A 72,089-nucleotide genomic window follows, 5' to 3' on the forward strand; every position below is an offset into this window, starting at 1 on the left:
GGGGGCTTATAAGAAAGATGGTGGCAAACTTGTTAGCAGGGCCTGTTGCGACAGGACAAGGGGGAATGGTTTTAAACTAGAAGAGGGTAGATTTAGACTAGCTATAATGAAGACATTTTTTACAATGAGGGTGGTGAAACACCGGAACAGGTCGCCCAGAGAGGTGGTAGATGCCCCATCCCTGCAAACATTCAAGGTCAGGTTGGACGGGGCTCTGAGCAATCTGATCTAGTTGAAGATGTCCCTGCCCATGGCAGGGGAGTTGGACTAGACGACCTTTAAAGATGCCTTCCAACCCAACCTGTTCTTTGATTCTATGATTCTATTGTCACATAGAAAAAAATTACAACATGTGACTTGAATTCCAGTAGTTCAACTATGTTATAGAATTCATAGAATCATAGAATCATAGAATCATACAGGTTGGAAAAGACCTCTAAGATCATCGTGTCCAACCGTCAACCCAACACCACCATGCCCACTACACCATGTCCCCAAGGGCCTCATCTACACGTCTTTTAAATACCTCCAGGGATGGTGACTCCACCACTTCCCTGGGCAGCCTGTTCCAAGGCCTGACCACTCTTTCAGTAAAGAAATTTTTCCTAATGTTCAATCTAAACCTCCCTTGGCGCAACTTGAGGCCATTTCCTCTTGTCCTATCACTAGTTACTTGGCAGAAGAGACCAACACCCACCTCGCTACAACCTCAGTTATACTGCTTAGAGCATTGTTATGCCTGCTGTATGTCACTGAAGCATTTGAATTCCAGCACTTTTTTCCATGAAAATGAAATTGAACTTTCAATCTGGTGATTCTCAAAGTGTGTTACCCCTGTGATTCCAGTAGTCAGTCCTTGATGACGCAGAGGTACTTCTGGGTAGAAAGGTGGGAGAGTACTGTGTACTGAGGGGCTGTGGACACAGAACTTAGGTAATGTTTGGTGCTAGTAGGAAGGGATGAGGAGCCAGACTTGGGTGAAAAATTACAATTTTTCAGCAGGATTGGAAAGAAATATGCATACACACACATGAGAATGCAGGTGTTGAGATTGTTGAGAATTCATTGATTAGATGCCAGAAGTCCTTGGGAGAAGGGGAATTTAAGAGATACATAGTCCTTCATTTGACAGCATTTTCTACTTCCTCCTGTCTGCATCGGAACTGGGGAGGAAAGACTGACAAATGTGGGAGGATATCTGAAGGAGAGAAAACAGGGAGAAAGAACAGCTGTGTAGGAAAACTATAGTTAGTTCTCAACTTATGGCTGCAGTGAATGACCATCAAGAGTGAAAAATTTGGTCCTGTGAGTGTCATCAACATAAGTATTTTTCATATTTAGCACTATTGTAGTACATCAGTATCTGTCAATACCTGTTCATCAATACGTATCTTGGAGATAGATTTCTCTTTCAAACTGGGACCCAAGACAATACTTTGTTCAAGGCATTAAGGTTGACAGTATTTTAAAAGCCTCAACATTTTAGCAATTATCAGGTATAATAGGAAATAAATATTTTAATTAAGAGAATTAAAGAAGCTAAACACTTTCTTTGCTCTTTTGCTTTTTGTCATGAAGAGGAAACTATTGTATTGTTGCAAGAAAGCAGGAGCAATTCAGTAAAATCCTTGAATGAAAGGAATGAGTTTGGCAATTTCTTTTTATCACAGAAGCAGAAAACAAGTACTCCATGTAAAGAACAATGATCAGGAATTTATAGGGTTTTTAATGGAAACTTTTTTTTCCCTAGGAAATCTATTACTTGATTATAAAATCTTTATTTTCCTGCGATTAAGATACACTCTCAGTCCTACTTATATAGACATTTTTTCCTTGTAGTTGGTATCAAGACCTGTCCTGATGTGTAAAATCAACAAGTAATTTTAATAGGAATAATTAAAATTATTTATAATTTATTTAAAATTTAATTATTCATGTTTATATAGTCGTTAAGAATAGTTTTATTTCTCAGGATAACAAGCTTCACTTGCTCATGAGTACTCTCTGCTTGAAAGCAGAGATCTTGCCTCTCAGCAATTTTTGATCATCAGTCCTGTAGAAAGTAAAATCCTACATTTTGTACGTAGAGAAATCATAAACATTTTTAAAAATGTTTAAAGCTATACTAGTGCACTGGTAGAGATTAACATAAACATACTAATTTTACCTCTTTAAATTTTAGAAGGTAGGTATGTTTTGATACCTCCTGTATGCAAAATGAGTTAAGTCCAATGGAGAGTGGCAAGGTACAAAATTCTATGTTTTGTACCTGCCAGAAATGCCATATAAACAATAGAAAGAAAATGACCCTACTCTCCTGAAACCTAGCTGAATTTTAAATTTAGCACTGTGTTTATATAGTCATTTCAATGTTTTTAGATTTTTTGATTCGAAACACAGCTTTTCTTTATTATAGATCAAACTTATGATTGGTGAGCGGATGGATATTTTAAATAATGACTTCTTTAATCAAAAACTAGAGAGTTTAAATAGAAGAATTGAACAAGTACAATGCAAAAAAACCCACGAAGAAATAGCTAAAACATTCCTGGTAAGTTTCTTTGCATATGCGTGTGAATATTTTGCATGTGTATCACATATGACTATTATGCTACCTTAGAGAAAGACCTCAAAAGTATGCAATCTTTTCATCTTGTGTGACATAAAGATAAGTTAATAATAGTTCTATTTTTAGCCTTTGTTCATTGCACTTGTTTCACTGTCTACTCTTCATATAATAATAAAATATAACTTCCTTATTTCAGGTGAACTCTAAGTGTTTCTTAACCCATACTTTTTCTGTTGCAGAAGAAAGTATCAAAACTTGAGAGACGTATTAATGCTATGTTAGCATTTCAGGAGGAAGTGTTCTCAAAAATGGCTCTTCATCAGGTATGATGCATCGTGTTTCATGCTGACTGTATATTTCATGAAAAAAATCTCACTTACTTTTACAGAAATATGCTTGTTTAAAACAAGTCTTTGGAGTCTAAGTCTTTTTGTTTTTTTCACATCTAAACGTATAAAACAATTGCATGTGACAAACAGGCAATCTTGTCCTTTTGTTAAAGGCTTTCACGATTTACAAAATTAGTTTCATATCTTTTTGACCTGTTCCCAAAAGAGCATAAAACAGGAAGGTCAAGTAAGATGCTTACAAGCCTCAAAATTTAAATAAGTGTTTGGGCTTTTTAAAAACAAGTTAAGCTCAAGGAAAAAAAAGTGCTTTGGTATTACTGTGGATTTAATGTGATTTTCTTTTGTTGTTGTGTTTAAGTATACCTTGACTACTTTAGCACTTTTTGCAAATATGACCAGGTTTATACTGTAGGTTTTATGACAATGCACTATTTGTTTCCTCCTTTGTCAGACAATGCTTCCAAGTGCAGACTGTCAAAATACAGTACTAAACCAGCCTGGACCCTCTGCTTTCTGTCCTGGTATCATAAATATACCAACAAGTTCCTCAAATACACTGTTGCTATCACCTTACCCTGGTTTCACTTCAGCCCATGTTTCAGAATATATAAGGTACGTATCTGGAGTTGAATAGTAAAATGTAGTTAATGTCCTTATATTGCTTTAAAACATTTATGAGAAAATTTACTCTTTCTCTCAACTTTCTTATTGACAGTTAAATTCTAATAGTTGGATTTAAATTCAATTGTCGTTAGGTGTCCAGTGTTGTTGCTGGTATCTCCAGCATATCCATTGCAGCTGAAGCTAGATGATCAATTCTTAATGTGCTTCAAGGTCTGTGAGGGTGCTGGTTTCTTACTGAATTACAGGGAAAAAAAGTCTCTGTAAAGGTATTTTAGTGGTCATGGAAGGACCAGGACCAGGTTTATATCCTTGGGTTTCATTGCGAAGTCAAATTTACATTGCTCAAAGCATGCATGAGATTTCTTAACTTGCTCTGGAAGGTAGTAATCAGCATTATTTTTCAGTATGTTCACTTCAAGTTGGTTTTTTTGTTATTCTACAGAAAAATGTATTTGTTTTTTACTTTCTGAATATCCTAATTAATTTTTGCTTATGGCAAAAATGAAATCAGCAAAGAAAATTTGTTGGTTTATAATTGAATATTAATAAGATTCAAAACATTAATTTGACACAGCTCGAGTAGTTTGGTTATAAGTTTCTTAATTGTTACGAGTAATCAACAACAGGGTATCCAGAGGAAAGAAGGGAAGAGCTGGCATTTGTGTGCTTGTAACTATCACAAAATGTGACTGGGATTCCCTTGTTTCTTTTGGGGAAATATTCTCCAGTGAGTCTACTGTGTTAAATCGCTGTTCTTTTGATCAAAACAGATGCAGTAGATTTAATGCATCCTGAGTACTTAATATTTCCTCTACTTACACAATATCCTGATGGCCAGAATCAGGAAAGCCTAGACAAGTGTACCACAATATGGGCAGTGCAAATGTCAAACAAATGTCCCCTTCGTTGATGTTATCTTTTTCTCCAAGTACAATTATGCTTCATGTGTTTCTAGTCCCTCTAATCTTAGACAGATGTTTTACACCTCAGATCAATTGGATTAGCTTAGCCGTTAATACATATATAAAGTCTGCAGGAATTAATTTACCTTCCACACTATAAAATCGACCCATTAGCATATATGTTTCAGTATGCCTAATGGCATCTATTGATATTTTTGAGTATTAAGTGACCCTGGATCTGAGATAACAAAATGTACCTCAGTACATCTCAAAATGTACTTCAGTAGTGCCATTTGTTATGTAGTCTAAGATCATTAAATTGCCGGGTTTTGGGTAATGTGAGTAATTGACGGTTACAGTTTAGAGAACACAGAAATGTAGTACAATTAATGTATGCCCCTATTTTCATAAAGCAAACAGAATAACTTTGTTGGTTTACAAAGATGAAAGCAAATAGAGTTTATTTCTATAAAAGATGTCTAGAATATGAATGTTCCTGATGCATAGCATATTCTACTGTTAAATAGTAAAATGTAGCAATGCACAAGTTAGTAAGTTGAATGGATTTAAATTTTTTTCTCAATGCCATAATTTATTAAGTGTTTTATTAAAGTTTGTTTACTGTGCCATTATTTTGTTGTTTGAATTACATCTTAATCAATGAGTTCAACTTTTAATGGTTGATATATTTGTGTAGCTATTCTTAATGCTTTTTTTGGAAATAATTCGTTCTTGTATATCTCCAAACAAGTTTTATCTATTTTTTGTTTTATCAGTTCTGATGAAGTCATACTGGTCTCTGTGGAAAACCAAAATTCAGCAACTGCAGATAATTCAGGTATTGAAATTTAATGTTGAATCCACGCATGCTAATGAATTTACTACAGAATATACAAAGTACATCTAGAATATTGCCAGCTACTCACATCTTTTCTTTTTTAAAATGTCATTAAAATCCAATTGTGATTCTGAAATGCTTACAGACATACCAGATTTTTGTGTGTGTTTTTTTTAATCGACATTAGCATGCTTTCACTTTATCAAGATGCCTATCCGTAGACTTGCATTATTTTTAAAATGTTTAAATTAAAACAATTAAAAATCTAGTATGAGGTGCATTAATGAGAAATTTTATACCTCCAACCCACTGTTTTATCATTACAACTTTTTTGTCAGGGAATAGCATAGAAAGAGGAGAGGATTAATTTTTTTTAAATCAAATTATTGTAACTTAATAGATATTTTAAAACAGTAGAAACACCACATTTTTTTACCAAGCTTGACTCTGTCATATAAATAATGTAGTGACAAAGTGAGGATTCTCAGCAGCTCTTTCCTCATTCTGCTTAAAGGAAATAAGTATCACCCTTTAATCAAGAGTAATCCACAGCAAGTTCTTTGTCCTCTCTACCCACGTATTTTCTTCATTGCAATTGGACTAATTTACAAGGAAAGAAACTTCTAGAGAAACGCTAGCCCACAAAATCTTGAGTAGCATCTCAGAATGCACACTTTCTCACACTGCTTCCTTACAGAGATGTCTTTGATATTTAGAACCCCTCTAAGTCAATTCTGGGCAGGTTGAGTTGACTTGCTAGATAGTTGCTTCTTAGACAGAGGCAATACTGAACATTCTCGATGAGTCTGTCATTTCCATAAGACTACTGTCCCATGTGTTCTGGGAGGGGGGATCGGTAATATTCTGCTGCTCTGACAATGATTAAAAAGTATTCTTGTCACAGTGTAAATTAAGACTTTTAGATAAAACACGTTTACATATTTTAAACTTCTGTGAAAATTGTGTTATAGCTATTCCAAATAATCAAATGTCTACACAAGCAGAAATGTCAGCAACAGTTCAGGTAAAAAAAATAAACTAAGGCTATTTTTCATGTTTTCTTCAAATAAAACCAATTGTTGATGGTACATAGACTGCTTCAATATCCTGGCTTTTGAGTTACTATTATAGGTGCTTAGATTTGGGGCAAACATATGAGCACAGAATGTAGGTTTGTGAACTATCATACCTCTTGCTTTTATTATTGTTCTATCATCTTCTTAAAGGTGAACTTACAGGGAAAAGAATTATATGAAAAGTGATGATGAAATGTCATGTTGCTTTTCTCTTTGGAAATGGAGCCCTTTGTCTCCTGGATGATTGTATTGCATGGAAAGCTACAGAAACAATTAGATTGCAGGGCACAGAAAGTTGAGCAAATGAGAGGGGAAGAGATGATGGTCAATCTTGAACTATGTTAGTTTTGTAAGCACTTATTCAGCTTTATTTATCCTTCATTTTGGATAGAAGGTGAATATTTAAAAAAAAAATAGGTCTGTCTCTCCCAGCATCGACAGCTTAGTCAAGCTTACTTTTTGATCCCTTAAACAAAACGAAGCTAATGCTTTCCCATTTGCAAGGACATGTTTGTGTTAGTATGTGTTCAGAATGTTTTTTGAGCAGTTTTGATTCTGAGTAGTCCATCTCTGAAATTTTTTGATTGCTTGGGGAAAATAATCACAGGTAATTGCAAAAATCCAAGTCCTGACGAGCATGTCTTTTACCATGGTAATCTATACATCCTCAGAGAAATCTAGAGATCATGATGGGACTGAAGTGTTTTTCATAACCTCTTTCTTCCCAGTGTATTAAGTCAGTGCAATTATATTGGTGACAGCAGCTCAATCAATGGGAAAGAGTTAACTGTGGGGTTTTTTTGTTGAGGGGGGAGTAGACAAAATTTTGTTGGTCTAAGTTCATGTAAAAACTGCTACAAAAACATGGTGTTCTATGGTTATTAATTGAATAACTATTTTCCATAAGAATATCAAAGAAAAAAATTATTATTGGTGTATCTGGTAGTAGGTCTGATTGTACTAGAAAGTGTCCTCAAACAATTAGATAACGTTCTAAATAGTTCGTTGTGAACCATCAAGTATTGCTTTTACTTGCTTGAATTTCTGGATGTATACTATGCCTGGCTCTATAACTTTGCATTTTTACAAGAATTTTCTTTTTTTGTAAGAAATCTAAGCTAACAGATAGTGTTCCATTCTGCTAATTGTTAAGTAGTCTTGGAGATACTTGATAAAAGAGAAGCCTTCCAGTGAAATTCTATATTGTTTTATCAGAGTGAAATGAAGGAACAGAAACTCAAAGTGATCGATCTAACAGAAGAAAACCACAATTGTAGCAAAGGTAAAAGAGAAAAAAAATTTAATTTACTTTTCAGCATCACCCTAAACTTAATGCCTGAGGTGAAACTATGTAACTTAATTTAGGTAACTTTAAGGAGAAGATAATTCTGTGGAATCATAAAACTGTATCCATTGCTGTATTGGGTTTACCTGTGAAGGTTTTGGTAGCAGGGGGCTGCAGGGGTGGCCCCTCTGAGAAGAGACCAGGAGTTGGATCAGATGGATCAGTTGGATCATGTTGGACAGAGCCATTTCTAGCCAGCTCCAAAATGGACCTTCCACTGGCCAAAGCTGAGTCAATCAGTAATGCTGGTGGCGCCTCTGTGATAAAATATTTAAGAAAGGGTAAAAAACACTGCACAGCAGCTGTGAGAGGGAGGAGTGAGAAAAATGTGAGAGAAACAACCCTGCAGACACCAGGGTCAATGAAGAAGGAAGGGGAGGAGGTGCTCCAGGTGCCAGAGCAGAGATTCCCCTGCAGCCTGTGAAGACAACCATGGTGAAGCAGGCTGTCCCCCTGCAGCCCACGGAGGACCACGTCAGAGCAGATAGATATCCACACTGCAGCCCAAGGAAGACCCCACCCTGGAGCTAGTGGATATGCCCTGAAGGAAGCTGTACTCCATGGAGAGCCCACGCTTGGGCCCACACAGGAGCAGGTTTTCTGGCAGGACCTGTGGCCCATGGGGGACCCAAGCTGGAGCAATCTGCTCCTCATGGACTGTATGTGGAGAAGACCTATGCTGGAGCAGTTTATGAAGGAATGTGTCCTGTGGGAGAGACCCCACGCTGGAGCAAGTGAACAGCATGAGGAGGAAGGAGCAGCAGAGATAAAGTGTTATGGACTGACCCCCTGTGCCGCTCAGGGTGGGAGAGGAGGTAGAAGAGTCAGGAGTGAGGTTGAGCCTGGGAAAAAGGGAGGGTAGGGGGAAGGTGTTCTTAGGGTAAAAAAGGGAGGGTAGGGGGAAGGTGTTCTTAGTTTTGTTTTTATTTCTCACTATCCTACTCTATTTTGAATTGGCGATAGCTAAACTAATCTTCCACAAGTCAAGTTATGCCCATGATGATAACTGGTGAGCAATCTCGCTGTCCCTGTCTTGACCCACAAGCTTTTTCATCTTTTCTCCCCATCTTGCTGATGAGGGGAAGTGAGAGAGCATCTTGGTAGGCACCTGAAAACCAGCCAAGGTTAACCCACCACAATTTCTCAAAAGAAAAACACTCTTGTAATAGCAGCTGCCTATGCATTTCTCCATGATAATGCAAATTGATTTTGGTAATCAAAAGCAGTATTTAAAGAATTTGTCTTCTCGTAAGGGATGTGTGTTTAATGACTAAAAATTCTGTCTATTGCTGTCACAACCCCTACTCCTACAAGGAAAAGTTATCAACTTACACTTTGTCACTAAAACAAGCTGTTACACGGAACAGTCTTGTTAACTGCTTGGTAATAAAGGTAGTCACACGATATGCTTGTAAAGGATAGTATTGAATACAAACAAAAGGGACTTCTATTCTTCATCCAGCAAACTGGAGACTTGTTCTCAGGATGATAGGAACTGCCCAGATGTGTCTTACTCGTACTAAAAAGAGGCATCGCTTTCTTAGTTCCTCAGACGTTCATGCTGAGGTAAGAGATGGGATTCTAGAGGTTTGGGAGAATCAGATTATAGAACTTTGCAAAAGAAGTATTAAGATTGGTATGAAAGAAACATGAATGGAAATTTTTGTGTGCAGAAGTACCAGAAGAGCAAGAGAAAGAAAGAAACAGAAAGGGTCAAAAGATAGCATGGGTTGTTAGCAGAGCTTAGCATTTCATGGACCACAACCTCTGTGTAAAAGATGACATTAACTTCCCATTTTTAAAAGGGTATAAAAGACCAGTTCAGCGTTACCAGCAAAAGGAGACCAGGAGATACACTGAGGACATGATCATCGGTGTTCCCTCATCCTCAGTTGTTGCGCACAAGTAACCCTGACTGGACTGTTTGGATTCATATCTCAGTGGTTGTGTTTACATGAGTGCGAGTGGGCAGAGGCAGCTTTTGTAGGAAGATGAATAAAATAGCACCTTTGCCTTCTGTATGGTCTGGCATTGAGTTTTCTTACACTGATGGCTACAAAAGGATAAAGTCAAATTATACTTTATGAAGAAGAAGATGCTGTTAAAATGTTACAAAAGCATACGTTAGGAGGACCTTTGGGGATTAATGTAAAACCACAGTCTTTGTCAGGTATGTCAAACAAGTATTAAATTTCATTTTTGCTTAGTGAGTTTCACATAAATATCACTGTCTCCCTATTTTGATTTGCCTTTGTTTGGTTTGTTTTACCTTTGGAGCTGGCGTAATTTAGAAGTTCTGTCTACAAGCTTTCCTCCTTGAAGACGACTATGCATTTTAATTTTTGTCAGGGAAATTTAGAGAAACAGATCAGTACTGATGAAATCAGATTATAAGAACTCCCTCGATATTTCATGTGTTCTTTACTACATTTACAGGGTGGTTTTGCTGATCAATCTGAATTGGAAAACACTTGAAGGACGAGTGCAAACCAGGGTGGGGGGATCCTAAGCCATTTTAGGAACAGCGGACGTGTGGGTTGTGATGTCTACACCCCTAATAGTTACACAAATTAAGAATGGCTTTAGGATTAAGAGGAAATACTTGCAATCTCTATAACTACCCTTCTTTGCAAGAATGTTTGAAGAACTACTGTTGTACCCTAGTAGTGTGACATTTAAAAATTCTTTAAAGACTCCTTGGCTCCTGTAATCTAAGCTATACCTAAGGGAAGGGAAAAGAGAAAATTGGCATCTTCCTCTACACCATTTGCAGGTACTTAGGTAGATTCTCATTCTTGCTGTGAACGTGTATCAGATAGTACTTCTGGTGAAGCTAGGCCTTTTGTTTTGTGTTTTATGCTAATAAAATTGAGTCCTGATTCTTTGTAATAACTACTGGTCACATTTCTTATTAGAATAATTTTTAAATCCAGTGATGTGAAAAATGTGATTTGAACAAATGTGCTACTAGGTCCATTTGATAATTACTATATTACTTGAAATTAATTATCATTTTTGTGAACTGCCCCATTGGTATTGTGCCATTCAGTTGGTTTCACAGTTTTGATAACAGGTATATAGCTTTGAAAAAAATTTGAAAGCTCTTTTGTCAGTGGAAGAAATTTGCTACTAATTCTGTGCGGGATGAATTAGTAACCTTCTAGTGTCTATATGACTGAAAGATGAAAATCAGTGGTTACAAGGATTCAAGATGGACTCATTCAGTTGAAGTTTCACTTAATGATAATCTAGCTGGACTGAACCGAAGCAATCTTCCAGTTTCAAGAAACTTTCACTTGGTGGATTGTTTTGTAAAGATAAGAGTCTTAGCCTGAAATTAACACATTTCACAATAGGAAAAAATCCCACAGCATGTGAAGAAAAATCATTCATATATGAAGTAAGGATTTTAACAAAGCTGTCTTTTGATAGATAGAAAAGTAATATTTAAAGCTTGCATCTTGTTTGCAGGCAGAACAGAAAAAGATGAGAAATATTCATTGAACAAACAGAATTCAAACCTCAATTAAGGGCTCCTAAAGCTGAGAGAAGAAACATCAGATGAGGTACTCTTTTATTCAACTTTTGTATTATAACAATTTTCATATTGTGGATTTGCATATTGCAGGATGGTTTAGAACTTGATGGAAACTTAGACTTTTTAAAGACCTTTTCAAATGGGAAAGGAACAGTGTTTAGATAGTTGGCTTTGAAGGAGTTGGCTTCTCTTTCGCCACGAGGAGGCTCTATTGTAACGGTATTGGAACAGTAAAACATTTTTCTATAGAAGTAAGCAAGTAATGCCAGGAAATACCATCGTTAGAAATAAACACAAAAAACCCTAACTCCAAAACTTTTTCCAGTCGTCCTTCCCCCTTTATCTTCTTTTTCCTCTACTTTGTCTTTTTTCCTCCTTTCCCTCCCTCCCCCTGCAAATTTGTCATGCCTAATGTGTGAAAACATTATTTGCTAACAGGATTTACACTTTTATCCTATGAACTTCTAGGATCCAAAACAGTTTTAATTCTTCAATACAGATACTTTAAGCATAACTAAGGTTTTTCTGCTGAAAGTGTTTTACTAAAAAGTAAATAATATCTAAACTAATATAAAAAAGCCCTCTCAAGAAAAAAGAGAGTATGGCACCTCTTTTACTTCTTGCTGATAATATATTAAGAAGGTTGAGTCTGTGAAGCAATGCACACGTGCCACATTCCTACCCTTTCCTTTGTAGCAATGTGTGCATATTTGGTTTAAATTAAGTTTTCTGAACTTTAGCATTTATAACAGCAACACAATTGCCTTTTTTAGAAATACACTTTTTTGGTTTTTTTGAAGAGAAATAGAACACGAGCTTTTTTCTCCAAGAAGCAGCAGTAAAATAGACCAAAATCTGCACCACGTGATACAGTTCAGATATCATCAGGATTGTTTCATATCTGCTGAAATTTATTATAGTAGCTGAATTTCATGAAGACACCTGCAATTTTACTCATCTGTGCAATGTACACCTGTTTTAAAACTAAGTAACTAAGTACATGCACAGGTTTATGGCTTTTTGGCTAAATTTATTAAGGGGAAAAAAATAAGAAAAAAAAAAGAAAAAAGGACACACCCTCCCCCACATCTAGAAATTCAGTTAGTGCAATAATGATCCAAAGTAAACAAATATCCCTCTAGATGTAATGGTAACCTCTTCAGCACTCCTTTTGATAGCACACAAGTTGTTCTAAGTTGTTATTACTAGCGTGAAAGGAATATTTTCTACTTTGGGGAAAAGCTTACTGGACAGATAGAAACCAAACGTCAGCAACATGCTGAATATTAATACATGAACATCAGGTAATCTGTGACACTTTTGTTAGTTTGGAAACAATACAGACCATAACAATTCAGAAGTTTATATATTTACATGAAGCTAAGTTAGTATGAAAAACAAGTGGTGTAACTGGCTTATTTGTTATTGTTGTTGTTTAAATGACAGCTGGTTTTGTCTTGGTACCTAGACTTTCAAGCAATTTCCACATCTTCCTCTACTGCCAAGGATCCCTCTTTGTCCAGAGCTTGCTGAAGAATTCAAAGACCCTCCTCGGAATCCTGAAATTGAAAGTGGCTTGTGTGCAAAATTTGAAGGGGATTGCACTGTCATGGACCCTTACAGAAATTGATCCAAATTGTGCTTCCCTCACAGTTACCACTTGTATCTGTTCCATGAAAACCTTTGTAACAATTCTGCATCACATTGGAAGAAAATAGGCAAAATAAGGGCTTTGCCACTTTCAATGGCTTGCTGTTTACCACAGGTTATCATCCCAAAAAAGTACTACTTTGTCGTTCAATGAGAAGATGTATGTGGATGTTACAGACCATTTTATGATATACAATCTATAACTCCTTAAGAAACTCTTTAGAAGACCCAGACTACCTTAGCAAGTGGCCTACTATTGTTCCACTATTAAGTACTATAGTTACCTGCAGTGAGTTCCGAGTCAAAGCATTATCTGTACTGCAGACACTATTAATTTCCTTATGTTTCCTACTTGTTAGTCTGTTACGAACTTCACTCCATTAATTTTGTAAGCTTGTTTCTACAGCCTTGAAAATGAAGTCTTTTTAAAACTGATTTACTTCCACATTTCACTTTCTTTCATCTTATTACTTCAGAGGGGATTATTGCACATATGAAAGAAATGGAAAATATAATAAAATTTTCAGCTTCATATTTTTTTTTTTATTTCAGTGGCATTGATGAACCATGATTTTAGGGATTTTAGCTCTCTTTAGTGTTTGGAAAGGTAGCGGCTCATCTTACTCCTATTTTTAAAAATTACAGGAAGGATTCTTTTGTTTTGTCTGTTTTGTCTGTCTAAAGCTTCCACAATGCTCAAGGTAAGACAACACTGCTGTAGTCCCTCCATTATTTTGAAGCCATTAAGAACCATGTAAAATGAATTGTTGATGTAGCTGGGGTAATAAAATAGTTAATGCCTAAGCAGCACAGTTCCTGTCACCTAAAATGCATTTTTTTAAAAAAGATATCTCATAGCAAAGTAGTGCAGAACTTCATTTTCTCTTGTCCTGAATGGAATACATTTAAAAAATACGTATTTTTTTAAAAAAGTAGATTGACATAAATATTCTAGATTTGTTTTCCAAGATTGTTTCCTGTACTGCCTTTCAGATGCTTACTTGCTGGGTAAAAAAAAGCCAACGTAGATTCACAGCTGCTAGTGAATATTTCAATAGTTTGGACTTCTGCCTTTTGTTCACTATGATTAGAAGGCAGAAGTTTTATGGGCTTTGGGAAACTGTTTCTGGGGAGTTGGGAGGCTTGTTTTGGATCAATCTGTACAAACCCATCTGTACTTTTATCATCTCAGTGCAAACCTGAAGCTTGGACCAGAGCAGATACAGAAGTCACTGGCCTGTTTCTAACATTATTTTCTCACATGGTCAAGGCACTCAACCTAATCTTAAATACACAGCTGTTTCTGCAAATGATTAAAAAAACCACCTTACAACTAAACTTCTTATCAGAGCATCTGTGGATCTTGCATTACTCAGTAGTTATTCTTTTGACACCATACACTTAAATGTTCAATACACTAATATTTTCTCTGCTTACCCTGGAAGGTCTTCAACAAAGGACAGAAATAACCAGCTTGTGGTTCTAGTACAGGCAGGAAGAATTTAATTTTACCTGTTCACACAAATACTCAACTCTTCTCATCCAACATTGTGTAAATATATCCCAAGCTTAAAGACAAGGTCAGATTGCTAAATGTATCGAGCTTGCTATTACAGTACAAGAATTTGTTTTAGCTTTATTTTCATGTACAGTTTCAGAATATATAGAGCATAGAAAATGGTATATTTTAAAGGCATATCAGGTAGAAAGAATATCCTAAAATATGTTTGTCCTGTTAAAACTCTAGTTCAAACTGTTTTGGCATTTGTTTTCTTGGTATGCAGAACATTCCCATCTATTCTGTTTTATGTGGCATCATGTGTATGCTGCTGTTTGTACACCGTGGTGTGCATGCTTTTCACTTTTAATTAAAGGGACAGATCTTTTACTGTGGAATTACGCTGCGTGTTCATGTATATATACACCTTTATTTTAAATATTTGCTGTATAAATGACCCGAGCATTATCAAGGCAAGAAACTGAAGAAGCTTCTCTTCAAGTCAGTGACGTAACAGCTTAACTTACAATTTTACAGGACTGTCTTCTAGATACTAGATAGTTTTAATCTGTATTTACTTAAGAATTTCCCTTACTATTTCATGTTTGAATAAAACTAGCAAAATGCCTAGCTAATAGTCTATCTACTTTCAACCTTAAACCTGCAACTGCTTATTTAAGACAAATTTTGCTTGCTAGCAGAATTCAGGTTTTGAATCTGAAATGTATTCAGCAAATTGTAGAAACACTTTTTTAAAAAGTAGGGTACTAATTCTTGAAATTCAGAGCATTCCCACTAAGAGAAAAAAAACCTGACAAAATAGTAGCATCATGCTAGACTGGTGAGAACGCATTTTGCTCAGACTGGTTTGGGTTTTTTACTATGATTATTACTTTTAATGTGTTGTCCTGCTTACTCGTCTAATTTAAGAGTCTTGCTGGGCTTTCTTTGCTCCCAAAAGGCAAGTAGTACATGCCAAAGCATTTTAGGATGTTCAAGGAATGGAGACGGAACTATACGACCTATTACTCATGTTGGAGACAGCTCCTACACAGTTATGCACTTGAACTTTTACTTTGTGAGAAATCAAGGATGAATTATCTGAAGGAATGGGTCAGACCATCAGCTGATGTATAATGCAGTAAGTATCAACTTTAGTAGAGCTACACTACTTTGTAATAACGAATTTGTTCTACATTAAGTGTAAAACCTCATTCAAAACCTATTTACTGTTTTATTGCCTGTGTATTGGGCCAGCCGTAGTGAATATACTGAAATAAATACATGGTTAGTGCTCTTACAAAGTCAAATCTATATTCAAGCATCAAAGCTGTGACTAACCAAAAAAACCCACTTCATTCATTCTCCACACTGATCGCCCAACTCCAAAGTCACCATCAGCCAGAGCCAGTATTACACTGCTCAACAGTTAAGCCTGGTATTACAGTACAGACTGATCTCACAAAATTATTGACAAACAAAAATCACCACGTCATTTTATCTTGCAAAACTATCCTGGAATTCATAAGCATAGTAACTGCGCTCTGATTTATTTAGTAGAAGTGTTTAGTTCAAGTAAAATCCACAAAGGAATTTAGAATGAATTTTTTGAAGGCCTATCTCCTAATGGGCAGACTCAAGGAATGCTTTCGTAAATGATGTATTAGCCATGAAATCACTACATAATAAAAGCCCAGTGTAATAAAGGTGTTGAGTTTGGCTGTAAAAACCTAAATTTGGCATTGCTTGATCACTAATTTGCTTAGAAATTTGCAGATGTAGGCAAGGTAATGTGGTTTTTTTTTTCCTTTTCTTCCTTCCAGAAAGACTATGCACAATGCAAAAATAAAGGGATGTAGGACCTGAGTGGGGTATTTCTTACTGCTCAGACTATGACAGTCCCAAGTTGTGCAGTGAATTTGCTGGTAAATTCTCCCACTAAAGGCTCTGTATGCTTAAATTAAACGTGAAAGAGAAAAAGAATCATTTGCTGCATTACAAAAAGGAGTTGTTTACTTTTGCGAAGCAAGTGGTTTTAATAAAAGCTTGATGACACTTACTGCACATTATAAATAGCAGAACACTAGTTCTCTGCCAGAACAGACGCACTGAGTGCAGCTTTGGGCTTTTGTAATTCTTCGCTTTTTCACTGTGATCTGGATCTCATTTTTTACTCCCCCTATATTTATCCCAAAGGGATACATCTAGTCCAGGAATATAGTTAGCATATTGCTTACAAATTAATTTGCACGGGCTTTATTTGTAATCTACTAGAGGCCAGGAACGAACTGTTAATGGCTAGTAAAGGGAAAACCATTTATGATGATGAAATACGTAGAAGAAACAACTTGGCTCTGTCCTGCTCAGACCCCTGACCTGTAGGTGCCAGGCATTCCATTAAACCTGCCATTTTTTTTTTATTCTGTTTCATATCAAGAACACAATACATTTTTAGAGAAACAATACCTTTACTACAAAACCATGTAAATGATTATATACAAAATGGTTACTGGAATTTGGTTTTGTACTGCAGTGACAGAAATAACTAGCTGCTGATGTTTATTTACGCTTCCTTAATACTAGGTACATAACACCACTGATCAGAGTAAAGGCAAATGCAATCCAGGCTAAGACGAAGGAATAGCCATATTGGCCTTTAGAAACTTCAATGCTATATTCATTGCTCTTGTGTAGTTCTTCATGCCTATCTGTATAAATGGAAGCTGCAATCATAACACACAGACCTGGAGGAGGAAGAAAATAGTAAAGTTTAGCATATTAAAAGATTATCAATATGTACAGCAACTATTCACTGTCTCTCTTCTGTCAGCTGCTTCCACCAATGTCCCTTTTTTGCAGACACTCATTTCCCATCCTCAAACTAAACTGGGAGCATTTCTGGACATGTTTGCAGTTTCTTTGGCACGGATTAAATTTGAAGTGCTGTTGTGTATTTATGTCATTTGCGATGAACACAAAATTATTCTAAACATTTGGATAGTTTTAAAGACTAACAAAAAATTAAGGAAGTACCTGCCTGTAACAATTACAGAGTTACTTAATTTGTTCAAGCAGTTCAGAATCTCAGATTCTTTCCCTTCAAAGTTTAAATGACTTTATTCTGAGCAGTGATGTGATCCATGTTTTAACTGCCTAAAGGGTACAGAATGGAGCAGTTCACTGTTTAAACAAATATGAAGGATAAGCTATGACCTCAAGAGCCCTACAAATTTCTCATGCAGCTCATTCTTTCTGAAATCTTTTTCCCCTTCCCTTTCCTACTTTCATGTAAACATCATTAAAATCACAAGTGTTGAAAAATCACTCACATGACAGGAGCTGGATAATAGAGGTTAACACAAATCTTTCTCCTTGCTTTAGACGGAAGAGTTGAAGAATGAAAACCAGAAATGCCACACAACAGAAAATAGTAGATAGGATCATGGTGGCCTGAACAGCCTGAATCGATTGATATTCTGCAAAAACAAAAGCAGCCTTGATTAAAAATACAGTTTCTCTCTTTGCCTACTCCTGCAACGAGCAGAGGGGCAGAGCTGTGTTCTGTAAGTAGGAGTTCAGCAGATACAGCAAACCAGTTGTGCATGCACTGCCTAGGGTGATTCTTCTCTGCTTCCTTGGTATTAGAACAGCCAGTGCTTTAAGGACTTTTAAAAGCTTTTCATGAAACTGAATAAAAATACTGAAGAGACTATTTCCGCCGCACCACATCCTTTGCTACCACCTACGTACTAAAAGCACAGTGAAACTGCCAGGTGTCCCAAATGGTTTACAAGTGCAGACCCGAGCCTCTCACCAGACCTGGGGACACTGTATCCGATAAGGTGTCACCAGACAGGATAGCCACACTTGGCACAAAAGATTCCGTTGATTAAGGTTTTTCATCCTGTCAATTAGTTCCCTATAATTAGGAGCTAACGTAACAATAAATTTGTAACTACATGGAGCTGCTCTGTGTAACTTGATTGCAGTAATAGGGCCAAGCCGAGCTACATAGACAACCTCCTTACAGCACCTCTCCTCTAGCACAGCTGTCCTGCAGTTAGTAGGTCTGCGAACAGCAGACATACCTGAGCTACTCATAATCTAGCTAGTTCGGGTAACTAATTTCAATAAATGCATAGTAACACAGTCATCAAATGCAAATTTGTTAAATTCGTGTTAGCTTAGATATGCCTGTGTGTAATGGATCATCTCACTGCAGCACAGATATGCTCTAAACCAACCTGATGCTTGGAAAGCAAAGTTACTTTGTTACATGGCTCTTCAAATCATCTACCTCTTTAATATGCACAAAGTTTGAAAGTATAGAAATAAAGTAAATGTAACATTTGAGAATTTTTTTATTTTTTGTAAAGCGGGATGTTAGGCTGTGCTGTATATTAAGTCCTCTTTGTTAAAACTTCAGCTTGTGTTCCGACTTTCTTTCACTTTTTCCCCCATCCCTGTACGCAGCCAGTATTTTTATTTTGGTTTTTCTTTGGAAGTTAAAGTTCAATTCTGAGGCAAATTGTATCACTTCAGCCACACTTTCAGATGACTTCACTGTTATCACCTGATGTAATTTTTTAAGAACACTTTAGCACTCGCTGTTAGTAGTTTGTGTTTACTCTCTTGCACTGGGCTTTCAAGTGCACCTGACAGCTCCCTCTGTTTTCCTTTTACAGAAGCTGTTGGAACAGTTTGTTTTTCCAAAATGGAAAGACAGTATTAAAGTTTTTAGAAGACCTGAGCAGCTAGAGCATGCAGCTTTTTGAAAAAATATATTATTGCCCCTGCTAATTTCGTAGCGATTTCACCAGATCTCCTGCTAAAGGAACCGAGACATAGGCATGGCGAGACACTCACCTCTGAATTGATCAGTAATAGCTGTACAGGTGCTAGTATTTGTGGCACACGTTCTCCAGACATCTGTAGAAAAATTATCTCCTACCCACCAGGCCTGCAAAATAAGAGTAAAGAGCTCTTACAGGAAAAAAGCCACCAAAACTACAAAACTCTTTAGTTGTCCCAGTGTCTCCTGATCAGACAAATCAGCTGGAAAAAATTTCTGTTCAGTTTTGATAATCAACCATTCAACTAACTGTGAGATCTAATAGCATTTTGGAATAAAGGGTATATCATTATTCACATGTCATTTCATTTTAGACCCGTATAAGGTAGAAAAAGGAATAGATGGCAACCTTAAACATCCCAAATTGCAAGGGATTTTCCACTGTTCGGGGAGAAATTTTGGATAGTCAGTAATTGCTTTCTCCTTAAGATATCTAGACAAGATCTGCTTTGTTCATCCTATTTAGGATGCACAACTCTTTAAAGGCACAGCATTTTTTAATTCGCAGGAAATACCAGGATATATATCTATGAAACAGAAGCCCTCTATAAATTTTCTGGTTCCTGACACTGAATTGAATTAATCTCCACTTAATGTAGCTGTGCTGTCAATGTGCAAATGCAGGATGTACACTATGGCATCTGACTGGAAGTGGCTAGTGACAAATTAAGATCCTCCTGTTGTATTTCTATTTTGATGTTTAACATTTAATGCAAAATAGTACTACAGTGACTGAATGGATTTTTACGGTAGCCTGAGAAATGCTGCAAGCACCCCACACAAGTGGCATTTCCTCAGGAAAACCATTCCCATTCCGATAGCTACCCAGGCCTTTGTTTTGACTAGAGCTGGAAAAATACGACTTTTAAATATGACTCCTGGTATCATCTCCTGCTTAAAGAGACATTCCAGAAACCACACACCTTACTGTGCAGCTTTGCAAACAATACTGCAATAAAAACTATAATATATTACGACAATAGGCATATGTGTAATAGTAACACTGTGTTTTAAGAAAAAGCATTACTTTCTCAGGATGCCATTCATTTGGATTTTGCAGTCCAAGTTAAATATATTATTTTTCAGCTCTGAGCACAATATAATCCTTTCAGTTATTTTCCTTACTATAAAAAGCCTCTGAAGATGATAAAATCTAATAGAAGGTGGTTACACAGTTTAAGTTCGTAATTGTTTAAAAGTAGGCAATGACACAAAGCAGAGTGCATGGAGTTTTATTTCTGTAATAATTTGATTTGTATGTAGCAGATCCGAACTAAGAATAAGTTGCTTTGTCCACTGTCCTAGCTTTCTAAATATTCAAAGGAGCAGGGTAAGACAACCTGCTTTAGTGCTCAATTAATGACCTACTTCAACAGAACAAATCAACCAGCTAACTGAAAGATAACATCTGAGTTTGTACAACTTTGCAATAAAAAGTTGTGGGTAACACATCATTTCACTTGGAGCATAGTCTTGGAAAAGACTATGGGATTCAAACCAGCTTCACTGAGTACAGTAAAGTATTTTCAGCAGACGATTTTGTTAATCCTAAAAGCCTGTACATACACCGACCCTATTAGAAAAAGAAAGACTCCAGTGCACAGTTAAGAGTACCAATCAGGGTAGTGGGCTGTTTTGGAAAGAGGAAAATTCAATTAAGAGCTAGATGTAAACACTGGAAGGTAAATTCTTTCTGGTCACAAAAATAAAAAGGAAATTTGAGAAGAATGCAACATAAATTATTCTAAAACTATGTGCTGAAATTGCTTAACTGAATGGAAACAGATAAATTCATGGTGTCACTTTCATGATTTAATTGGGCATCTTGGACAACCACTTCTGAGGCAAAGCATACCTTGACTGAAATTATCCCCACACATTAATCATGAGCTATTTGACTTCATGTACTCGACACAAAAGGACGACAGATTTTTCCCCCCCTTTCCCTCATATCTAGCTGAACTGAGTCCCGTAACTCCACCCTACAAGCATGGTAGTATTTGTAAATATACTCTCTGGCCAAGTATCTCACAGGGTAGAAGATTAGCTGCGTAATGTGGGCTTATAACATGATGCCATACAAATGTATGGCATGTTCTTGTATAGTCTTATCCAGGTATACCAGCAACATGCGTATTCAAGGCATTTTTGTAACAAAAAGGTGCAAGCAGAGCAGTGTGCCTAACGAAGTTACGTGCTTTCAATAAGCAAGCTGAAGACAACTAAAGAAGAATAACTTCATTTTTATGAAGCAAAGAAACACCTGTGTGTTTGAGAGAAAAAAAGAAGAAATGACACTTACATTGTCAATAGTTGAGATGAACAGCAGTGCTGCTGAGGTTATGTGAAACACAATAATGAAAGCCAGAAGAATCAACATCCTTGATCTGTGGAGGCTTTAGCTGGAGATAAATCTGTTAAAAATAAGAACATATATGATCAGTCTTCAAAAGCTGTTAACTGATCCACCTGTCATCACACTATTTCACTGTGGCTGTGGGTAGTCAAGGTCAGTGCGAGTGTATTTCAGAGCGAGGTGCTGTTAGAGTCAGGAACGTCATAGGCAGTTTGAGTCCACAGCACACATTCTTTCTCCAGAGATAAAAGATTTCACATAATCAGAGTTTTCATCAGCATAACAGCTTTCTGTTTGTTATATGTGATACGTAACTAGCATCATTGGTGTTAAAATGAATCACAACCTGAAATGAAGCCAAGAGGTGCATATTGCAACCTGTCAGTGGGATGGCTGCAGTGAGTAGAACACAGACGTTTCTTTCTGTGTGCTTCTCCAGCAAGGATATAAAACACTCCTTCATGTTGACTTCTAGAGAAGAGCTGTTCAAATTACAGCCTCATTTGCATGTGATGCTAGAATTTCCACTGGCTTCGGTAAGGTCTTGTTTCAACCATGCTTTCAAAGTAGGAAGAAAGGCAGATTTCAAAAGGATGCTTGTAGAACAAAATTAAGTGCATCAAGAACTACCTCCTAGATTTAGTAACAGCTATGTTGTATCTTAGGTTTCATACAGGTTGTCCTTTGTTCATATAGTTACAAGTTTTATCCACTGACGAATGACTTAAGGCTACCATTTTCTCCAATATATTGCTCTGACTGGTAGGGTTGAATAAACCCATTAGTCATGTAATAATCCAATTAGTTATGTTATGTTCTGTCACTATAGACTATAGAGTCTATAGTCTACCTATTACCTTCATACCTTATCTAACCTATTTATTATCATTTCACATCTCAAATGAAAAAAAAATATTCTTATGTACAAAGGAACCACAAACTTCATTTTAACTGGAATCCCCAGGAAATATAACAAATAGCTTAGGGAAAACTACTGTTACTAATACATAGAAATGCACAATTGGTGGTATATCTATTATCTTTTTCTTCTTTTTGTGTAAAAATGCTTGCCAATTAATATATGTTATATTCTATACGGCATCTGCTGTCTTGCAGGTATTTTCTTTGCATTTAATGTGCACCATTCTGTAGTATTATCTGCATGTTACCACTCATCAGTACATTAATGCATGTTTCTCCACTTCCTTTGCTTTGGACACATTCTCTTATGTCAAAAGATCCCACCCACATAACACAGCAAAAAAACAGAAGAAAGGGCAGTTATGATTTTTTTTTAAGACTTCCATGATTTTTTTGTCTAACCCTCTCTCCCCTACTGCCATTTACTAGAATCACGAACCACACGGAGAATTTAACCAAATAAAAGGACTACTTTGACAGCATTTTTAAAGCAGCTCTACTGGCATTCTCATCAGGCCAAAATACAACCACTCTGCAAAACCTTAACAAAAAGATAACAGACAGGGTATGAATACGCTGAATAGAGACTAGAAGTTCCAGACTAATCCTTTACATCCACACCCCAGTAGCGTTTCACTGCAGCACAGCGTTACAACAAACACAAAGCCAAACAGTTTTAAAGTGCTTTTGAGAAAATGAAAATTGATCGGATAACCTTATATCCGTATCTCATTGGAATGACTGTATGGGAAAGCTAAGTCAAATCCTAAAATAAGGAAAGCGGCTACTCAAGCTTTTATTCCTTCCCATTTTCTCACTGTTAAACTTTGCCTTCTCAGCCACAACAAAGAACAAAAGTGGTAATTTCCTCCAAAGAGCCGATTCTGCTGTATGACTCAAGATCCTCTGAATCTAGTTCTGCTTCTAGAAATGTCATTCATGGCTCTCTACCGAGCCTTTCTTGAATGAAAGGAAGGAAGAAGGAAAAGAAGATATTTTGTGGTTTTGTATAATGCCACATCAAAATATTTTCATTGTGAAATGTACCAGTCTTCACACAGCACTCTCTTATCTTGTGGCTGGGTTTTTTTCTGAGCTTCATTGGTTGCACAGATGGTATCTAAGCAGACAATAATGCAACAGTCATCTGCCATATAAGGAGAGAGAATCAACTTGTACTCAGTATTATTTTAAGAATAACAATACAATTTCATCTTATTACATGAAGCATCATAAAGTAAGAGAGACAGAAAAATGTAAGCTAATTAAAACCAATCTTGCAAAATCAAGACTTGCCAGCACAGAAAAATCCACTTCATCTTCAATCAAGTGAATGTTTTTGTTTTACTGCTTTCAGCCATAAACAGAAGTGTTTCAAAGAGGATGGATAAACGTGTATGGGTGATGAGGAGAAGCCATTTTATGTTTTACCCAAATAAAGCCAAGATTTAAATGAAGGAGGTTTTTTGTTTTGTCTTTACAAAAAAATAAAGGACAGTAACAATAAGTTGATGTTTCTGTTCTGAAGAACCTTCGTAACAGCCATTTTTAGGTACCTCCTCCTGACTTGCTGCAATGGCTCCTTTCATGAGCTGCTACAGCTTCTGTGCACACAGTGCTGCAACAGCTATACACAGATACGGGAATTAAATATGCTGGGGGAAAGGAAGGAGACAGACCAATTCCAAATAATTAATATCAGGAAAAGACAAGAACTTGTAACCCAATCTGTCACGCCTGAGCAGGGATCCCAGAAGTGCACAGAAAGATCTGTGGACTTCCATCACTCCTAGCAACTTTCTCTTCCCGTGGAGACCAAGGAGTCTCTCTGGTTCATCACAGCCTGCGCACAGAGTAACGAGGGCAGGAGGGTCTTCCAGCTAAACTCTGTGTAACCTGTGCGCAGGAAGCAAAGAGCAGCTCCCTTCTAAGACACAGCCAGCAATGACGCAGAAGTTCCTGCGGTATCTGCATCTCTCTCAAGGAAGAAATTCTGGACTTCATCTCTCAGGGGGCACTATTAGCACCAGTCTTTCTCCACTCCAGACAATGCTGGAATTTAAAAGTTTATTTTGGAGACTCAAGATCCTTCCACTCCCTCAGCAAGAAGCTCTTCCTTCCCCGATCCTCTGAGGACAGCCTGCCTGGGTACCTCTCCTCCCTCTATGAGCAAGGGCAGAACACAGTTATGTTTTCACACAGAGAACATTGTTTGCATTAACATTCAGAATTCTTACTTTAATAATTTATTACTAACCAAACACTTTGGTAACATCCTATTCTGCATACTAGCTGTAGTTCTCTTTGTTTCTTATTCAACATTAACTGTTTCTCAAGGGCTCTCTTCAGGTTCACAATTGTTCCCAGTTCTTTTAGCAGCTGCTAAAACCCCTGCCAAAGCTTGCCAAACCAACCACATGCCACCTGGCAGCAGCTTTTGTCTCGCTCTTTCAAAATGGAGAGTACTTGCAAGAACAAATAAGCTAGCCCTACTGTTTAACCTGGCTAATTCTGCTCGATGGAACAACCAGCAATCTGGGTTAGATTAAAATCCTATCATCTCTTACTTTTAATGTATGCAGCCACAAGAAAATATTGCTTAAAAGGGGTTGTTAATAAGAACAGAAAATGCATTTTTAAATCACATAAATTTGGGACTCTAGTACTTTATACTATTGCACTGAACAAGCATCTGCAAACAACTATATTAAGAAGATGCATAGAAATGATCAGACTCTTCAAGTAAAACTTTGGTATCAATGTGTCATGTGAGGGATTCTGTAGTATTTTTTTTTTTTGCTGTTTTGCAGCTTTGGAAGCACTGCCCTATTATCAGTGCTAATACATGCTGCTATGAAAAGGTCTCTTGCTCTTATAGGAGTCTTGCTCTTCTCTTTCTGCTCAACTCTTCTGTTTTAGTCTCTTGATTATAGGTAAAAATATTTCTATTGATCAAAAAAAGCTTCCTGGGCCCAGTCATTTTTTACTTTCTATCATTCGAAGTAATATGCACTATGCTCTCAAGTCAAGGTGTTCATGATTTTTAAGTACGCTGCCTTTAGGCATGGACGAAGACTGGGATGATGCAGCAGATATTGTTCATCATTTCCCAGAGTGGTTTGAAATCTTTTAATAGTTTTTACACACACACACACACACACACACACACACACAAAAGAAAAGCTTTTTGGACACACTATAGTTGTCTTTTAATAGAGATGATGGAGCCACTCAGAAGTACATGATGAAAAGACTAGAGGCAACAGTCACAAGTTACAACAAGGAATATTCCAATTGTGAAAAATGTATTCATTATATTAATGAGCATGATTAAGCACTGGAACAGGGCTCAAGAGGCTGTGGGACATTCTTGGGCATCTTCATAACTTGACTGAAGGCCCAGAGCATCCTGAACTAACTCCCTGCTTGGAGCAGGAGTCTGGACTGGAGACCTCCAGAGGCCCCTTCCAGCTCTGCTCTCCTGTCAATCTGTAGCTATTTCAGGAACCTCCATATACTAATCACCAGCAAAGCTCTGACAAAAGAGAACATAAAATTTGACTTAGCTCATCACTTGACATTAAAAACAGATTTTGGGGTTATAGTAAGAATGACATTGGATGTCAACATGAATTCTTCAATTGCAAGCCTCACCATTTAATACCACTTTACAAAGTACATTGTAAGGCAGAAATGTACAGGTACAGCTGAGTTAGTAGTGCAGACTGCCACTGAATCCAAAAAGAGTAAGTTATGAGAATCCTACTGAACACATCCAGATTTGCTGTGGTAATAGGGTTTCCCACAAATGCTGTTAAGTTGCAGGACACTTACACAAAACACATTGAAAACAGACGGCCAGTTATATTAACAACAAAGATTTTTTCAGTTAGTGCAGAAGAACTGTTTCTGGGGAATACTCCAGTGCCACCTTATTTTGCTCAGGGAGGATAAATGCAGCAGTCACACTTATCTTTCATCTTTTCAGTAATACAGACTATTGGAAGCAGCAATTTGCACTTTCGTTATGAGAGCCTGATGTGCTTTACAAGAGGTGGCTAAGAAGGGCCTCTGCTATAATCTTCTAGACATGCAGAGGCAAGTACCTTTTTACAAGATAAAACACTACTACAATCACAGAACTGCACAGTAAAAAGAAGCATCCAGCCCAGGGTTCCCTACATTTCTGTACTGTAGTAAGCAAACACATTACAAAACTGGATTGCCTCCCTATGTCACAGTCCACTCCCCACACACAAAAAAAGCCTCAGTTTATCTTTAAGATAAAGTTTATCTTTAATGTCCAGCAGTACAAAGAAACATGCCTATTTGAACTTTTTCTGCTGTTTAGTACAGCAAGCAAGCAAAAAGGAAAACTCTGCCTTTGACAGTTGTTAGCAGAAGGTTTATCACTACTTTCCAGTCCAGATGTCATCTCCACAACCCATGCTTTCATTTCTTCCCATGCGGTTAAATCCTGCTGCCAGGCTATTTCCCATGTTTGTGCATATTTGATTTTTGCAACCAGAGAAACATGTACGTAGTACAGTATGTTTATCCTGTGCTCATTTGCATTGAGAAGGCTAAACCTTATCCTACCACACTGCCTGCTGCCCTCACTTCCTAAGATCAAGTCAGTTTTTTGTACCATCTTCATCTGAGTCCATGTATGAAAAAAATCTTAACACAGACAATCCTGGTTTATACTCCTAGAAACACGGTGAAAATACGACAGAAAAGCTCCTGCTCTGTACAGACCAAGGCTGGAGGTGTGCAGACTGCTCATCACCCACGTTTAGTGTGCTGGAAAGACACACCCAAAAGAAGGGGTAGAGGATCCTGCTAAACAAGTTACCATACCTGCAGCTTTCTGCACTCAGATTTTTCACTACAACTAGAACAGCAAGTCTTTGGGCCATCAATAAGCATTCAATTCAGCTGAACTTTCTTGAGGTCACTGGTTTAAAACTGAATGAAAGCAAGCCTTCTTAATTATCAATTCTTCTGCCCCTCGGTGCTATAATTAAGTCTGCATATGTGAAGTTAGAAGAAAAAGCTTGTATACTGGTGGCATGAGAAGTCTGTCATCTTGTGATGCATCATAAGATGTTTGGATTTACATGATAATCACATCGTTCTGCTCAGTGTTCTTGTGCCACATCTCATGGTGTCTCATGACAGATCTCAGGAGTTGGCTCATGTTTTGCCTGTACCGTTGCCTCTAAACTTGCATAAAATTCCCTGGTTTATAAGGAACAGAGTGATACTGTTAACTTTTTTCTTTTACCAAATATGAAGGATTCTGTTTTTCTTGGTGATTCTCAGAACTGGAACCGAAAGTGAACTAAGTTCAGACAGCAGAGTTTCTCCCAAACTAGCAAAAGCTTTGAGGATTTCAACAATCCTCTAATGCCTAAATATCAAACAACATAAAGGACAAGAAAATCAGGAAATTTAACACCAAGGGAATAATTATACCAGTTGAAACAACTCACTCCAATTTCATTATTCCTTCTGCCCAAGTTAATTTAACAATTGGGAACACCAACATTACCAGATATAATTTACTGAGTTATATTCCTTAAAACGAGACAGATAATATCCAAACTCTTATACTTTCTTTCTATACTTTGGCCTTTTAGTGTTCTCCAGGCTGACCATTGCTCTGACCCTATTCACAGTCTGCGGTATCTGTACATTAATCCATTCTTTGAGTAATTTCCATTGGATCACCACCTGCCTGTCATTTTTTGTTGCTGCAGGGTTAACCTGGCCACATGCCCGAGCTGCCAGGCTGGCCTGACAGAGGTGCCCAGCGCAGCAGCCCATCCTCACTGTCCTCAGTGCTGCTGTGCACGTACCCCGGCTGTGAGACATTTGGATCCTTTCCGTGTCAGCTACAGAAGAATCCTTCTATCATGCAAGGAGAACTCTGGGAAGGATAAGCACATCCTTGTACCCTTCCTTCTTATTTTTTCCTGTGTCATCAACACATATTGGAAAAGAAAAGAAAATACAACTAAAGCAATCTAGTTCTATTTTAGATGATGACTTGGGAGACTTACTTTAAGGAACCGGCCTTTAAACATTTCATAGGACAGAAGTGCTGATCTTGAAGCTAACATTGCATGTAGATTTATAAACAGCATGCAAAGGTTTTGCTGCCAGTAATCCCTGAAAAACGTATTGATAGTTCTCTAGTTCAGGTCATGAAGTGACCTGCTACCATTAGAGTTCACAGGTGTACAAACTATACAGAAAATGAGTTTTCTCTTTTATTAAAGTCTTCTTTGTAAGTGTAATTCAGTAATTAAAAATATAAGTTGACCAACAGATGTGGAAGTCTCTGTATTTACGCTCACATATTCTCTGTTTTCAGGGAATCAAACATATTGTAGAACTGGACCCCAGCCGACCTATTCTTCATGTTCAGGCGTAGATTCAAATTCTGACCTGTTTTCACGCTCAGGTATTACAGAGCTAACAGTCAATACAGAAACAGTATGTCCTCTTTCAACCAGTGACCTCTTTAGCCAGCTAGCAAACCTCCACGAAGTGCTGGATGGCTCTGACTAGACCTCTACAACATGGAACGGGAACCCGGGAGGGAAGTGCAAAATAAGGGTAACAGTCTACGCAGCAGATGGGCTCCCACCCAATTTTTTCCTGATATGAAGCTAAGCATGAAGAACAATGTACGCTCATCAAGAAATAAAATTTCAGGCCCCTGCTTGACACTGGACTTTGAATCAAAAGGGCTAAGTGTCCTGTCAGCCCCTAGATGGCAAAGATACCATCAGCTCTTTTTGCTGACAAGCAATCGGTTAACTGAGAACACACTGAAGCCCGTAGCTCTTCGTGCTACCTATTTTATGTGGAAGGAAGAGATCTTCTCACTTACACTTCCAGCTGCTTTTCAAAGTCCTTCATCACAAAGCAAGGAAATCAGAAGGAAATGAAACAATGTTCCCTCCACACAATCACTGTATGTAGGCAAAAAAAAATCAATACAGCAAAAATTAGTTCACAGTATTTTCTAGAGCTCTATTTGAATTACAACATTTATGCTTTTTTAACTCAATGGCAGAAAACGAAAGTAGGGTCATTCTGCCAGATCTAGATTTGTTGGTGCCCTTGCAGCAGGTTGTGTTAAGACCCAGCAACCTCCAGCACAATTAAAGCAGTCGGCTTGTTGTATTTTAATAGCGAAATACAGGGGCTTGGAGACAAACTGGCAAGATATGGTATGACCTAGTTTTTATCCAGCTTCTTTCAGAAAATCTTGCCTTGCAACCAAAGCCCTGAGGTCCGCTTTTTGTGTGCACCAAGATTAATATAAATGTGCACCTATAGCTTAATAAAGCCTTTTGTTATTATGGCAGTTGGGTGTTTGTCCATCCTACTGGTACTGCGTGGGACGCCCTGAACAATAGTAAACTTACAGTGAATAAGCTCATGCTCTTGGCCTACCTATCACCTATGTGTGGATACTGAAGCACCTTTTCAGCTCTTTCTGAATCTATTTCATAAACAATAAATCTTAGCTCCTCCTCGGAAACCCCACCTCGTTACCAAAAGTAGAACAGACCGTGCTTACAGCTAGGCCTGGCAGATCTTCCTCCATACCTTCTCACCCTGTCCTCCTCATTAGAGCTAAGCTATTAAGTCAGAACTCCAAAGTTTGGGAAATTATAACCCTGCTATCCCATTCATTTCCAAACAAAAACAAGAAAAAAATTGCAGCAAAAATGCAAAGTGCTAGCCTTGAGTACTGAGACCCAAAGAAGCTGATGTCTCTAATTTCTTAGGAATGCTTTTAATAAAGTCTTGACCTAGGGATGCCAGCATTGCTGCCACTTCTGTAACTCTGTCGGTCATTTATTTGCAAACAAGTTCGGACCGGGTTTAGACTTGCCCTACCACTCCTTTCACTATGGCCCTACTGTGTGCACTGCCGAGGGAAGTCACTCTGCCATGAAGCCTTTGTGGGCAAACTGAGCAGAAGAAAACAGGCAGGACCTATGGGAAAACACGAACACAATGCCCTGTCGCGGGGTGGGGAAGTGGCACTTTCAGGGAAAATGAGCCTTGTGACGTCTTACCTGAAAATCCTAAAAAAGAGCCTCAAGCTTAAAAGATTCAAGACAGCTGTAGTGACATACTCCAGCAAAACCTGGAAAAGAAATGTAATAGCCACTATACGATGAGAAGACAATTTAGCAGGTACAGAAGCCAGCTACCTACACCCACAGACCCTCGACTACAGGCATATTTGAATAATAGTCTTTAAGCCTTCATCTTTTCAAAACTGCTCTTTAGATGTTTTCGTGTGTTCAGCAGAAAGACAATGTTCATCCTCCTCTAGCAGCACAAACCAGAATCCTCCTCAGGAGTAAATCTTTTATACACTCTTCTTTTTCCCTAAAGCACTTTTTCTTGTAACTGCACTTTTACGTTAGATAATCATCATCTCAGATTTAACCTGTTCTACATCTGCTTCTAAACCCCAACGCCACCCACAGTGGTGTAAGGTAGGCTGCCTCATTACTAAGTAACACCTGAAACGGTTACAATTCATCTCCAATTCCCACCATAGTCATTGCTTGTGCCCTCCGCCCTCTGCTCATCCACCTTCAGTTTATGCTGAGAGTCACAAGCCTTTGGAAAAATGCTGACAAAAACCGGTCTTTAATGAAAGACACCCCATGGAAGCCATCTCTTCAAGAGATCAGTTCTCAAAGGGCACATACTGTTTGAGAAAACCCAGCAGTGATTTGAATGAAGGAACTGCTTGTATACTGTAGTTTCTGGTTTTTTACAAAACATAAACGTATTCTCTCAGCTTTCACAGAGGCATCTGCAAAACACGTTACAAAATGCTTGTAACTTGAAGTATGTATGGGTAGAGCTTAATTGTTCGCTTAGAAATTGGAAAAAAGCACACCATTTCAGGCGTTCCGTGCATCCTCGTGTTCAGCCAGTTTGCTTTAAGTTGCGTACCAGATACCACTTCAGTATAAACAAAGTTGTGGTATACATTAAAACCTTCTTAACAATCAAGTTGGTCTAAAAGTACTAAAAGCTTGTTTTCCTAAGCTAAACAAGACAAGAACTTCTCGTTCTGACTTGTTCATTTTCAAAGATGGGGATATACTTGCTTGCAGGTCAGGGCAAACACATGGAAGGAAAAAGAACTGTTTAACCTAAAGACGAAAATAAATGGCTATAAATCAGGTGTGAGAACATTTAGGATGGAAATTATAACTCAGAGCTGTCAGGTTCTGGAACAACCTTACAATCACCACAGCACAGGAAAAAAAGACTCGCCTCCACAAAAAAGGGATTATGTGATCCAGTGATTGTGCTGGCAGGGCAGCAGACCTGGTGACCCGAGCGGCCCCTCCAGCTCTCCCTCCTGCGAAGGCTATCCCAACAGTTTCTTTGAGGTCGCCATAGGTTTTGCAACATGCTTGTGCATGATACCCATGCCCTTGGCACTCTGCTCAATTCTCTCCCGTCCTTAAGGACTCCAGGTAACACTGGGAGCAATGCCGACTGTTGATCTGTACAGTGGAGTAATACAAGCGGTGATCATGGGACTGACGGCACACAATCAGCTTCAAGGGAGGATTCATTCCTCAGGTGGGCGGTAAAGCTACAAAGAGCAAGCGAGGCCTGTCCCCCTTTTCTGAGGGTGACCTAAGGGCCACCGTTGCCTCCCAACGCTAAGGAGCAGTGGTCAGGAACACCGGGCTCTTTGCAGCCCGCTGGCACGGCCCTGCCTCTGGCTCGGGGAATCAGACAGCCGTTTCATGGAGCTGGGACAATGACATGGGGGAGTACCAATAAGCTATTCAAGCTATGAGAGGCCTCCTGGGAACCTGCTTCTTAAGCAAATAACTGAACTGAGGTGTGGCCCGGCCTCACCCCTGCTCAATCCCTGTGTGGCCACATTTTGGTGTCAAGGCTGTCCCCGTTCAATACCTCAGCAGGGCAGGGAGGGACAGACCAAGTATAATACCAGACCTTTTCATCAGGTTGACAGATTAAATGTGTCCTCAGTCTGATCCAATGAAAAGCAAAAAAAAAAGCACACCTGCAGCATTAACTCTAGACTATTTAATATAGTTCTGAGAGCAAATCTCAGACCCCGCGCTCTACTGACTGCAGACTGCTGCTTATCCAGAGATTATTCCAGATACAACAGAACAACTCGAGTGATTTATGTTGTTCCACCTAATTAACCAACAAACAAAGGCAGAAAAGGTCTGTCTTTGAAAGCAATGCGTTTAATTCAGTAGAAATGAAAGCTGATATTGTTTTAACTTTGGCAGATGCTCTATGGAAATTGCTAGCAATTAAATGTGTTACATTCACTGTTGTAAAATTTTCAAACTGCTTGTTTTGATTTGGCTTTGACTAGCTCTGTATTGAGAAATGTTGGTTTTAGTTATTTCAGAGTTTACACATCATCTATCAAGAGTGTGAAAATACATCTCTATTGACATTACAACAGTTGGCTATAAAATAAAAAGGGCAAACTCTTCCACAACTACTACTATTTTGTTTCACAGCACTACTGTAGCATCTGATTGGATTTAATACTCTGCCTACCTTCAGAATGTCACTTTTACATTCTAATTTGTAATTGGTGCAATTAAAGTAAAACTTAATGGTTGCCATGTGAACTTTACCAGCTCAGGTAGAAAGATTTCCAACACTTGTTTCACTGCACAGTTGAGCACACAAGTTGCACTGCTCTTCCACACTCTGGCTGCTCTATGGAAGCAGAGCCCAGTCACCTCCCGCTACACCTGCGTCAGCTTTGCTCTACCCTACGGCTCCAGCTCGACCAGGCTGGCTGCCCGTACGGCGCCTGGGTCACTGCAGAGCCACATCTCTTCCTACTAGCCACAGTGCCAGGTAAAGGCCCCGTCAAACACACCGGCACGTGACAAATGGGCAGGCTCAGCCAGCTCTCTTCAGCTCTACATCAGACTCTTCTTGCAGTCTCTAGACTTCGGTTTGTTTCTGCGTTTGAATTAAGCGGCTGGTTTGTTGCTTCCGTGGATTGAGAACTGTCAGCCTTAGAGACCAGATGAGTCTGCAGACTGACTGCAGAGACCACCATCAGCACACGCATCTCAAACGGGTATCTGGGGACTTCGGAAGGTCACCTTCTGCCTGGAAGAAGGCCATAATTTTGATGTATTTCAGGACACTTAACACCTGCATTATACACCTGAGGGAGTGTTCATACTGCCCACCTTGGCTGTTTGCGGCCTGTGCAATTCCAAACACAGCACAGTGTTTAAGAATCAGTGAAGTAAACCATAAATATATATCCTATAGCCATCTCTAAGGGGTGTTTGAGTCAGTCCACTTTCTGCCCCACCTACAGACTCCTGTGAACATCTCTACGCAGCCAGAGGGTTGTATTTTAAGGTCACACCCAAATTATGAGGCTTCACCTGGCAGGCACACACCATCATTAAACCTGCCCATGAAACTTCATAGGCAAAATAAAAAGGCGTAATTACATTTTCCCCATTCAGTGAAGAAATAACAATTCCTTTGATGGATGAATTCAAGCCATCAGGCTTTCTCTTGAATCCCACCCAGCAAGATCTATTTTCTAAAAATTAAGATGCTTATCTTCCCAGTGAAGTCATGAGCATCACCTGACATATTGAGATATATTTTACAAAATTATCTTCTCTCTAACATAGTAAAGCTTCCAACAAAAATAGTGAAGACTGAGACCCCACCACAAAGATCACTGGTTTGCTTTGAGCATCCAAAAAACAAACAAATCCTAACAAACGTTGAACAGCTCCATGAATGGAATTCCTTAGTGCTGTGCTTATGTTTCCCCTGCTTTCCCTCTGAGACTGATCTGATTTCAATAAAAGCTGTGCATTCCTTTCTACTTTCAAATTTGGCCGTGCTGAAGTATCACATGGATTTTATATAAAGTGTTTGGTACACTTCAGAGTAAATCTCTTTCTTATTAGATCCTGTATAACACAGTGCCTCATTCTGCTGGGTCTTCTTCCCACAGGAACATGGCAGTGGGACCTGGAAACTACATCTTTTGCCAGCTAGCAATATGAAAGATCTTGTCCCCAGAGACCTACTTATCTCTTTAATTAAATACATTCTTGTACTGATTTATGTGGTGGTGTCATGTCTTACATGATGCTCAAGACACAAATAGAACATGAAGTGTAAGTGGAAAACCAAAATACACACAAACCACTGAGGTGAAAAGGGAAGAGTCTCCTTGTGCTGCCATCCAACTCATTTTTAAATGCACAGGGAAACAGCACTATGAAAGGAGACAGGCTACGACTAATATACTTAGCAAAAGTGGAGGAAGGTCTTGCTCCTCTAAATATCCATATGGGACTCATCAGTACAACATTCTCCTAATCATTGTAGGAACGTCAAACCCAAGATGAGAAACAACCTTGAGACAAACAAGACAACAGAAGAAAAGCCACGACAATGGAAGTAACAGAAAGATACAAGGCAACTGTGAAGCGAGAGATGCTAATAAATCAAGGGGTGAAGAGTGCATTAACTCAAAGCAGGGATAAAATGAAGGTAGAGATGTTAATTTCTTTTAAGCAATGTTGGCCAGAAACAATAACTACAGCGTCTAAGAATTGAGACAGAACCCATGTCTAAGAGAATGATGTTGCAGCAGCTTTCAGTCTTGACCTGCTCAGTCTGTTGAACAACTTCCTTTATTAACAAGGTTTTAAATCTGTGTAAGCAAATAGAATACACTGTTTTTCCTCACTGGCAGATCCACAGCATAATCAACACTGATTGGGTGCTTATGATAGAAGTCTTTCCAGAGACCACAAATAAAGAACACAACACCAGTAGTGTCTTGTCTACTGACAGTATGTTGTTTTTATTTTAAATAATATTAACACACCATTTTCCTTCCCAAATGAGCATACTAACAAGAAACTGATCACCTCCTAAGAGTTTTCATGGTATTACTGCATTTCACCTTGAGTTAATGTTGATGGCTATCAGCAGAATAACTCCTGGTTTCCTGGCTGGGCAGACAGCTCTGGTAACATCCACGTCAGTCATGCAGCTGACATGATAAAATCTGTACATATCTTTATTCAGCATGGAGGATGAATCTTCCCCCAGGTATCCCAACAGTCTGTTCTCCAACTTTATTCTATGAGTTCACAAAGGGATGCAGAGGATAGCAAGAGTTCTTTCTTTCAACGTCTTTGAAGCAAAGGTCAAGTCCTTACATCTTACACTGAATAAACTTCAGCTTCTGGTGAACATGTTTTCCATATACGTTTGTTTCCACTCCCACTTTGATTTTACCAGCTGTGGTAAGTACCTATACCTCAGCTGCATTCCTTAGCATGGCATTTAATATGTCACGCACTCTCTTACTAAAAAGTAGCTGGACTCTCCAGTACATTGCAATTCGCATTTCTCCCCTCACTGAAACTCATGCCCAGTACTCCCCCACCATTTGTGTGGGTTCCTGCCTATCCACCTCGGCAGCCACCTGCCACCTCAGCCCTGGCAGCCCAGCCTCACAGCTCTTTTCCTGAACCACCCTACCCTGCCTGGACAGCAAAGACCACAAAATCAACATCAGAGAGCAGGTCTGGATGGAAGAGTCATTGCAGACTATTTTATCTGACAGAAAAAACATCTGCTCAGGCACGCAAGAAGGGTTATTTTACATAGTTAACATACCAGCACTGTACATCTGAAAGTTAGTGAAGAGTAAGTGCTACTTTTTCTTTTTTGATGGAGGTTAGCCAACCACAGCTGTTTACTTCCAAAGTTCCTAAAGAAAACTCTAAGAAAATCTAGTGTGTATTTTACAGCTATTCGGTGGGTTTCTTCACAGCCCTGTATCAAGTCAGAAGATACTTCTAAGATGCTCCACTGCAATAACTACTGATCATTTACATATTATTACCAGGTGTTGGGAAAAAAAAGACCTTCCTGCACCACGTGAACAAAGTATTTCTGCCAAGAAATTAATGGAGCGGCCGAACTGCAGGTTTCTTGGTGGCAGCATTCTGTGAGTAGGAGCAAGCCCTGGGTATGTCTGCTGAGGAAAGGACAGCGGTGCACTATTCTTCCTCGAGATGTCCAAACAAGGAGCTGACCTCTAAAATTCAATACTCAATATTACAAGCAACCCATGTTACTGAAAGCTGCCTGTCTGGTATCTGGCACGTAACCTCCCGGGTATAAGTTGGACATTACAGAGAGAAAACAACCACCAATGAGAAAGAAAGACTGGCTTATTAAAACTGTAGTTTGACTCAAGTGGAAAAACGTTTAACGCTGGCAAAAACTTTGTAAACCGAAATCTGCACTGAATTATATATATATATAAAAGTGTGTTTTCCTTCCACTAGGGGGGGTCAGCTGCCAAGAACAATCAAACGTTACTGTAGTATACGCAAACTCCACTTAGAGTACATTAAAAAAAAAAACAAACCATCCTGCGGAGACGGCGAACTTTCTGCTGCTTTGGCCCGGCCTCTGAGTCACTTGCGACGAGCCCAGTTTTCCCGCCCTGCCCCGCTCCCCCGATGCCGAGCGGACCGCCCGGGGCCGGCGGCCGGAGCGCCCCGGGGCGAGGGAGGGGGGCCAGCGGCAGCACCCCCCGGCCGGCGTCAGAGCGAGCCCGCCAGCCCCGAGGGGCGGCTCGGACAGCGGCCGCCGACACGCCGAAATAAAACTTGTTCTGTAGTAAACAAACCCCTCGGTTTGTATTTTTCCCCCTTTTTTTGCGGTTTCTCCCCCCCCCCCCCGCTGGCAAAGCCACCCCTTCCCCCCGCGGCGGCCCTGGCCGCGGCCCCCGCCCCGCTCACCCCCGCGCCCCCCGCCCGGCCGAGGCTACTCACGGGCGCGGGGCGGGCGCGGCGCGGGGCCGGCGGGCAGCACTCCGCGCGGGCTGCGACCGTCTGGCGGCGGCGGCGGCGGCTGCCTCCCGCCCGCCCTCCTGCAGAAATGATGTCAGAAGCGAACTGGGTGTGGAAAGAAAATGGTTTTCAAAAGTGCCCCTCCGCCGCCTGCCACGGCAGAGGTGTGCGAGTGCGTGTGTGCGCGGGGAGGGCGGGACGGGCCGGGCACGGAGAAACTTTTCCCCGCCCGTTTCCACTCCGCGGCGGGCGGGCACTCAGCCGCGCCGCCGCCCGGCCCGCCCCCGGGGGCGCTCGGCCCGCCGCCCCCTGCGGCCGGGGCCGGTCCCGTGAGCGCTGCCCCGGCGGCGCGCCTGGGTCGCGGCGCCTGGGCAGGGCAGGCTGGGCCCCGGCCGCAGGGGATGCCACCGGGCGGCCGCCGCCCTCGGTCTCGGCGGCGTTGGCTGAGGCGGGAGCGGGCCGGGCGCTGGCCCTGTCACACCCGTCCCGGGGAGCCGCGCACGGCGAGGGGCGGCGGGGCCCCGCCAGCCGCCTGCCAGCCTCTCGTCACCGAGGGCGAGGAAAGGGGCAGGGGGGACGGTGCCTGCCCGGCGGCAGGGCGAGGGCTTTTCCCGGGGAGGACGGGGGGAGGCCCAGGGCGGAGCCCCCACAGGAGCCGTCTGTGGGGAAGGGAGCCCCGGTCCCCAACGCGGCCGGGAGCGCCCTCCCCGGGCCGGCAGCTGAGCCCCGCGGGGACCCTGTCCCGGCACCGCAGGCCCGGAGAGGCCGGGCGGGAGGACGGCGGCGCGCTGTGCCGTGCGGGCGGGGGGCGGCGGAGGAAAGGCGCCATTTCGAGCCGGCGGTGCCGGGCCGCCGCGCTCCTGCCGCCGGGGATTGTGTAACCCCGCCCGCCGCGGGCGGCAACGCGCCTTTCCGCGCCGCCTCCCGCCCCTCAGCGCCGGGGATCGGCGGCCTGCGGGGGAGCGGCGGGTTCCTCCTCCCTCGGCGGGACGGTGTGAACGGCTGCGGCCGCCGCCCGGGGCCGTCTGGGCAGCGAATGCCATGTTAAACCAGAGCCTCCTTGGCCGGGAGCGTTGCGCCACCGAGACGCGGCTCACAGGGGTCTTGGCTTTTTCGTCAAGGAGAAAAACTTCTGTGTGGAGAGCTGAGGAAATCTGTGTTTATAAAGCCATCTCCGGGCAGCTCAGGTGAGCCCCAGGGGTATCTGCTCGCACCTCACGAACCTCCTCTCTCCTGAGGAGGTTCACTAACCACCATCGCTGCTAGTAAGCATCAGTAACAAGCTGTGTCTATTTTCACCTTAGTTTTCACAAAATACATGACAAAGTAGATAAAATAATGACCATCACCAACTGGGTGATGCTATTTACTCCTACTCACAAGCAGAATGAAGACTAATTCAACTTTTTGGCTGCCTTGCAGATTTTGGTGTTGGTACAGCCTCTTTGCTCAGAGGGCCAAAAGGCCTCACCTGCTGCTCAGGATTAGTTCTTACCACTGTGTAAAGTTGGCGAAGAAATCTGGCTATTCCAGTGTGACATCAAGCTGTCTGGTTTATGTTTGTTTTCTTCTGTGTCTTACCTTCTGTTACAGTTCTGCATAAGTTGCTGTTAACGTGTTTTGGATGTTACCTAAAAATCAACTAGATCATGACGCTCTGGATTCAGACTGTACGTGCAAGTTTATGGGCAGTGTTTCCCAATCCCAGAGATTACCTGTTACTCTTCTTACCAGTAAGAACTGTAGTGAATTCCAGCAATATCATCCCTATTCCTAAAGTCTTCACACATATAGCAACTATTATGTTGAGCATAACACTTGTGTTGGTTACAACTCAAAAACTAGAAGCATGACCTTACTTCATTGCACCTTCATCCCTTCTGAAGTGCAGCATTAGTGGCCATGTACAGCTGTTAGGAATCTCATGCGTTGCTAAAAAACAAAATTAGAGAAACACTGAAAGAGTTGCTTCGGCAGTCTAAGCGCCACCAACCACCAAACGCTACAAGCAATTCAACCAGAGTAAATGGCGTTCAGTGGCATGATTATCCCTCTTAGAGAGTCATTTTCACTCTGTTTGATATTAGCTTTAGCTCTGCCAAATGTCAAAAAAATCTTGTGTTCATAAATCACTTCAGGCTTATACACGAGAACATCCAGTGCCATAAAGAGTCCCCACTGTTCACTAAAACTTTAGGTTTCTATATGCTCATATATTCCAAGTTTCTGGGTAGAGGGACTGGCAAAGACCTGTAGTGGCTGCTTCCTTTGTACCATCACCTATTTTCTGGTAATTACCTTGTGGTTGGAGTGAAATAAGAATTCAAAGTGGCTCTCAGGGGAGATGCTCATAGCTTTGGGGCTGAAAGAGCAGAAGCAAGAAGCTTGGGAGTATCGGTGGAGGAGGCAGCCTTGCTTGTCGATTCCCAGGGACTTCAGGAAAGAAAGTGGTACCTCAGGCTGAGCCAACCACTATAGTTATAAGCAGCCTGACTGCCAGTGGGCTGAAGCATTAGAGCTGAAGTCCCTTAGTACAGAGCTAAGTTTGCCAGTGGAATTGTGGTATGAAACAGAACACTTGATTTTTAAACAAAAGATGTTGTTGCTTACAACTTAAGTGACTAGAAAGAGGAAAATTGACTGTTCTACTTCATCATGTACTGCATTAAAGGCACTGCTTGCTAATAAGTGTATAATATTGTCCCTATAAGAAAACATCTACTGATAAAAAGTCTCCTTTCTTCTCCCTCAATTTCTCTTACTTGTGTTTTTAATTGTTGTATAGTTGTCATCCATATTTTATCTTAGCTAGAAGCTAAGAATAAATATTTTTAAAGCAATATCAACACACTGCCAGATGGCTTCAGGCTTTTCCTGGAAACAAATTATCCAGGTTCTCCATTTCAGACTTGTGTTGGACTGATATGCTTTGAGTGATTTTTTTTTTAATGCAGTGCTAAGTATCTGAAAGTGGTGTTGACCTTTTTCCTGTCTTCTCATTCCCTCATTTGCATGAAGGATGACGGTGTGAAGGAAAAGGTGGCATATCTAAGTACCCCCTTCTGCCTTGGTAAGCTCATCTTGAGAGATAAGCTATTTGAAAGCAAAGTTACTGACAGTGGAATTCATAGTGGGCAAACAAAAGACACCGTTCCATGCCAGTTCTTCCTGCTTGTCTTGCCGTATCCTAGACTGTATCTTTGAAACCAGTCGAAATTCATAAATGAACAGATGTATCGATCCCACTTCCCACTACCAGCTGTTATACAGTAGACACAATTTGCCTGTATATTTGAGATAAGCCTTTCTTCCAGTAGTTATAATTCCCTTTTATACATGAGGAGCTTTCAGAGCAAGGTCTGAAAGTGCAGGCTGAGTAGCCATCACAACCAAGAGAGACTGTATAATGGAAATACAGGCTCAAATGTTGATCTTAATGGCACATATGTGCATTGAACATTGAAAGTTCGATGTGAAACAGCTTACAGACAATTGGCAGATATGTAAAATGGGACAGTGATATAAGTGTTGGTCTCATTAATTTGTAGTATAAGGAGTGGAATAATAAGTTGGCTTTTTTTTTTTACATTTAGTGATTACGTAGCTACAGTTTATGCCTTATCATGTATCTGTCAAAATTAGCAAACAAGTTCAGTATTTACATAGCTAGAAGGGATCAGGGCATGCTTTCTGCTGTGCAATAAGAGGTTGTAAGTAAAAACACAGGCTCACAAGATCTTTGGATTTATCTGAACAGGAATAGGAGGGAATGTGCAAGAAAGGAACCTCATGATTGCCGGTGACTCCAAGAAAGAGAAGCCTTCAGATGAGGGAGCTGCTGATCAGTAGGGTAATTGACTAATTACTTGTCCAAATCTTAAACGGCTTCTGATAAAAATATCTCTGCCTAGATAGGCTGTAATCTGACCTCTCTCAAAGTGGAAATACTATGCCAAAACTCCTGATAAGAGGAACGTAAGGCAACATCCTCTATAGGCATTCTTGTAATACCGATCTATTAGTTTGTCGCAATGAAAACCAATTTACCAATGAAAGACTTTTAGCACAATAACAAAACTGACACTGTATTTTTCTTCAAGAATCTGTGTAAGAATCATCCAGATTATTAATTCAGAGTATACAACACTACCAGACCCTTTTCATGCTTACTTTTCAAAAAGAAGTTACATTTACTGTCAATATTCAGCCATGTAGATACAAGTAATACTGATGAGCTAGTGCTGAACGGTAAGAGGTTTCATCAATGAAGCTTAGTTCAAATGTAGGCTTGTATGGCTCTGCTGCCATTGTTATTGAATAAATTGTTCTTAATCTGCTACGAAGAGAGATATGGATGTATGTATTCTGTAAACAAGACTGAAAGTTGGAGCCTTGATTTTGCTCATTGCCATCGATCAGGAAATGAGGTTCGCAAGCTGACAGCCCCAAAACTATGTACTTACAAAAAAAAACCAGGACTACTTGCAGGCACAACTGATTTCAATCTAGGGATCTGAAGAAGGGTATAGAGGCCTTAATTTAGCATTCAGATAGGAAGTTGAAAACTCTTAACTTCCATAAGGCCTTTCAGACATAATGTATCATTAGTAAAATAAACGGGACTAGAAGTTTAAATTGCTCAGTTTTCCATTGTAATAAAATACCAATGTTATTTTGCTTTAAAAATAGCTTGTCTTTTTCATCGGTTTATGGAAAAGTTTCCTTGATTTAAGGGCAGCGTGAAGGGACAAATAATATACTTTCCATGATATGTATGAACAGTATTACGAATCTTCTTCATTTTCACCCATTAGTTGTTTTTGAAGTGTTTGCACATACAGAATGATAGAAAAGTCTAGGTTGGAAGATACCTCTGGAGATCACCTGGGCCAACCTTCTATTGAAAGCAGGGCCTTAGATTAGGTTATCCAAGAGCCCGTCTAGCTGAGTATTACCAATGAGGTAGATTCCACCACTTCTTTGGGCAACCTCACAGTTTCTCTCAGTGAAGATTTTTTTTTTACAGCCAGACAGAATTTCCCATGAAGCAACTTGTGTCTGTCACTTCTTGTCCTGTCACCATGCATCCTTGTGAAGGGAGTATCTCCGTCTTCTCTGTAACTATCTTTTAGGTATTGGAAGACCATGATTAGATCCTCCCTGAAACTTCTCTTCCCTAGGCTGAACAAACACAATTTTTTCAAGCTTTCTTCAGAAGTGAAGTTTTCCAACCCTCTAATCGTCTTAGTGGCCCTCTGCTTGACCGTCTCCGATATTTCAATGTTTCTCTTGAACTGGGAGGACCAAAACTGATACAGTATTCCCTAGATGGCCTAAAAAGTGCGAAGTAGAGTGGAATAACCATATCCTTTAGCCTACTGGCAACTCTTGCTAACACAGGCCATCATGTGGTAAAACTTTGCTGCAAGGGCACGCTGCTGGCTCATGTTCAACTTGCCCATCACAGCCCCCAGGTCCTTTTCTGCAAAGCTGCTCCCTAGCCAGTTGGTCCCCAGCTTATATTGTTTCTTGTGATTTTTCAGACCATATTGCAGGATTTTGCACTTTTTGAACTTTGTTGAACTTTATGCAGTTGCTGTAAATCCATTTTTGTATTCTGTCAAGGTCCTTCTGATGAGCAGCCCTGCCACCTCACTTATCAACCATGCCTCCCAGTTTGCTGTAGTCTGTGAACTTCTTGGGTGTGCACTCCATGCTATCATTCAGGTCATTAATAAAGACATTAAATAGCATTGGTCTCAATATTGCCCCTGAAAGATGCCACAGGTCATCAGCTGCCAGCTGGACATTGCAACACAGGTGACAGACTTTTGAGCCTGGCAATTCAGCCAATTTTCCATCCACTGTATTGTCCACTTCTCCAGTACATATCTCACCACTGTGGTGATAATATCATTAGCGATATTATTAAACCATTTGGACAAGGCATTTGGGGGCTGTGGTAATAAAGGAACATTTCTCTTCCAATAGTTGTTCCTTTCATTCCTGGTTAGTTTTATTTTACTTACTATTTACTCCATTTCTTGTGTTGGAATATAGGATGGTTACCACTATTAGACCTGGTGACTTACGCGTTATATCTGTAAAAAGTAATACATGGGTTTGTATAAGGGGTTTGTATAAGGATTTTGTATAAGATGACCTAACAAACTCGGTCTCTTTTCAGGTGATTTTATATTATAAAGTTTTTAGTAAGACACTTCCAGTTTTGCATCTGAATTGGAAGAATGAAAGTTGGTTTATTTAGCAAGCTTAGACCTGTTTTTTTCAGTACTAGCAGATGGCTTATATATTCCTCAAGATATGAGGTGAGTTAAAGTCTAATAAGACAGTGAACTCTCACTCATCTATTCTTCTTTAATGAGTGAGAGAATAACCCTTTCATTGCAATTTGCCCATTATATTTTTTGAAAGTGGTTATCTAAAAAGTAGATTGTAGGTTGTTAGATTTCTCTTAGTTTCTCTCTCCCGGCAGGATGGATGCTGAATTGCCCCAGTCATTGCTTCCTCTGGCTGTGAAAAAAACGACTGTTTGAGAGTAAACGTACTCCTGTTTGAGCTATGTTTTTTCCATATTAGTTTTTCACATGAAGAGGCAATAGTTGCCAAATACTTAGGGAGGAGTAGAATGGACTTCAAAGCATTCTTAAAAGAGCACTGATGGAAGAAACCTCAGTGTTTCTTCCATCAGTACCTACCAGGTACAATAGCATGGGGAAAATTAGCATGCAGTTTTAGGTAATTGAAAGGTCAACTTATAAATGTGTGTGTTTTAAAAAAACAGTCATTTGTAATACTCTGTCTAGCAGTTCCTGTGAAGGGTAAAATGTTGCCCACAATTCATAGAGCTGTCATCCACAGAGATTCCCATGCTGCAGCTTTTATCCTTCCATTGTTTGTTACCTTTTCTCAACATAAGGTCTAACAAGCAAAAAAGCTTTGCAGAAATACTAAAGTGAGACTCGTATCTGGTTTATTTAGAGTTAAAAATTCTTATAGGAAATTCTGTAAAATAGGGCCTGCAGAGTTCAAAGGTAACATGAAACACAACAGTAAATGCTCAGCATTGGAAATTTTGGAAATCTGGAGCTGAGATTCCTAAACTGCTTGCTTGGGAAGCATCCGTGCCTTATCATGTGTTGCACATAGTGTTAGGGACAGAGAGACAGGAATACCATTCAATTTACCATAAATACGTATGTCTTTGGGAGCAAAATCACACTCTGCTAATGCTCAAAATCCAGATGAATATGATTTCTTCCTTCCTGTGGACCTTAGGAAGTATGCTGTAGAATGGTTCCACTGTTCGACAGCTCTGTGAGGGGAGGAATGGAGAAAACGATGAGAAAGTAAAGAGTGAAATGGACTTTTCCTCTCTTATGGGTCTTTAAACGTCCATACAAAGGGAGCTGCCATGCCCAGTGTAGAACATCATTTCATTAGTCACCTTAACAACCACTGAAGCACATCAAGGTTCTCACAGCTTTGTCCCCCTTCTCCTTCCCCTCTGCAGGTGTTAGCGAGTTCTTTGCTTTCATCCCTGAGAGCCCTGGTATACTCATAAAAAGTATCTCAGATCCTTACAAACCTTAGTGTGTCCTTGGTAAACAACCTTACTCACATACCCCTTCCCACTCCAGGCTTGGGAACATTTCCTCCTCCCCCTCAAAGGACACGGTGAGATTAAGAATGAGCAGCAGCTTCTCAACAATCCTTAACTCCTTGAGAACTGAAGTCCTCTAGGCTTGCTCAGCCTAGAACAAGGAGGTTGGAAGGAGTTCTGACAAACTTAGGAAACTTTGAGGGATCTGAAGATACTTCCTTTTTCTCATTCCCCGCTTCCATCTCAGCTGGCATACTGCCTCTTATCCCGCTGTCATCCTCCAAACCACAAGTCAAAAAATATTCCTGAAAATGAATGCTTTTAGTTAGCTGCAGTAAGGCTTTGCTGAAACAAGTGAAAGACTTGGGCATAAACAGCGCAACATGTCAGGGAGCTATGTTCCATGGTTTATAGAGCAAACATATATAGGATATATTAATTCAAATTTTTGTTTACCATGCTGATCTGCGGGATCTGCAAATCTGTGGAGATGACAGTAAATGAAAAGGAGGAGCTTACCCTTCCTTTCTTCCCGACTCTCGTGTCCTCCCCGCTTTTGTGTGTTCTCTTGGAAAATGCTTTTTTTGTATTAATGTTGTAATTAATTTAAGAAAACCAATAAAAAATTCTGGCAAAAACTAGCCAAGACAAACTGTAGTGCTGCCCCTGGAAATGTTATTACTGGATCAGACAAAGCTGTTTACCAGTGCAGTGATCTCATTATGAGAGCTTATTAAAAGCAGTATTTCAGAAAATGGTTATGGATGATGGTAGCAAAAGCATTGAGTCCAGGGGCCTTTAAGTCAGGAGGGTATTTTCATGCTCTTGACTAGTGGATCACGTCTCTTTAGCCCATTTGCAGAGCTTTTCTATTTAGTCAAAAGTTGTACGGACAATGGTAAATTAAAAATTAGTTGCATAACTGGATCTAGCTATTAAAATTCTTTAATGTTAGGATTTGACAACCTAGCTTTGTTTGGAAAAGGAAAGGAAATAAGTTGGCAAGGACTAAAGGCAAGCTGCAACAAAAAATAAATCGTGGAGCCTCTGAAGTACAGTACAGTATGTCAAGGACTTAATACATTACAAATAAACCTGTATGTTGCTTATCATCCTGCCAAAACAATTGCAACCCAACCCTCTAAACATATAGCTTTACAAATCAAATACATAAGAAAACAACTTCTAACCAGTCACTCTGCTAGAGATATGAATATGGGAGCCTAAATCTTGTTATTAAAGAGGGGTAATAAGGACTTGGCCACAGAAAACTTGCCATTGTTTGACATCTGCAGGAGTGTGTGGTTAAAATGGCAGGACTAGGATTTCATTGCACAAACAAAATCCAAAACAAGGTCAAAGTGCCCTACAAGAAGACACTATTTTGAAAAGTAGCCACTTGTACTGCTTAGAGGGATAATATATTTTGTCATTTTGGTTACTGACCTTGTCATCCAAAAAAGCACAAATCTTTAATCACTCATAAATCATTAAGAGTAAATTAGGAAATACGCCTGTTTGCTCCCCCAAGAGAACTGCTCACGCTCAGTTTATTTCAAATAACATCAAGTATTTAGAATGTAAGGAATGAATAAATCACATTTTCATCTGATCTGTACAGTAAAATAAGCTACTTAGCATTTTTATTTCTTATTAGTGTCCAAACACACAAGGAGACTTACCCATTTGCAGCAAAAGTTGACTGACAAACAGCTCCACCAGTGAGGGTGCTATCTTTCTGTATGACACTGTTCTGCAAAACAGACATGTAAATAAACAGCTCTAGACTCTGATCCATGTATAAGATGGTTCTGCTGCCCTCCCCATGGAGCAAACCACAGCATTCCTGCAGCTTTCTCACTTAAATAGCAAGCCTGCTGTGCAGATACACTTCTCTCCATATAAATTTGTGCACACGTACACATGTACACTTCCAAATATGTACACATAAACATTCAAATCCAGGAACTGGGTCATCTGAAAAGAATTTTTGAAATTTTATGAGGACTAGCACACACTAATAAAGGCTCTTATTCTGTACACCGTTTGGAAAGTCATCATCTTTGTTTATTATTTTGATATGTCTCCATGCATGTAAGTGTTAGCTCCTTCTAAGGCTGTCTATTAGAAGAACACAATATTGTTATTCCTACTGAATTCTTACGCAAGTTTAAGTATTTTAATGATCACTTAACCAAATTTCACAGTAAAAGCATTACAGAAAAGGGAGAAAACTCAGCCTCTACAGATTTTAACACTTGCTGAAGTCAGTGGAATACGCATTTAACTCTTCATGGGAGCATTGAGGTGCTGCATGAGACACAGATATGGCAATGAACCAGATTCTGCCTGCAGATATGCATTTTTTAATCTCATTGACTTAAGTGGATGTTGCCACAGGCAGGATTTGGACTTGTGTACTCTTAAAGTGGAAATTGTTTTCATAGCGATTGCAAGTATCGATACTAAATGGGCACAGCATGAGCCCTATCATTAATAAGAGCTAAGTTTTTAGTGAATTACAGGCAATTTTAATAAAAAAACATAAATTAGAAGTGTTAATGAATCTTACAAATTTTACATTTTAACTTCTACACATAAACAGTGCATAAGGGTATCAGGAAACAGCAGTGTGTTGTAACTCTTGCAACATTATTAGGAGTCTCAAGGCATTTAGTGTTTTCTCAAAGACAGTCATAGGAATATGAGAAAGCCTTCTACCCTCATGTTAAAATAAAAGGAAGAAAATATATTTGTCATCTAAAGGAAGCCTAAAATTCAGTTTTTGAAACCTATCATTTTTTAAGCCAATCATAAAATGTATTGTGACCTAACTCATGGTTTTTGAAAATAGGTACTTGCCAATACCAAGATGTTATCATACGGGTCTTCGTCCAAATAAAAAAAAATATTAATAATTCCACAAAGCAGGTGAAGCTGTATTGTAATAGCTAGGACCTGTGTATGTATTCTAATTTTAAGTAAACTTTGGGAGGGAAGTAAATGTTGCAGCATTGCAGCAGACTCTAAAAATCAGGTTGATATAAAGGGAATGAACAAGAGGTACTGATTAGTTCAAACAAAAAGACTGCTAATGACTGGAAGAACATTTGAAGCTGAGAAGGAAAGTACTAATAAGAGAGTTAGGTCTGTCTGTACTGGGCTTGCAGAACCTGGGTGTGTACAGCCCTCCTCCCTTTTCCCTCTGACCCATTCCCCGTTTCCACAGGAAGGAAATACATACATGTAAGTCAAAAGGAAATCTAAGTGTGCACCACCAGGCTGGCCAGTTGTCCAGGACTGACATCTGCCCTTCATTATAGATAATGAATTAGTTGGGCAATTTGAACAGCATCACTGGGAGTAAACTGAACAGTGGTAGGATTTAGATCAAGGAGCAGGACTTTGTTGAAGGCAGGAGTAGCATTATAAATTTTAAGTAGAAATTATTAAAGCTGTATTTTTATTTTTAATTTATAAGAGAGGGTATTATTAGGATGTTCAGGAAGTGAGATGAGGCAGAGTATGAGATCTGTGCAAATAAGTTTTAGATAACTGAAGGGGCGTCAGGTACGTGCCTACAAAAGATGGGGAGAGCAACAGTTAAGGGCATAATCTGGTGTTCTGAGTACAAGCAGAAAGATTTCAGTGAGATTGATTTGCATGACTTGTGCAGTAGCTGTGTTTGGGACTCGGCTTTTCAACCTGATCTGCACATACTTGTGTTAAGAAAGAGGGAGATGTATTTGTCTAACAAAGAGGAGAGCAAACTTAGCTAAGCTGAATTTCACCACTGATGGGAGGTGAAGTCTCCTCTGGAACCAAGTGCACTTCTGGGAAAATGATTTCTTTCTCCCTCCCGCCTCGTTCCAGGACTTGAACACTTGTAACTGTTCCCTTGCCAGGCAAATGTCATCCACCACACAGTTGGATCCACTTCTTTGCTTCTTGCATTTATCCTGCGATCAGTCTAGACTTGTCTAGCATTGCTTGCATTCCTGGCAATTTCAAGGAAACATATGTCTTGCTGGCTGCATGTGGGCTGCTCAGATTGAACGAGTTGTGGCTGGAGTGCCCAGGCTGGCCTATTGTCGGAAAACCACAGCAGCTTCATCTCTCTTCCTCTTAAGAATTCTGTCTAAACTGCGTTGTGTTCTTTCCTCCGTGGTTAAAACATCATGTAGGATGCTGTTTACAATCCTAAATGTGGAAAAGCATATTCTGATATAACATCTAGGCTTGCAGTTCTTCCTCTTTCACTTAAACTGAGTGGCTAGTAGCTACTAAGATTCCAGGAGGGGCACTAAGTATTGAGACAATCTGTATCTTATTTTCGTTCCTGTATAAAACCATTTTGTAGGTGTATATCCATGAAGATTTAATGGCAGATAAAATCCAAAATATTTCCGAAGGAAAGGAATAACAGGAGTTGACATGAGGTTTTGCAATTTATTTCCACATTAAACTTGGCCTGTTTAGCCTGTAGAGTAACCAAAGGCGCCAAGTGCATCTCTTGAACCTGTCCTGAAGGTAAAAAGCTTGATAAAAGGGCACTTGCAGCAATGATTAGAAGCCTCAAAATCAGATGATGATTATGATGATAATGATTCTATTTTGAGATTGGGCAGGTAACCAACCCCCCCTCCTGGGCAGCTCATTGAACAGGGCAGAGGGTTTTGGAGATTGCTTCTCTCTATGGTAAATTATTCTGTTGGCTAGAACACAAGTTCAAGACTGCAGAGCCTTTGCTTGCTTTACTCTTCTCATAATGCTTAGCTGGTGACTTCAGTTCTTACCTATGAAATGGATTTTAAACTTACATGCCATCCAGACTTGTTACGAAGCTTAATCAGCCCATGTATGAAGAATTCTATGAAACTTTCAAGACAGTGGTTATGATTATTTCCATAGATCTGATATGGTTCTTATTGTAGTACTTTTGCATTACTTTCATGGTGATCTGAGATTCAATTGCATCTGAAGAATGATAGAGTCAGAAAAATGTTGGTAGGAAGACTGAGAGAAGCTTGCCTAGCTAAGTATTTAAATCCTCCAAAGTCAGAAGCCCCACCACCTGTCTGTCAGCCTATCTCAGTGGTGCACTACCCTCCTGATCAAAAAGGAGGGTCCAGCCTGCACCCTCAGAACTGCAATTTGTGGTCATTGCCCTTGCTGTATTGTTTAGCACTATGTAGGAGAGTTTGGCTCTTATGCCTTCACAAATAGTTGTAGGCAGTTATTAGAATTCCTGTTAGCCTCCTTTTCGCCAGCCTGAACAAATACTCTCTTGTAGGACATGTGCAAAATTTCTTGCGCAGTATAGAACGAAACCAGCAGGGAGAGAATAAGCAGGAAAGCCAGATGAGAGCGTGGTGCCACAGCGGCTGCGTCTGGTGAGTAGCACTGCACCACCTGCGAGGGAGAGGTGCACGACACTTTGCTACGCACAGTTCACCAGAGGGTATCAGGGATTGAGCATGCCAAGAAGTTTCTTAACAATGACTTTTTTTAATGATCTAAGGGTATATTTATGTCATTAGTTCCCTATTTAATCAGGTTTTAGACACAGATAAGTGAATCATTATATACATATCAGGAAGCTGAAAATTCTGAAAATGACAGCTATTCATAAAAAGTGAATAGTATGTGTCTAACCATTCCCTACTATTTCTACTTGAATGTATTCACATGTGCACAGATTACTCTAGGAATAAAGATCTGTGAGCCTGCAGGGCCCATGTTCTAGAGACCTCTATGTGAAGATAGGAATAGCCAATATAAAATCATCAGTCAGGACATATGATAATTTACATTTTTGTATAACCTATAGTTTTTCTTAGGAATAAAGAAACTATGGCCATCAATAGCACAAGAGCAACAAGATTATCTTGCTCCCAGTTACGTTTAAATTCATCATTTAAAGCTCTGTGTTTCTTTATGTATGTAATAGCATGCATTTGGAAATTGTTCCCTGTGGCACAGGGCCATCTGTTAGCATGAACGCAGTAGAAGAAAGTTACAGATGATCTGTTTGGCTTGGTCTGTTTTTACCTGAAGCTGTCACTGCATCAGGGTGATAGCATATTTCAGTTTCAGTAAAGTTTACAGGTTTTAATTGCTCTTATTTTGTCCCTATGCCAGTATGGTTGGCAATACATACAATTCAGTAAATGAAAGTGTCTACCCTAATCTAAGAGGGTTTTGAGAGAAGAGCAAAATGGTTTGTTTAAACTTAGCACAAAGCAAGGAGAATATAGGTGAGTTAGTATACTGGAATTGACCTGATGTCAAGGCATATATAAATAATATAAACTAACATAAACTGTATAATGATATAAATTAAACTAATATAAACTGTATGTTATTTTTCCAGTATGTTCTAGTGATAAAATTCCAGAAACAGAATACCTTTAATGATGATCTGGCATGGAACTGTCTTTGCTCCTGGAGTCTCACAACATTCAATGTGAAAAAGTGCAATGAGATAAGTAGAACTCATAAGTACCAGCTGTTTTTGTTGGAAAACACTGACAAATCTTTTCCTCTATGCTCTAATAAACTTTCATTTACCAAAAGCATAGTCCTAAATATCAGTCAGTAGTTTTGCTTCCCATACCTCCATCATTTTTGACTGAGAACTACCCATCTGCCATTTCGTTTAAAGAGCAAACAGTGGAGCAGTCTGAAATGTAGTATGTGTTTAGTTTAAATTCACAGGAAGGGTGTTGAAATTCTTTAGGGTCTCTCATATTCAACCTTTGGTTGATAACAGTAATCCCTCTTTGAGGAGATTTACTGCTTAGCAAACACGTTTCAGTACATTAGTGATCTACAAAGTATGAAGTCACTAAATGCATAGACAAGATCTCTAGCCACCTATAGTAGGGCTTGTAAGAATTGGACTTTTAGATGAGTATAAAAGTAAGAATACCTTTTGTAAAGAAACATATACAAATCTATGTTAAGTTTTTAATTGCTTGCAGTGCACTTCCATGGTAACCTTTGTCCACCAACAGTTTGTTCAAGAAGCTCTTTACTTATTTATCTGGTGCATGTGCTATATTCATAGATTTTTCCCCTCTTCACGCTGGAGGGGTGCAAGGAAAGAAGAGCACCAAGATCACATCACAGAGCAGAATTTCTCTCTAGATAGCAAGACTGTGTCATGCCTAGTCTGCTGTTGTGCCTGCCAACTGCTGTCAGACAGACTGCATTGTTGAGCAGAAGTTGGAAGAGATTAGACAATACAGGGAATAAATAATAAAGTGGGACATGGAATAGTTTCTTGTTTTTCCCCCAGTAATTTCCACTTTCTGCCCTTGTACTAGAGAAGTGAACATAGAGAATATTTTAAACATCTCACATTATCCATCTCCTCCTTTATTCTGCTCAAGGAGATGGATACTGCATACACAGACTGAGTACTGTGGGAAAATCAGACTGTAATGGCATTCAATCTGGTCATTAATAGTGCAATAAATATAAAAATTTAAAATATTTAGGTATCATATGGTAAAATGCCTGATTTTAGCAATGCTGTTAATGTACTACCAGTTATACTACAGTTATTACTACGACAGTTCATTTAACCTTCAAAAGGCCAAAGTTCTTCCCATTCCAAAGCTGAAGAGGTTATATCACGTTCAAAGCTCTGGCTATTTTGTAATACTTATTTTAGAACTGTGGATGTTGCTATTAATAGAATCATCTCACCCATTTCTGAGTCCAATGAAGCAATAAACATCAGTGATGTTTTGTGACAGTGAGTCAGCTATGCACTGCTGAAAGGTGTTACTTTTTCCAGCTCAGAATTCGTCACCTTTTCTAAAGTGAATATTCAGTACTCATAATGCAAGAAATGTTTCTGAAGTATATTAACTATGTAATTCACTAGTTTGTTTACTTTTATTGTGTACTGTCTTATTCATCTTTCGATGAGCTAAAGAGATTCATTCTTTTCAAGTGTCCTCATTCAAGATGTTTCCCGTGCCTTGATTTTTGTTACCTATCTCTACATTTCTTCTTTCTAAGGGCTTTTACTAGGTAACAAAATCTGGAGTCTTTCAGTTTCAAAAAAACCAATAACCTTAAAAAGGGATGAGATGGGGTTTCTTCCTCTCTCCTGAACTAGCAGCAGAGTTTCATGCAGATAAATGTATATCTAATTGAGAGACAGGCACTTAATTCAAATAAGGTTTTTTCTTTTTAAATCTTCTACCTGTTACTTAACTATTCTCTTCCTTCTAGTTTCCTCCTTAAAACAAATAAAAATGTTTTGCCTGGAAACTCTGCATAGTAATGACCACTTTATACATACCTCTACCAGTTAGTGTTGTCTGTGAATCTGCATCTTCACAATGAACTTACAAGTCACTAACCTTTGTCAAAAATCTTTGGGCACCTTGAGCAGATGCAGTGTAGGTAATTGGTATTGGGTCATGCTTTGATTCTGGATTTTTGGTCACTTGCAGACAATCTCCATGTTCATAGCAGATCCTTGGATTTTCTTCAAATCTTATTCTCCATTTTTTCCTAATGCCTTCTCTTTCTAGTTTATAAGCATACTTTTCAGTAGTGTTGATGTACAAACTGTGGGTGAATGTAACCTGAAAGTCACACATTTGCCAGTCTCCACTGGCTATTCAGGATAATCATAATGTGTTTCCCTTTCTTCGTGAATTTAAATTTAATCTTATCATCAAAGTCTGGATAAGCTTGCTTTTATCATCTCCTTGGAAATGGGTGAAGGCTTTTCAAGTGGTGTTTTGTGAAAGATCTAGAAGTGTTAATTGTAAAAGTTTCAAAAGATTAGGGCTTGGACCTTTGTCCAATCTAGAGTACTAGTTAGCTACTTTGGTTTTTTGGTAATATTAGTTTTGTTGGGCTGGCAATATCTATCTTTCTGATTCTTTTTTCTTCAGTAAGTAATATTAATGTCAACAAGTGGCTCTGCAACAAAGGTAGGAGTTTCTAGATCTTTTATCAGCGGCGTCTGAAAAGGTAAATCTTCTGTAAGCTAGAGATGGAGCTGTAACTTGTATAGCTGTGTCTAGGCTAACTGAACCAGTTAATTGGGATACAGAGAAGGATAATCATGATAGCATGCAAGATGGGCTATTTAAGTTAGCTCTGGACCTGGGATATTGAGTACTTGGCGTTTGAAATCTGAGCAGGTGCTGTTCCTATGCTATTAGGGTACCCCAGCTGCATAGTATAAATCTATCTGGGCACATTTAGGTGAGTTGCAGGCTGGGGGGAAGAGAATCTCAGTGTCTGTAGCCTGAGTCAATCAGAGGAATTTTTGTGTAGTAAGTAAATGTTTTTGGGTTTTTTCTTTTTCTCTCTGTTTGTCTCATATGGTGAATGCTAGGAAGGCATGGATGTGATGGTAATTTTCTATTAGATATGAAGCTTGTGTGAAGTGTGCTTGCTTATAGATTCAGAAGTAGATATTTCCTTTCCTCTGATTAGGAAAAAGATAATCCCAAACATGATGGATACTTTCCAAATAAGTGATGAAAGAGCCATATTCAGAAGATTTTTTTTCATCCATGAAGCCAGTCATCTTCAGTTTAGTGATAGGATGGCCATTTGTTGTGTTAATGTTCTACTCATCAGGTAATTCACCTAAGTCAAGTTGGAAGTTTGGCATCTATCATCTTCTCTCAACATTGATGATACAGTATGTATGAAAAAACAGTGGGTTTTAACTGTTGGGGGAACTACTCCAACCTCCCTCTGGAAGAACCCACTTTATAACACAATTAGGATATTTAAAATATAATCTTATTTTTCCTAGAACAGTTATAGACATGTATAAATTCACACTTGCACAGGGATGAGTGTGGAGAAAGCTACTTCTTGGACAAATGCATGTCATCTACTATTAATTTCTGGAGAGCTTTGTTGTTTGGCTTGAGGCAGTAGAGAACAATGTCTAAACATGTCCAGAGTCCATGGCATCATTTAGAAGCGTCAGGTGTTTGGAAGGATTGTGGCGGGCAATCCCCAAAAATATTGTACTTGGGAAAATTCCCCTTAAAGGGGGAGAATAGAGTATTTCCTGTCTATCTGTAACTTCTGTAAGGCTGTGGTCCCTGAAATTCTGCTTTTTCCAGGATTGGGTTGTTGGTTCGTTGATCCTCAAGCTGAAAGGAAGGGAGGGAATATACTTTGCTTTATTATCCTTCTATTTAGTTGAAAGGTAGAAGCTCCTTCCATATTTTCTCAATCCTTCTGGTTTTTTTCCTCCTCACAAACAGGACAAATTAGCTTGTTTCCTTGCTCTCCCACAACCTTGTAGGCCTGCTTTAGTCTCAGTGCAGTGCTGCTTTGCAAAGGTGTTGGAAGGTAACAGTCTTGTCCTTAGCAGCCTTTTATGTATGTGGAAGCTATTGTAGTTAGCAGATCAAAACAGACTTTAGTTGTGAAAATACGGACCTAACAACGCTTTGTAGGTGCAAATGGTTGTGGGTTTGGTGGGATGTAGCAACATTCTGTCATCAGCATTGAAATTGCTTGAGTTCAAAAGCTGTATGGGATTTCTGAATTGTTCCTGAAAGAACATGTGAAGTCTGTTGGGATGAGTCATTTATCCAGTGTGTTCTCATCTCAGTTTCCCCATTAGTCTCATCCATTGATGTTATTTGTCTTGGGTTTCTTCATTCAGTTCAGGATGGCATTGCAGAAGCTCCTGGGGAGCTTTTTACCACATCTTAAGAAAACATTGCATTGGCTCTCAGTTTGCAAACTTCTGTTTCTAGGTGCATTTCTCTGATCTGTTTTAACAAGCTTTGTCTGGTTTGAACACAGCATGAATTGAATGGGGACTGGATTTTTGTGTGTCAATTCCTCCCAGTGGGCCCCTGGTCAGAGTTGCTTACATCTGTTCTTGGGCATACATCTCTGATGCTGCAGTACCTGTTCTTCCTGAGAGGCTGCTGTCACAGAGGTGCCTCCAACCATTATCCCAAAGGGGATCAGTTCCTCTCCCTCTTCACTCACATGTCCCGTTTTGTTAGCCACATGACCAACTCCTGTTCAAGCTCTGATGTGGTTTAGGAGGAAGCTAATGCTGCCCATTCAATAAAGAAGCTCTGCTGATTTTCTTTTTAAGGATCTAATTAGAATTAAATGTAGCTGGTATTCTGCCTTCACTACGAACAGGTTTGACTCAACCCAGTAAGAGCAGCTTTCTATTTAAATAAGCCCCAGCAGCGCACAAACACAAAAGATCCTAGAGCAGCACTAAGTTTCTTCATCTATTCTCTTTCCTTACATGTTCTAGCTCTCTTTTGAAACAGGCTGTTTCCCTTGCATGAGGAGAGCAGAATTCATTCTAATCAATGTGTTAGGAAGACAGTACTGAAGTTCAAAAAGATCTGGAGCCTTTGAGAACTTCGAGCCTTTTATTCTACTGAAGTCTTCTGAATGAACCATATCAAGCAGTTTATTCACCTTTCATTGGTTGCCTGTTTCATAGCCTCTTAAATTATAATTGAAAAAATATTCCTGTATTTTTTCCTCATTATTCCTTTATTATGCACAAACTTGCTGCCACCATAGTGACTTATTCCCCAATTTATCACTACATTTCCAATAATAATACATAGCCATCCTCATTTAATTGCAAGAATATATATTCAATTCCTCTTGTGTTTAACCTGTAGCATTTGTCTAACTCCCCTTCCTCTCAGGTTAGCATAAATTAGTTGCTGACTGTTTGTCCCACTAGTTACAGCCCAGGAGCAAAGCAGTGATCACAGCTGCTGAGACAGCCCAGATGAATGCCCTGAGACTGGCTCTGTGGACAGCCCAAGCATCTCCCTGCCTTGCTGGCTCAACCAGGTGCTGGCAGCAAGGGTAAACAAGGGGTGAAAAGGAACCTGCAGCCCTGAGGTAGATATGAAAGAACAGGAGACAGTGAGTCCACTGAGGTACGCAACACTACTCATTTTCTCCAGTGAGGCTTTACTATAAACAAGGAGCTCTACTTGCTAGGACTGTTATCAGCATTTTAAAAATCGGCTTCATCTTTGGAGTTAGCTGCACTTGCTGCTTGCTTCAGGCACTAACTTAATCAAAACATGCACAGCAAGAGCTCTTATCTCTTTTTTTGCAAACCACAAGATACTGTACAGTGTCAATTTAACTTCAGCCCAAAGCATGCTGCTGTATCTTAGCAAGGTGCACTTGCAAATAATTACTTATACCTGACAACAAAAATGACTTCAGTTACCCCAATAGTACTTTTTTTGGTAAGTATAATACTTATAAAAAAGGAGGAAATAAAATGCTTTAAAGAAAACATTTTTCCCATAAATAAGAGTCCAGCTAGGAGTGAGGGCTGTTGTGAGGTTCTAAATCCAGATTCATGTGCATTTTAAATGCCATAAACTGCTCATCACATTCTGTACAAGATGATTCACTTTTTCCAACAGCTTCAATGTCGCACTTATGGAATCTGTTGTATATTGTCAGCCAGTACTGCACTATGTTTCATCCCCTTGTGTATATAAACCAAGCTGAATCTTTCAACCATTCCTGTAATGTGTGCAGTGTTCCTCTCAGGAGAGAGAAGGCAAGGCTTTTTGATACTTTATTTTGTAATCCCAATATGGGATCTAAGAATATATTAAACTTTATTGTAATAGCTGCTACAAGGACGCAGAAGATTACTTGATGCTGTGTTAACTTGGACAGTGCTTAGCTTGTGATCCTAAAATCGTGTTCACTTTTGAGACTGTAGGTTCTGGGGTGTTTTTTAGTATTAACAAGATTATATTTGAGCTCTTTAATCCCCTGCAAGTTTTGACAGTCACATTTGTAGAAGATAAAAGCTTCTTCCTGTGGTGTAAGGCCTTCTCATCTGCCTTAACCTTTCAATGTTTGGCAAATGGGATTAAAGCTTCTACTTGCATCAAAACAAAAGTTTAATCAACTGTCAATAAACCTGTTGGGAGTTGTTCCAAAATATTCATGATAGTTTACAGAATGCTATGGCTGATTGGCAGTGCTTGCTGAATTCCTCAGGAGGGTGGAATTGGAACCAGACCTAGTGGGTGTGTCACAAGGAACGAGGGGGCTGTGTGGATGTGCATCTCCTCATTTCTTCTGACATCTAACCTGGAACTACAGCAACCTCTCATTTTTATTCAAACCTTTGGCTGTTACAGTCTTCAGGCTTTTCTTTGTGCCTGTACTCTAAGTGATAGCAGCACCAGCTTTCAGATTAAGCCTGTTTTTCTAATTTTCTGAGTGACTAGCTGTTGTAATCTCCTTCCTTTGGCTCATGTTTGTGACAAATTCAGCACTCCAATCTTCTTGTAGCTTTGTCCAAACAGGGAAGTCGCAAATATATGCCGTAGATTAAGGCATAACATAATGAAACAACTCTTAAAACGTTGAATCACTTGTGTTGAAAACATTGGGGACTGATCGAACTTGTTGAAGAGCCAGTGCTGGAGAGTCATTCCCTCACCCTCCTCCCTCACATGCACCTAAACCAGCCTGACAGGTGAGAAACAGGCTTTCTGGTGTGGTTTTTCTGCCTGCTTTGATAGTGCCTGCAGCTCTGCCAGGTGCAAGGTGTGGCTGCATGGGAGCTGAACTGCCTTGTGCAGAGTTGTTTATCTTGCTGGGAAACCGGTGTTTACTAACCTGTGGAGGGAACATTGAGCTTAGACATCACGCTCAGAGAAGACCACCTGTGCTGAAAGCAGCCCCGTCTGCTGCAGTGGAGGTGTATCAGTTAATACTGGATAATTAAACCTATAATGAAAAAATAAGAATTTGTTCTTTTGGAATTTTACTTTTTTGTTTTCTCCTAATGGCTAAGTGTGAAGATTATAGGCTCCATTAGAATCTGAGGGAACAACACTCTCCACCCTTCCAAAAGCAGAATTGTTACTTTGTGAACTTCCTGTATTCTCACTGTTTTCTGCATATTCAGAGTAAGTAGTGATGTGGTGTTGGTTTTTTTTTTTTAAAAATAATAATCCCACGGTGATAGTCTGCCTTGAAGGCCTCATTTCACAGGCCCATGACCAGTAGTAGAGCCAGCTGAAAAGCAATTCCACTGTATTAAACTCTGTACTGAAGTACTGCAGTAGCTTTACTGTTGAATGGGATATTTGCATGTGTCAGTAGGTATTGGAATGCAAACTCTTATTTCATAAACAAATTCAGTTTTGATATAAACAGGTTTCCATGTTTTGTTGTATTAATGGACTTGAGGACAGCAAACACTTTAACTTGTTTTTTCTTTTTGTTGTCTCAGGTTGTTTGTGTCCCGTCTGCCCCCCAGTCTCTCCTTTCTTCTCTCATGGAAAGATAGGATTACATGAGAATCAAAGTTTTCATTTAAGAAAAGAGAAAGAAAAGCAATCTTGTCTGGTTTTCCAGAAACATGAGGAAACCAGCCTTATAGGTTCATCCAGTAGGTAAAGACATATAAACCCCTTTTATAAATGACTTTATGTAATGTGAAGAACTGCAGGGACCTGTTTCTTTTGAAATCTTGAAGAATGCAGTATTGCCTTTCAGATCTTTAACTTGCAGTGGAATACTAATATGAGCTCTTCTGGGGAATTTTCGTAAAGGCTTTACCTAAAATGACTGCTTTACATAAAATACATAAAGGAAAATACTGACTTGTCAAAATTCAAATTATTTTGTGGGAACAAATAATTTTCTTGGGGTTTTTAACAGAGAAGACTTCTTCTCAGTTGAACAAGAGATCTTCCACTGCATGTCCCCCTCTCCACTGAATTTGGCTGTCCTTAAGTCTCTGCTCACAGTTCTGCTGGCAGCCTTGCCTGGTAACTTGTATGAGGTTTTTATTTTCTCCTCCGAAGTGGTTTCATTTCTTATCTGTGTTAAACAACCTTCAGGACAGAACTGAGATTGACTGTATGTAGTCTGCTTGAGCAACTCCCCTAGTTCAAATTCTTGTGCTGCTGTTCCTAGCATATGCCAGGTATCTGCCCTTGGAAGCGTTTGCCAGTTATCTGGTGACTGAAGAGAGACAGGCTGAAGATAAAGCTCCTGTTCTGAACTGATCAATCCAATTCATGTTTTATCCTTACTTCTGAGCAGCCTGTCTCTGAGGCTGTTTACCCTTCTAGGTTGGATCAGCATATACATGTTTGTTTTCTCTCCTGTCCTCATTTAAAAAAAAAAAAAAGCTTAGTGACACTTGTTTCCCCTGCATAGAGAACAGGGTACTCAAATCATGTGGCATTATGGGATGTAAAACTGTTTCCCTCTCTGAAATGAGCATGATTCCCACTACCAACCCAGTCTTATGGAATTCAGTGGCATGCTATCAGAGTTTAATTCTGTGCTTTTGGACTCCATCACAGGATCAGAGGCCTGAATATGCAAACTTTTTCTTACAGTGCTAGTTTTCAAGTTCATAAATGTAATAGTTAGTACTGTATTTTTTCTTAATTGAAGTCATGTGGTAGAGTATGTTCAATAATTCAGGACTGCCTGATACTTTCTGGCCTTCCAAGAAAGATGCAATCTGTTGGAATTGTTTGACTTGCTGTCAGGAGGACCTGCCAGTGAGCTGTTTTATACATTTCAACATTTCCATTTTGCGGTTTGCCATAAGACACTGAGTTTTTTTCCCCCTTTCTTGGATAAATGTAAGTCACACACTTGAAATGAAACCAAAGCTAAGGAATATTAAAAGCTGACTGGAGCAGGAATGTCTGCTTTCAGTTTGTTGCTTCCTGTTCTGATCATGAAATTTGAATCAAACTTGGTTTAAAGATAACAGCAATCCCACAAATCAGTGTGTGGTGTAGCTATGTCTGCTAACACTTCTTTGAAGAAGAGACTACTATAAACTCTGTCTTTTAGGGCTTTTTAGTACAGTGAAGACATTTTGGTTGCCAAGATTATAGTTCTTGTTCTACTTTTTTTTTCTGTTTTGAATCAAGCAAAGAGTGAAAAAGTTCTATGTAGTTCTCACTAAAATTCAGACTGTTTTCTTTTTTATGGGGAATAGATGGTGAAGATATTAGTCTGAAAGAAAAAATTGTATTCTCTGATACTGAGACTGACCTTTTGACTATACTGAAAAAATAACTTTAAGTAAAATGACCTATTTTATGATTATTTTATGTTAAAAACTCCATTGATTTGCGTAGCAAGATTCTTCTACTGCACTGTAAAACATTTGTAATCAGAGAAGGCTTGGGAGGAGATTCTAAAGAAATGTTGATATTTATCACAGAAGAGTGAGAATCCTACAAAATGTTGGGGTTTCTTCCCTCTTAAGTCATAGGAATGTCTCTTCTAGGATCATTTAAAAAAAAAGTGATTTTATGTTCTGTGATGTTCAGCAAGATAGGAGTATAACTTTCTAAAGGCATGTGAATGGGATTAAACCCAACATACAGTACTCTCTAGGTGTATGAGAAGACACTTGAAACTTTGTACTTCTGCAGGGTGAGCTCATGCTTCTATGTAAAAATCAGTCTGCCCTGCTTGCTTTCGGACAAATCCTTACAGCTCTGCTCCTCTCCAATCACTATGACTAGGAGGAGTTGAATTCGCGCTCTTGAATTGTTGCGTTTTGAACACCTGCTGGCTGCAAATCAAAAGTTTTGTAGTGATAACCACAACCAACTTTATCAAGCCTTTATGCATACAGTGAAACACAAACGCTTTTTTTTTAAGTGGAAGGGGAGAACAGAATTCTGCTCTTTTCATTGCATGACAATACAGAGTAAGTCATCCTAAGTGGATCTGTGTTTAAAAGTCATCCAGCCCAAAGCTGACTTTCAGCTTCTGAAGCACATCCACAAATGTTAGGCTCTTAGGTAGGTTGCAGGATTGCCAGAAGTCATTTCTGCTTAAATTCCAAGTGGCTTTCTTAGATGGTACATCCTAATATTTGGGCTGAAATGTGAGTGGGTGTGCCAAAGTGGTGATGCCTTTCTTATCTTTTCACACAATGATCTCTAAATATATGAGTTAACGAGGCTTGAGCATAGCTCATGCTACATTCTCAGTTAGTACAGAATATGGTATTATGGGATGCTTTCTAAGCAGCATGAGCTTTTTTACCCTGATCTCTGTGAGATTTAATAGGACTCTGAGGAGTGAGCATCCTCAACCATTCAGGTATGGAAGCAGAGGAATAAGTAGTGCTCTTGCTAGATGCAGCACAAAAATAAAATTGTGTAGAGCAGGACTCCTGCTTCTCCTTTTTACCTATATGGTTTTTGTGGTTCTAGCCATTTGTTTGAATTTTCTGTATGGCATATGTGTCTTAGTAGTTATTTTGCAGTAACAGAGACTTCATAATTTCCAGAACCTCAGCTTTTGCTTAAATATGTAGTTGATGAGTTATCAGTATCATAAAGCGGAAGAGAATGTGAATATGGTTTCTTCAGTCCAGCGTGAGGACACTGAGCTGTTGACTAAAAGACATGATGATAACACAACTTTCTTTTTTCTCTTTCTTCTATTGAGGAAACTGCTTCATGTATTTTTATCTTTGGCTGAAACTGATTTTCAAGGTTGAAAACTTACTCTGGTGGAAAGTTGTGACATGGCACTAACTTAAACAATCTCTAGTGTAAAGACTTGATGTGTTTGAAAAGAAAGCCTTCCCAGTTTCAGCTCTGATAATTTTAGTATCGCTGTCTCTTTTACCCAAGAAGAATTGGATAAGATGAAATAATAAAGGATAGTGTTTGAGTTCTGGACCTCTAAGTTTTTTTCTGTTGGGCAGGTGGTACTCCCAGACTCTTCCATCCTTCTGGTTTTCTGAGAACAAAAGGTTGTTGGAATTCCTGCTTCTATTTAACTACTGTAAAGAAGAAAAGTGAAGGTTGAGTTTATTCAGTTCAACAGTGACCTACTGGCCACGTGGCCCACACCCACCCCTGGGGTTGCAATGCTAAGAGGCTTTCAGTTGATTCCAGTTGCTACTATGAAGGAATTAGAGTTAAAAGACAAGTGAAATTACAGACACTTAACTGAAAGTATCCTGCTGTGCAATGCACAGGGCTATAAATTAATATGAACAACACTTGGATGCCTGCAACTATCCATTTCACTAGGTATTTTGTCCTATTTGTTGGTAACTATTAAGTGTCCTGTTAAGTGGTAACAGTAAACAAAAGGTAAAAACAGTAAACAAAAGGGTAATGCATTAATGCATGTCTAAATACAAACTGCAGAACACCATTAATGCAGCAATAACCTTTGAATAATGTTAAAAGACATCTAAATTAATTTATTATTTAGTATCATATAAAGACAACTTTTTTATTGTCTATCTCTTTGTCCCAGTTGGCTTCTAAAGTACTGTCATTCTTCTGCCATTTGTAGTCTTTGGTAGTGTCCAGCTCTTTCAGGTCAAGCTCTTCATCTTGCTAAAGTCAGTGACTGGGCTCCTGTCTGTGCTGCAAAGGCAATGTTTGGTTTAGACTGTGTGTGTGACTGTTGAAGGACTGGCTTCAACAGCAGGTATGCAATTCCTGAAGGAGGGAACATTATCATCAAGACTCCTACTGGCTGGTTTCTATGTAGTAACTTAATAGCAAAAATTGGCTGTAATTACAGGACAGCAAAGAGAGCGCTTCCTTGCTGCTTGCCAAAGCTCCCTCAAAACACTTCCCTCAAACTTAATACAGATATTTGATCAAAAATTAAGCTTAATTTAAATCCACACTGAAGAAACTTAAGCTATGTGTAGCAGTGCCACCTAGTGTGGTCTGTTAGGCCTTGGTTTTCAGGGTTAACGGAATTTTACTCCTGTTGTGTCCTGAGTCTATAATGGTTTGGGAAAACAAACATTACCTCTGTGTTGTAGAAAGTGTTAAAGGTGATTTTCTTGAAATCTGGGCCAGAATATCTTCTTGCATGAAACAAGCTCTTACCTGATGGCTTGTTTCACTCTTCTTTGCAGAATTAATGACAACATATTTTGAAGTAATCAATGCACAACAGGTTATTTCCTTTTGCCATGTTCAGCTTTTAAAATGAAATGGACAGGTAGGATGGAGCAGTGATTAGATACTACTCTTGCTCAAGAAATATCTGCTTGATATTGTGGATGTTTATTGAGGATCGATAATATTTTGTAAAACTATTCATGGAATAAAGTAGCATTTATTATGACCAAAATTGGTAGAATTTTGCCTGCCAATTTACATAAAACTTGATTTGGGAAGTGGAGGAGTAGAAATAAGGATTGGATTACAGACTTCAAATAGTAAATGGTTTATCCTGTGTGAGAATTCTGAAAAGAAATTAATTTCAACTTGCTGTGGCTCTTAGCAAATTGTTGTAATTTATAACTCTTAGCCTAACAGCTGTTATTGCTGTTAAGTTTTGGCTCCTAACTGGCTAAGAATAGCCTCCACAAGTCTGGACCTTTTATTATGACAAATAAACAAAGCCATGGAGTGGATTTTTATTTTCACTAGAATACTTCTAAAGATTCACTAATGAAATCTAGAGAAGTTTATCTGGATTTTCACCAGTTTAAGAAAACAGATTTAGTTCTGTGTACCTCTAACCAAGAGGAAGTTGGAAGTTCACCACTGCAGCTGGAGCTGCTGGGAATTGCATGTTTTTTCTAGATTCCCAAAGGAAACACTGTCAGCCAAAGTTAGAAATGGCAGGAGGACAGAAAGCAAAAAGCACAACTGCTGGATTTATACTTACATAGGATTTGTGCTGCTTGGCCTTCTGACTTAGCTGCTGAAACTCTTTATAGTTAAGAATTGTTTATTTAGTGCTGTCTCGTTCAATACACAGAGACACTTCTGAGGCCACCCATGGAACATGTAAAGTCCTGTCTTGAGTTCAGGTGTGCAGATATGCCCTCTTTGTCTGCTGATTCCAGACATGAGAAGGGGAGAAATCTGCCAACAGGATCTTTGAAAGAAAGATTTATATGAAAGGATACTCCTGAGTAGAGAACGTACAGCGTATTGATCCTCAGAATCTTGAGATGTTGTGCTGTACGAACAGCAAATTGCTCAAGGATATCTCCACATAATACTGCCTTTGAGTCCTTTCTTTGAAGGGAAAATGAGATTGTGACTACTCCAGTGCTAAGGCCTGACATCACTGATACAGGCATGGCAAAAACTAAGTGAGCAAGTACAACCAACACTGTCTGTACATGGAGATTTTTTTCTCGAGAAAATCAGACTGTGGACTTGAAAATTTGGGCAGCTCCTAGACTGCCTTAATTCTTAATAGATGATGAGACAAATGTTTACAGTACTTCTCTACCCACAAGGGTTTTCTAGTATTATGAGCCCCCCCAAAAAAGGAATTAACCAAGTAAGTTAGAAACTTAGTCATCTAAAATAACCTAGTATTTCTCTTACCTGTTCTGATACACAGCAGATTCTTCTGAGTCCGTTCCCTTACAACTGAGATACAATGAATTCATCAACAGCAGAGTAGTACATATTGTTCTTTGCTTCACAACAAAAGGATCAAAAGGTAATCCAGCAGTTGCTTCAGCTCAGAAGATGACTATTCAAAGCAGGTATTACTACCTGAGCATGCTGCTGGGATTACTTCACTGCTGATGAAGACCCCATTGTGTGCTGGAGACTGCAGAACTACCTGTCTGATAAACGTCTTGAAATGTTGCCTCAAGAATGCACAAGACTGCACTGTGTCTCTTCGTCTTGTTTTTTTAACAGAAAGACTTCTTACGCCATTTCACATTTCTTAAATACTGTAGTCACTGAGCCTTGCAGAGAGTACTAAATGCTGCTTATGTAAATTAGATTTCTATGGGACTCCCCAAGTGTTCCCTGTTCCTACAGCATCTTATCTTCCCCTCTCCCTGTTACTAAGACCGTGTTTGAAACATGCATGTCACTCCCCATCATCCACTTTCCATTCTTTTAAAAAGTTCTCCTGCTGTAACTTAGTCTTGCATGTGCCTCAGTATGATTTTTGTTAGTTTGACCTAATTTGGAGCTTTGTGTCTACAGCACTTTGATCAAAAGGGTTGTATCTCCAGAACTTTGAGCTGCATCCCCTCCAAATGGGACTGTTGTTTTGGCTGTTGTCAGTGAAGAGAATGGACAGTGTTTCTGACTGAGCAGAGTTTGGTATTTCACTCACATCTATATACGGGTTTTTATTATTAGTTCTAATGCAGTCCATTAATGTAGCAGTTTTGGAAGCCCTGGGGTGGAAGGGCATCCAGGTAGCTTCAAGTTTGTGTAGCCTAAGTTACTTTTCTTTTTAAGTACATAACTTGTATCAAGATATCAATGGCCCTGTAGCTGGTGATTCTGAGTGAATGTTATCAATGGCAGGAGTATTTCAGAGTGCTTCTTAGCACCGGTAAACAACTGATGGCTTTGAAGACCAAGGTCCTCAGGTGGAATCTGAAGCATACAGGAAAAAGGGGGAGCTTTGCTGTTGATAAATGTGAGTTATCTTGCTCTGATTTTACTCACTAATCTAGTGGGGAGTAATGGCTTATACAGAAAAGCAGGTGATCTAGTTCCTTTCATTCTTCTCTGTTAATATGCTTCTGTGATGTGTGGGTTTTATCACCAATAGAGGAACATTTAAGGGGACGACTCCTTGTTAAAATGTTGGCATTGCATCACAGGCTTTTTTTTGCCCTTTTTTTTTTAATCCCCCTGGGTTATGCAATAAAAAGTTTTGAAAGTGCAGCAGAGGTGGAGATCCTAATGGCAATATCTTCCCAACACTATAGTAGCCAACCTGGTTTGTTTTGGTGCCACAGTCTGCATTAGGTCCTTCTGCAGACTCCTTCAGGGTAGTCTTCAGCCACAGTCAGCAAAGCCAGTTAGCTTTGGAAGGCGATTACTTCAAACCCCATCTCACGGCTTTGCTTTTATTCTCAGAGGCAACCACATCAAATGGTAAATGTACTTATGTGTTTCTTTTAGATCCAGGGTAGATTTGTGGATGCCAGACTGACATGTACAGTAAGAAGTATGTGTTTTGGCCCAGGGAGAATCAAAACAAAACTAAACAGCAAGCACAAGGTAAGCAGCCTTCCAAGAGAGTCCAAAATCATGACTGGTGCTTACTGTATCTCACTGGCCTTGCATCACCAACAGCAGGACATTGTACAAGTTACTGTGAGGTGGCGTTGTGCTGAGGGCTACAGTGAAGATTTCATCTGGCGCAGTATAACGAAAATGTTTATTTTAATATCTTGTAATATTAAAAAGCCTCCATGGGAACCTAGCAGGAATGTTGTGATTTGAAAAGTTACCATGTTGTCGGCTATTCCTGAAAGCTGGAGAAGTTGTTTTTCATTTGGTTCCTTCCAGATGAGCATTCTCTGTCCATTTAATCCCTGCTGGTGGGTTGGGCTTTGTGGCTTTTTCCCTTTTGTTCTGTTGTTTTAAGTGAAAGCAAAATACTGATGTAATCTTATCAACAGTTGTAGGGCTTGATTATTTTTAAGGATTTTAAAGGGAAAGTTCAGATAATGTGTAGACATGAAGGTGGAGTGTGGCTGTGGTAGAGCTGAATTGGAGTGGAGCTGAATCTTTGAGGCAGTGACAGGCTTTAAGCGCGGAACTTGCGTGGAGCTTTGCCACATGCAATATGAGTGGCAGTGTTTTAAAACAGGTCATCCTTACCAAAGAAGTGAACAGTTAAATTCTGACTACAAATGGCGCAAAGCTGTAGGAAAACAAATTGCCTATGTCTGTTTAACAACCGTATTTGAGCATTTCACAAGCAGATAAGAAATCTGGGCACTTGTATGAAAATTGCCCTCATGGTCCTCTGTATGAAACTTCCCCTCATGGTCCTCTGTGTGAAGTTCAACACTTAGCATAGCTGTTAATGTCCAAAAAGCAAAGTGAATGGTCCTTTGATGTTACACTCATTTATTGATTTTATATTTTTATAAATGTACATTAAAATGTTATTCAAGTTTATATGTTTATGGGAAAGGGAAACAACTTTGTTCTGCTCTTGTCTGAACCAATTTTTTGCCTTTTGAAGAATCTCATTCATTAGCTCAGATATTCGCATTAAGGAATTAAAGGTTTTGATGGACTTGTCTTTGTTCCAGTTCAAATATTAAAGGAAGCAGTGAGAAAAACAGTAGATCACACTGAATAGGAAGGCAACTGCAATACATAGTCTCAAATTAATTCCCTATTTGAAATCCTTGTGATTTCCTGTATGAGACTGGGAAGGGGGGTTTTCTAGAAGAAAATTGCTTCCCATCCAAAAAACAAAAATCATTCTGCAAACAGCAGTTTTCTTTGTCTTAAAGATGTATGAGCTCTACTGCATTTTGATGGTGATAGAGTAGGTGACAATTAATGTTGTTCAGTCCATGCCATATTTTATTCTATCATAGTATAATATCTCAAAGCTTCTCTAGACAGTTAATAAAAAGCATAGACACAATATCCCTTGCACTTTATAAAGCAGTTAAGGTTTCATACCAAATAAGGCTGGAAAATGTTTTAAGCTGAAGACCAACTTTTGTTCTCAACTTGTAAGCAACACAAATGCAATTAGAAAACTAGACTAACATGTACAGCAAAAGACAAATATTCTCTGCCTATCTACAGCAGAAATGGGCATAAACAAAAGGAGACAGTGCCAGTACCTAGAATGCACCTCTTTCCTTTGGCCACATTTGTTTTTTCCTCTGGCTGATGCTTTGATAAGAAATGGTTATAATAAGACCTCATGCTGACTTCAGAGGGAGCTGCCACAATCCATGTCCTTGGCTGATCTCCTGTTGCCCCAGCTGAGCTGTGACCTGAACAATTTGACTGTTTAAATTTTTCAGAGTCAGCCTAGCTATGGCATTGATACTAGGACTGTGGATAGACTTAGCTGCGTATTGGCTTGAGCATCAGTATTGCCTAGACACAAAAATAAGAGAGCAGAATGAGGTGAAGCGGGATAATTCCTCTCTCTGAGTTGGCATTCCTTGCTTTCTATGATACCAGAGTCAGCTTTAAACTGTCTAACCTGGGCATGGCTGTGCTTTGGTGGGGTTTTTTTTGGCATTACCATATCCTTAGTCACAGCATCTTACTTCAAGGTGCTGCTATACATTCCAACTGGGTGTAACATAACATTTAGATTTTTAGCTAAACTTAACATCTCTAGAGGCTTTAGAGTTTGCAGACTTTTTTTAATTAAAGAATTATGATGCCAGGCAAGCAGTATTTTCCTAGGCTGTCTGCTGATGCAAAGTGGCACACTCAGTTTGCACATAGCATGGGGTAATGCTCTACTGAAGGAATTGCACAATTCAATGGCAGAGACTGAGAAGCACCTTGATTATTAGTCATCTATGGAATGGGAACTATTTGAAATCTTGGCTGCTAGTGCAAGGAACTACTTTTTTTAAAAAAACTCTCTCCCAAAAAAATCACCCCCACACAGAGAAACCCAGTTATGATATTGGTAGAGTAGGCCGGGGTGAAAGCATTTTGATTGCTCTATCATGAATGAGTAACAGAACTACATCTCCACTTTTTTTTTGTTAGCCAAGCACAGTTGTGTTTATTATTCAGAGTACAGAAGTCAACACACTTCAGACTTCTGGAAAACATTCAAGGCTTTGCATTCTGTGCAACAGGGTTTAAAATGAAATCTGCTGCTTGTTAAAAGCAGCCTATCCCAGCTCCCTCTGCAGCCAACAGTCCAGAGTAGTGGAAGCCAAGCTGGTATTACTGTGAGGGGAAAAGAGAAGGAGAAATCTAAGTAACAGAAATGCACGTGCAGGCTTATGTCACATAATACCAATGAGAAACGTCTGTGACTAAAACACAGAGCTCAATGTAGAGTCTTGATAATTATGAAATGATGCTACCATAAGCACAGCCTCCTGTCAGTAGAATTTTTTCTGAAAAAGTGCAACTTCATCAAAATGTGCATAAGATGTAGAGGAAAAGGAGAAAAGAAATGGAAAATAATGGGAAAAGTACACAATCAGAAAAGAAATGGAAAATAATGGGAAAAGTACACAATCACACACAAGTATTTGGCTTGTTTCACATGTCTTGACAGTGTATTTATGCTACTAGAGTTGGGTAAATGTAGTTAAGTCTTACGAGACCATCCATGGTTGTGACAGTTCTCCTTAGATCTTCACTGGGTCACTTATTTGCCTCTCCTCTTAGAGGATATGGGGAGAATTTCTGTGGGAAGTTAATTTTAATTTTCATGAAAAAAATAATAGGATTTGGACTCAAACTTTCTGCCAGAGTGCCATGAAATCAGTATGGTTAGCATTTACAGGGAACATGAGCAAGTGCAGCGATAGAAGTATGCTTAAGCATTGATGAAGTCAGATTTTAATACCTCTTGTTTTCTTATCTTACATCATTAAAAACACTGGCAAGATATATTGGGAGGTGGGAGGGGGAGTCCTCTTTATGTGTATAACATGTCAGAAATCTACAGGTGAAGTTATCTGCATTTAAAAAAGCAAAGAAATATCTGTTATAAATGAGATTTCCCTAAATCGCAAATAGGATGCATATGTTTGTTAATGATGAAAATAAATCCAGTAAAGGTGACTAATCTAGTAGAGTGCTTTTCCCAAGGTAGTGAATGCCCTCATTTGCCTTTTTGAGTAACTTATGGAGAAGCAGCCGGAAGATCTTCTGAATGTTAGATAAATCTGCAACGGACTAGAGCAGAAAAATAACTTAAGGGGTTTTTATTCTTTTGCCTTGCAATACTTCTGGACAATATGACTAGGTAAGTTTAGGAATTTTCACAACTCTTCTATTCTAAATTTTTTAGTTAGTAAAGTTCCTCTAACATGATTCTCTTCAAGCTCTGCAGTTTAAAATGCAAGTAGTTCATGGCTTTTAAGAACACATATGAAATGCAGTAATAAAATGCCTCTGTCTTCATGTGTACTTAAGGAAGTAATAGCAAAGTAACTCTGAGGTTTTGAAGTTGGACTTTTGTTTCTGTTTATTGTTGTAAGTTGACCAGCCAGTGAATAGTTTAAGTTCATTATGCTGATGTATGGGATGTGTTGAGAAACTCTTGATGTTGTTTTTGAAACTAGGGCCTGAGTACTTCTCAAATTTCATCATCACTTTCCAGGAGAGAGAAGTGACAGAGCTATACAGAAAATTACTGATAGCCTATTGTTCAACCTGAATGCGTTCAAGTTCCAACAGCACTGATACTGCTAGATCTCAATCCATGTTTCAGTTTTACGGCAATGCTGTGACCTGTGCTAGTTACTCTGAGAGCACTCAGTCTGGGCCAGCTGAGATCATTAACAGATTTTTAATAAGTTAACAAGAAACCAATGTTCAGTGTTCAAATGATCTAGGAGATAGAGGGAAATAAAAGATAAATTAGCAGTAACTAGTCTCCATTGCTCGGCAGCCTTGAAAATCAAGCTAGATTTTGACTGAGGGGATTGATTGTTTTGGTTTGGTTTGTTTTTTGGGGGGAGGGGGGGGAAGTAAGGGGGCTTATTTTACTTTGCTTATGTCTTAGAAGAATAAAATCTATAGCTAATCAAAAGAAGCACATGACTGGTGTTACAGTATTAAGTGTTTTTTTTTTTGCAGTTCATTATTAAGGTCTATACTTGAAATGAGATTTGCATGTGCTGGGAAAGAGAAAATGTAGGAACTGTGGTACAACTGCATCTTTACAGTCTTAGTTCCACTCTTCCATCTTTATAATTCTGTCTGATGGGGCTGAGTACTAAAGCCTCAAGCTAAGTGTTATGTTCCACTTCTGTGTGGGTGTGGAAGGACCTTGACTGCCAAGGAAAGCATCTAGGGCTTAGTAATGGTGGCTTACAGGGGATCACTGGTAGAACAAAGATGGCACCAATTAGATTCATGCACTCAAGATTGTTTTGCAATCAAGTCGTTGCCTGAGCCTTGTGATTTAGGCTAGGAGAGTTTGGCTGGCCTTCATGAAAAGTCAGAAACTGTCCCTATTGCCTTGCAAACCCTCAGGAAGACTTTGCTTAGACATGTGCAATTGGAAGTGTGCCAACTAATGA

The 72,089-nt window shown here is 39.4% G+C and overlaps 1 protein-coding gene across 2 annotated transcripts; it reads right to left on the reverse strand.

Moving 5' to 3' along the window:
* Positions 1-14,502: 14,502 nt before the first annotated feature.
* On the reverse strand, positions 14,503-37,738 carry EMP2 (epithelial membrane protein 2). 2 transcript variants are annotated; one of them, XM_075164949.1, is made up of 6 exons: positions 37,435-37,683; positions 30,622-30,692; positions 21,545-21,656; positions 19,257-19,350; positions 17,720-17,866; positions 14,503-17,134 (listed from the first exon to the last, which is right to left on the reverse strand). In XM_075164949.1, exons 3-6 carry the CDS (start codon positions 21,620-21,622, stop codon positions 16,950-16,952), a joined length of 504 nt encoding a protein of 167 aa, XP_075021050.1. In that variant the 5' UTR covers positions 21,623-21,656; positions 30,622-30,692; positions 37,435-37,683; the 3' UTR covers positions 14,503-16,949. The 2 variants fall into 2 exon arrangements, with proteins under 2 accessions (XP_075021050.1, XP_075021049.1); XM_075164948.1 differs by lacking the exon at positions 30,622-30,692 and having other exon boundaries at positions 37,435-37,738.
* Positions 37,739-72,089: the final 34,351 nt, after the last annotated feature.

This window comes from Calonectris borealis, chromosome 16 (assembly GCF_964195595.1).
Source record: "Calonectris borealis chromosome 16, bCalBor7.hap1.2, whole genome shotgun sequence".
Classification (NCBI taxonomy): Eukaryota; Metazoa; Chordata; class Aves; order Procellariiformes; family Procellariidae; genus Calonectris; species Calonectris borealis.

Excerpts from the sequence above, each read along its gene's own strand:
- EMP2 (XM_075164948.1), bottom strand. The coding sequence starts at position 21,622 with ATGTTGATTCTTCTGGCTTTCATTATTGTGTTTCACATAACCTCAGCA. Across the intron at positions 19,351-21,544 it reads TCATCTCAACTATTGACAAT|GCCTGGTGGGTAGGAGATAA; the intron begins GTAAGTGTCATT and ends CTTATTTTGCAG. Across the intron at positions 17,867-19,256 it reads TATTACTGATCAATTCAGAG|AATATCAATCGATTCAGGCT; the intron begins GTGAGTGTCTCG and ends TTGTTTTTGCAG.